Here is a 71,861-nt window from a genome sequence, read left to right on the forward strand (position 1 = left end):
GGCCAACTTTGGCATGGAATCAAAACAATTCCAAACTAAGGCCCTTGCAGTTGTGAGAACATTGTCAAACATCTGTGCTGCTAGAATAATCATTTATGTAGATTTTACGTATGTGAGTGTGGCAAGCATAATTTTAGAAAATAAAATTGTCCTTGTCTAAACATCCATATGAATTCATGCTGGATCAATGCCAGGAGAATGTGACAACTGTTGACCAAACAGACACAGACAGTCCATAAAGCACTTTGCCTTTGCCCCACAGACGCTCTGTCAGGGGCAATGATGGGGCACTTTCTCCATGTGAAAGAGATGTGTGACATTGCAATAATTAACTCTTATTGCTTAATGACACGTCTTCAAACCTATGAGGTATTCTGTTCATTTATGAGAAGGAGTCTGATACTGGCAATTTAGTGTTGATTGACAATGGTTTATTTATCAAAAGGCATTTTTCCATTTGAACATATATACACATCAAAATATAGCATTATATAAAAATAAACATACGCTTAATGTTCATGAACAATTACATGGCCTTTACAGAGAACAACATTTATTATTTACACAGTTAGGTCGCAGCCTCCTGAGTTTAAAAAAGGTTTTAAAGGTAAAGTGCTTTTTGCATTTGCTCAAACTCTTTCATTACATTATTGTAATGTGTTTTGAATTGATCCGAGCATCTCATTACATGAAGTCAGCAGCTCGATGACAGACATAATTGCACACATGCAGTTGTTCACGACTGCTCAATGTTTGCCTGTGACTCTGGGAAGTGACCCTGGGTTCATGTGGTGTCAGGAGGACTATTACCTAACTGATTACCTGTACAAATATTGCTGTCAGAATGGCGACGATAGCATGGGCTACCCAGCCAGATTTATAATAACTAGACTAATTCATTAATTTATGAGCACAGGCACTAGGAAATGTACAAACAGGTGCAACAGAAGTGAACACAATCTCTTTTGGTTTTATATGCATTTAAAAGGCACGGTCTCTCAAAAATAAACAAAAGGTATCTCTTTTTTCATTTGCAACTGTCAATGTAAATGATCATTGCATAACAAGCATGAAAACCCATATTATCGCAAATGTGTGCAAAACATTTGAGCACGTCTCAGCAGACACTATAGGAAGTGTTCGTCTCTAGATCAAGAGGTTGCCAAAGCAGCATTAGTAAATAAAATAAATAAAAAAGGCAGTCTTTTTCGTGGCTGAAATCACTGAACTATTATTTAGATGTTGACATGGAAGTACCCTGATATTTAGTATTTGGCTTCAGGTGTATGCACAGATTACAGTGTTCTTTGTGCCCTTGTGGTGACACTGCCATGGCTCTAGGTACATCCACACGACTCTACAGTCATGTCTGGCACGTCTGTTTTGACAATGCTGTGCTGAGAGTTGAAGTAGACCATGGACAGAGGCCGGCGCTCTGTCGGGATGCAACATGAGGAGACGGCCGTGTGGATGCCGTTGACTTTGAGCTGGCTGAAGACTGTGGCGTGGAATGAAGATGCGATGCCCGGTGAACCCGCCAAGTGCTGAGGACACTGGCCCATGCAGTAGTTCATGTGGTAACCCTCAGGTGCAATGATCCAGTCATGCCACTGGATGTCTTTGAACTTGATGTAGAAGTCTCTCTTGCAGCAAACTGTGACGTCATTCCCACAGCGTAGGGCGCGCTTCCTGAGTGAGTGTTTGGAGGGGTCGTCACGCAAACGTACCTGGGCCACCAGGAAAGGCTGGTTGTTCCCTGTGCTGTCCAGGGAGCAGAGGTTCTTGCCATTTTCCTCACAGCTAACCTCGAAGCGAAGCCTGTGTTGGCCACCATCCAGAAAGGTCTGCAGTGTGCGGGTGATGGAGAAAGTGTGCCAGTTACTGTCCTGCACTTCCAGCATCTTCTCTATCACCAGGCTGCGGTTAGAGCCCTCCTGATCTGCTGAGAGGAAGACCCTGGCCGGCAGGCGAGAGTCTCTGTAAGGGTCCTCAGAGGAGCGCACATAGATCCACAGAGAGGCCTGCAGCACCTGGATACGGTGGCCCTGCTCCTGGAGAAACTGGAAGCCAAGCTGTAGGCTCGCATCTTTACTCTGGGTCGAATCTGTATCAGGGAAAGACACACGTCAGGAATCAATCACACATTTATGTACATATTAAGCCTATTTTTCATTTTTATTCTTATAGCTTATTAAAATTTGTATCCCATAGCAGATTTAAATTGTTTCTCTGTTTGACTTATTCATTGTTCATTGTTTTATGTTGCACCGAATCACCAAGACAAGTTCCTGTGTTTGTGAGTTCTGTTCATTGACAATGGCAATAAACCCTTTGATTCTGATTCTGATTCTGATGACACAGTCTACACTGAAGTTTCACACCACTTTAAAGCCCCATTACCAAAATAGACTAAATCAAATTAAAGTTTCATGTTTTTATTGCACTAAACTGGATCAAGACCTATGTCCTTACTGTGAGCAGGCTTTTATGTTCTTAAATGTAATCATTTTTTACTTGGCGCAGAGGAAATGTTTTTTTGGCTAAAATTCCATGAAGATGTTTCAAAGTAGGTCAGGGGTTAATTTTCTATTTCCATGGAATCATGCAGGTGACGTAACACCTTCAGAAAGTTACATACTTTTGCTTAAAGTTTTCTATATAACTTGTCTTAAAGGACAGCAAATATTATCTCCATGAGGCTAAATACACGGGCGTTAGGCTTTAGGCTCCATGTAAGTGAATATTTGACATGAATTACACTTACTTATATCTGCGAAGCTGACTATTTCATAGCCTTGGTCCTTGAGAGGTGAAGAAGTGTCCAGCTCCAGCGTGCCGTCCTGTCTGACGCGTCCCGAGTGCAGTTTGCGCAGCGCAGTGAGAAGCGCCTCGCGGGGCACGGTGTGAGTGATGTTTGGTCTCTCTTTCAGGTGCAGTTTGTCTAACAGTTGCTGCTTCGCGAATTCCACCATGATCTTCTCTTCTACATCCTTTTCCAAACCACAGGAAACACAGTCGGAGTAAACATCAGCGACCAGAAGTGGCGTAAGAAGAAATAACGCAGAAAGAATCGATGGCGTCATGATAGAAAAGTGAATAATATCTGCCTTAACCATTGGTGCTCTTAAAAGGTCGGAAGAAAAGTTTTCTTTCTAGTCTGTTTGTGGTTAGTAAAGTTGAAAGTGTTGTCCTCTTGTCAGCTGGAGCCCGCGAAGAGTGAAGTTTGGAGAAAGGTGTGTCCTTTTACTCTCCTGATGAAGAAGAGATCTGGGGTAATCCACCAAAAGTGATGACACGCTGGAGGAGCGCACCAATGAGAGCCTCGTGGCCCCGGGGAGAGTACGCACGCAGAACACGCACGGACCACGCACGCACTGTCACTCACGCACTGTCACACACGCACTGTCACTCACGCACTGTCACTCACGCACTGTCACTCACGCACTGTCACACACGCACTGTCACTCACGCACTGTCACTCACTCACGCACTGTCACTCACGCACTGTCACACACGCACTGTCACACACGCACTGTCACTCACGCACTGTCACACACGCACTGTCACTCACGCACTGTCACACACGCACTGTCACACACGCACTGTCACACACGCACTGTCACTCACGCACTGTCACACACGCACTGTCACACACGCACTGTCACACACGCACTGTCACTCACGCACTGTCACACACGCACTGTCACTCACGCACTGTCACTCACGCACTGTCACACACGCACTGACCACACACGCACTGTCACTCACGCACTGTCACACACGCACTGTCACTCACGCACTGTCACACACGCACTGTCACTCACGCACTGTCACACACGCACTGTCACACACGCACTGTCACTCACGCACTGTCACACACGCACTGACCACACACGCACTGTCACTCACGCACTGTCACACACGCACTGACCACACACGCACTGTCACACACGCACTGTCACACACGCACTGTCACTCACGCACTGTCACACACGCACTGACCACACACGCACTGTCACACACGCACTGTCACACACGCACTGACCACACACGCATGCACAATCTGACTTTACAACAAAAGGGGCTCAACTTACAACGGCTGAGATGTGTGGGTGGAATAATTACCTGGAAAGAGAAAGTACTGAAAGTGTGTTCTCAAATAAACAGTTGCATGGCTAAAAATGCATTTGCTAAATTGGTTCCAGTGGTCTAATTCAGCAAAGGGCCAACAAAAATTGGTCTGGGGCCCAAGCCATAGTTTGGACCCCCCTGTGCACTAAAAGGTACTCAATAAAAGTATAAAAGTACAGGTACGGAAAAAGGATCAAAACTCAAGTAAAAGTCACAAAAAAGTAAAAAAAAAAAGTACTTTAGAGTAATTCACACACATTTTGAGAACAATTAAAGCATTGATCATCCTGGTCAATTATAAACGCCCACTTTTGTTTGCCTGGAACTCAAAAAATGTTGGTAAGATGTCTTTAAATACAATAATTCTACTTTTCAGTCTTGTTCAAAAATGTTGTGCAGTAGAAAGTGCAGATTTTTGCTCCCAAATGTAGTGAAATAAAAGTGAAGTAGTGAGTACAGTATTTTTACTTGTGTACTTTGTTTCTTTCCACCACTGCCCCTCTAAATACTTTAATGAAATGGCTAGAGCCTATTACACCATTTTTTATAGGTCATAAGATCCATCACTCATCACAGTTGAGCCACCCTCAGACATGGGATAGTCTGCTTGAGACTCATCATCAAACAGTTTGTTATAACGTGAGAAAGTGCTGAAGGCTATTGGGTGGAAGTCTCTTTGAAACACGTCCCGTCATGTTCCTCTGAAGTGACACCGTTTATGGAGTGTGTGCGGTGAATGTTGGACATGCTTGTACTTTTCTGTAGCCTTTAGCAAGTGAGGCACGAGACCACGCGCAACAGTGAATCTTCTGTGATATGGACAGCTTCAATGGAAACAACAGAAGTGATCCAGCTCCATCTGAGTGGTTTGTTTAGCTGTCAAACTCACTTAGGCATCTCTTTCTCATTGCTTTTTAGTTTGCTGTATATATGTCTTAATCATAATGATCACCTGGATCCAGTGCAAGCTCAGCATAAACTACAGTGGATCTGTAGTTTTCTGGGTCAAAAGCCACTTTCACAACACACAATTACACTGCAAATACTTAAATATCTATAATGGCATCCTAAAACCATCATGGCATTCTGTTTGCTGCTGACCTCCCAACACATCCTTTTTTATGGTTTAACATATAGGTTCCAAATGAACCACTGGAGAATTGTTCATATAGATACAGTATTTATTGTATCAGGCCTGTTATTGTATTAGGCTTTTACATTATTATAGCTTTTTTTAGTGCATGTGAGGCCAGGAGGAATGATGCAGTAAAAATGATTTGGTTTCTGGGTTTGTGTTGCACATTTCTTTTTTGGGTCCTGTCTGTCCTTAACTACATGAACATAATAGACAGCACAGAAGCTCGTGTTTGCCCTCGTGTGGAGGAATACGGGTATTGCAATGCGTTCAGTGGTCAGGGGAGGAAACTTTGGATACTTGTCATAAAAAAGAAACAGCTTGAGGGACAAGATCCCTTTTGGAAATATCCTCAAATAAGAGATTGTTTGAAGGGAAATGTAAACTTTTCTGGTGAAGGAAATCTGGTGGTGACATTTCTGATCTTGGCCCAATTACATACCAAAAATGCAAAATTGTATAATATGTGCCCATAAGTTAAAAACAACATCAATCTTTCAGATTTGCAGATCACACATGTGACCCAATTCTTACAAATAACTGGGGTTTGTCAGAGAGACCCGGGGTGATTTATTTAATACTAAATTGTTCCTGTTTATATTCAGCATCTCTCTTTCAGAGAGTCCTGGTCCGAAAGGCTGTTTTAGTGAAAGGGGAAAGACATAAGGAGAACATGCAAACTTCCCACCGGCTTCACGCCACCGAGTTTATAGTAAGAAGCATCTGTTGTGAGTATGGAGGTTTGATATTGCATGTGCATTATGCTTTTGCTTTTCATATAAATCCAGACTGTCTCTTGTTTTGTTTATTTGCATTAAGGCATGGCAAATAAAGGCAATTAATAAGAAATGTGTATGCTTTGACATTCTTTACAAAATACTATATAAATGACAGCTGGAAGTGTAAACGTAATAGTCCTGAATGCACTTTGCTTTTCAGACCATTTAATATATATATATATTTTTAATTGTTTAAGTCAGGACTTAATTTGACCCCACGTCTGGAGAACGGTAAGGGTTCCGGGAAATAGGCCTATTTGAAAAACGATAACAGTACCAAAATGCTCCACATATTAAAATGAAGAGTGCTTCTTCTTGAATATATTATCAAAATATGAATTAGATAAACAGAATGAATTAGATACTATTACCACTCTTTTCCAATAAGCTGTTATTTTGAGGAGACTGACTCTGTCTTGGATACATTTTCCTTAAAACTGAACTAAATGGACATCAGGTTCAGGACAGCAGTGACTACCAAAGCTACGATCTAAAAATATATTATCATTATTATCATGAATTATTATGATCCATTTCCCTGCCTCCGAAAAGCACGCCGCTGACGTAAACTCTCGGCGAGCGAAAAAAAAGTGACGCTCACAAGAAGCCGGAGTTTTGAACACAAGGGGGAATAGCGTTTTCTTTATTTTTTCTTTAATTTGTACCATTTTATCCTTTCGCGTTTAGCTGCTATTTCCTCGTGTGGTCGCGGCTCGCTCGGTCCCTCGCCTCGAACCCCCAGCGCCCGCCGCCGGAGCGAGCAATGTTAACGCCGCGGCTCGCTCGCACGGCGCTATTTTGACAGCAGTCGGGGTCGCGGCGAACCAACTGGAGCTAGCACCGATCCATTAGCATCACGGTAAGTCATTCGGCAGAGCTAGCCACCTGGCCGCATCCCATTTAACAAACCCGGCGCGTTAACCGTGTACATTTGTAACGCGGTAATTAAACGCGCGCACCACCGTTCTGTCTATATTATCATTTACCCGTAATGAGACGTATTGACAAGCGCTAGCAGGCGCGGAGTAAAAATATCACATATAGCTTGTTGGCTATTGTGCTAACATTAGCTATGTGGCTATCGCGGCTGTACTGTTAGGGACTGTGCGGTGGCTAATTATACATGCCTAAAGGAGCCCGAGCTAACCGTGTGCTAGCTATTGTTAGCGTGAGAATTCGCCAGTGTTTTCAACCTGCAAACCTCAAACACTGGCGCACACGCGTAACCATGTCCCTTTTCCCCACAGACACAACCTGAAGATTCATGTGTGAGTCGTGACGCTCGGCAGCGCAGAAGGTGAGACCATCATTTCAGGGGACTCGGAATCGATTGTGCCAAAAAAAAGAAAGAAAAATATACAGCCTAAAAACGCCTCACACGGGCTTGTCCTGAGTCTCTCTCTCTGTCCAGTCCTTAGAAACATGTATTATACACTTTTAAGTCACTCAGGAGGACTACAGTCGTTTATTATTGAATTGGATGTGCTGCAATATGATTTTTCAACATTAACACTGACTAAATGTTGACTGATCTCTGTTTTGGCTGCTAACACTTGGACCCTCTCATTGGTCTGATGGATTAATTGCAGTGTCTACATGTGGTCTGTCTTTTACCTTGAGGTTCTTGAGGATAATGCATTTGAAGACAGTGGTGAAGACAGTGGCCCAAAGTGTTTTTAAAAGTGTTCTTGAGGAAGATTTGAGAACTGTCCAGTGTCAACAAAGCAGTACTGCTCCACGTCTGCTTGTTTTTGTCATCACATTCCCTGGATTGTTTCACTGTATGTGGTATCAAACGTATTAGGGCTGAGACGAATTAATCCTTTCATCACAACAAGCTGATATTGACATAATTGTGACATCCGACAAAGCAAGAATTAATATAACAAACAAATAATCCTTTTGGCTATGACATTTTCACTTTAGCTTCCTCTGGGTCAAATAAACAACACAAATCTTATTCGCAGGCCCTTTGTAGTCTTAAAAAAAGAATCAAGTAATTCTGTTTGGTATTGTTACGTACTAGGGCTGATTATTCGTCATATTGTCACTTGGCCTGAATTTATTTGTAGTTGTCTTTTGATAATTGTAATAATTATCTAGACTATACAGACACTCAAGTCCCAATGTTCAATAGAAAATAATCATTTCCTTTTTGACCAATTGCAATACGAATCACTGACTGCTCGATGTCTAAAATAATCGTTAGTGTGTATAAATGTTATATAGGTGACTTTCCACGTGACATTTTGTTATCTATGAAGAGACGACTTTACATCAAAAGGAGCAGTCTGTGTTTGTGTTAAGTCTGTAGGCGCACTTTTAGTAAGAACCCCACGTAAATCTTTATAAATGAGACCAGAACTGTTTGTGGTGGCGAACAAACCAGAAAAGTTACATAGTGAATCTTTAAAAACAACAGAAAATTCACAGCTATGCATTTATATTCAAGCATATTTGTAACATTTCTCTTATAAATGTGTTTACCTAAGGATGCTCACATTAGGTATCAGTTTATTTCTCTTTATTCATCTTAATATTGTCGACTAGTACTTTATCTTCAGACATGACCTGTGTACTGCCCACAATTATTTCAATAAGCGATACGTTTTGTCTCATAAAAGCTCACTATAGTAAGTAAAATCTGTAAATCTAGCCAATAAGAAGTGTCTGTAAATGATCATCATTGCGTTGGCTCATGAGCTGTAGCACATGAGCTGAAAATAGACAGAAGGCTGTTGTGTCAAACAAGGTGGGATCGCAGCACAGACTGAGCGAGTGGAGCTTCAAACATCTGCTCTGGGAAGACGCCATGTGTGTCTCAAACATGATCTTCTGGCTCTGTTGTGATGTCGTACAAGAGGATAAATGTCATTTGGATATCACATTAGGCATTTAGATGAAGTAGTTCTCGCAATTATCAAACCTCAAAGGCTGCAATCATCATTTGGTTAATGCAAAAACAAAATATCTTGTTTTTGTATTGAACAAATCTTGTATTTGTTGGTTCTCTTTCAGTTCAGTTCCTCTCAAATGTTGATAGTACTGGAGTTGTTTACAATGTGCACTTTCAACATAATCCTACTTTTGAGCAATTAGCCCTAGTGTAAAGAATACAGTTTGTGCATTTAATATTTGCATTGTGAAATCTTTCCTGTGTTATGATAGTACGGTCTTGTGTCTGTGTGTCATGAATTAATTGTCACCCGCAGCTTGTTTCAAAGGCCCGTTTTTGAGAACGGGCTGGATCATAGTAGAATCTCTTGCAGGTGAGTCATTGAATCAACAGTCTGCTGTTGCTTAGGCCACCAAATAAAAAATAAAAAGACTGTATCCAGGGCCAGTCTGCCTGTGAACATGCTTCTTCTCCATATGCATTACATGATCTATATAACAGTGGGCTCTAGAGCTGGGTTGAAATAATCGATTTTCCGATTTTTAATCGATTCGCATATTAATGACCGATTATCGATTCGTACGTCCAAAGATCGTTTTTTTTTTTTTTTTTTTTAAATAAAAAAATAAAATTCGGTTCTACATTTCCCTCAGTGAACTTCAATCGAGAAATCGGAAAAAAATATTTTCAAACGTAAAAATCGGAATCGAATTGATACTTGAAATTTTAATCGAAACCCAGCTCTAGTGGGCTCGGTGTTTCGATAAGCCATTGTTTATTCATTCACTGCCGGAGCATGTGACAGTGCTGAAGGTAGTCCACTTCTTCCATGCTCACTTGATGTCATGGATTATACATGAAAAACAACCGCAGTGACTGAATATATATATACATGTATGTATGGTTTGAGGCTGGATAATGATTACGGCTGAAAAAAGGAGGCCTAATTTTGCGTGCGTTAGTCCGTCAGGTATCCGTAAGCGCCCTTGTCTGTGCGTTTGCAGCAGCAGAAGAGTGGCTTTTTCTAGAGAGATTCAAAGTGCTATTTATAGACCTCTGCCAGAGCGCGGAGTGTGGTGGTGCTGTTGCTGCTGCTCCTCTCTGCCTTCACCACTCCTGTTTCTGTCTTCAGCTAATCACTCCTGCTCCTCTCCCATATTCACCCTGCTTCATCTTGTCATGTCTTTCACACCGCGTTTATCAATCGGCCACTGCGTGCCTGTCCTTCATCGTTTCATTTGTTGATTCGTATGGACTGCAAAGAAATGTTGCAGATGGTAGTAAGTTAATAAAAAAGCCGGCATTGTGTTAAGTGTGACTGTTTCTGTGGTGTCTTCGGCTGCTGATCCTCGCCAGACACTCCCATCCTCCTGCTCTACTGCTAAGCTCGCTGCTCCTTAACCTGTGTCTTTTTAAAGAGGCTACCCGTCTGTTTTATACAGTTTCTTTTTTAATAATTAGCCTGGTCACTAACCAAGAAGGTTGTGGCTGCAATACTGTTTGTGACGGACCAATTGTGGAGCATCTCCTTCCTGTGTGCAATGTCTTTGGGTACTCCACAGTATTAAGACAATTGTGTCAATTGGTGAGTCCAAAATATGGTCGACTTTGCAAATTATATCTATTTAAAAATCTGGATTGTGTATTGCTAACTTAAACCTGTTGAAAACCATTGGAACTGCAGTGCAAAATCCTCCACAGCTCAGAAAGCATTTTCCCCATAGAGCGCAATGTAAAAACTGCTCCTGTTTGACAGGTTGGATTTTGTGGGGATTTTTGCCTATTTTCATCTTATCAACTTTTTCTCTGCTGAAAATCCTTAAGTTTTCTTCAAAAGTGCTTTTTAATCTTTAGCTTTGGCTCTGCTTAGCTCTAGTAACTTTCCCGTGGTATGCCTACGCTTCTCGTACGCTCGTGAGGGACAAGAACACTGCTGCGCATGTTCGGTAGTGAACTACAGGATGTAGCTAGCCGCTAAAGGCTAAATTGGCAAAACATGCCAATGAGCAGCCATGTTTGATGGCCGGGGCTTGGAGGAGACCAGTACCACCAGAGCAAATTTCACGCTGTTTTTATTCCTCACAAAGCTGTAGTTTGTTGTTGGCATGAGCCAAAGGAAAGGGATTCCCTCCCTTGAAGGTTACCATGGAGCTCATTTCACTAATAACTGACATAATACTTAAAAGAGCTCCAATGAGGGGCCAATAATCTTACATTTATATTATTTAATCCCTTTTATTTTCTAAATCTGCTGTATTAAATGGTAGTTAGGTTAATTGTTATAATGAATACAATTTCCTCTAACAAAAATGCCAGTTGAAACATAAACATAAAAAAGACTATATTAACGTGTCCTTTAATTTAGTCGATAATTGTGATTAATTGTAAAATCACCATATTTCCCTTCACAATAGTTGTGACTCTAGTGCGACCTGCCAGGCCTTTTCCCATGTGACATCGGGACATCCCCAATCAAAACTTAAAGTAATCTAATCAAATATAAACTTATACCATACTTTTCAGACTTTAAGCCTCTACTTTTTTCCCGAGCTTTTAACCCTAAGGCCCACACAACGGTAACAACCACCAGCAGTAAGCGCAAGCGTTTGACACACTGTAAAAGAAGACGTCAGGGGACACATGGTGTTTTCTGTATTGTGAAATGAAACTTTCTTGGCCAGAACTCAAAATCACTATCATGGACCATATGTGTAAATCTCTCATGTCACAACGAAACAGAGGGGACAGAGGGGACAACTGTGATGTGTTCTTTGTTTGTTAAACTTCAAAATACAGTTTTATTACAATCCAACTCATATTCACTGAGCAATTCGTCTAATTAGTCCCGCAGCGCAGTGGACCGCGGGTGCGCCGCGAGACCCCCGGTTCAAAAGACTCATCACTGCATTTATTTATGTGTAAATATCTCATGTAACAACGTGGGCACCTGTGGTTTATTGTCAGGTGCGGCCCAAATATGGACATGTTCGATTTTCTTCGAACATTTTGCGCTGTAGCTTGAAAAGTATCCTTGTTTTAGCCTTTTTTGCCTTTTACTTTAGTTAAAGACAAGACCTCTGTGGACTCGTAGCACATCTCCCCCAGCTCCTCCTTTGATGATGAACTTTTGACTACCTCTCTTCCTCTGCATCTTCCAGCCTCTGTTCCCATTAAAGCAGCTGCAGGGAGAAGATGCGGTTCTCACAGTCTTATGGGAGTCAGCGTTTTATTAGCTAATGAGCCATTTCCCTCCCCTTTTCTTGATCATGTTTTACTGTTTGGTGTCAGGGTTCAGTGTTAGAAGTAGCATAGGCCTGGAAAGTGGCATGGCATGGTTTGTAGTTTCATTCTTTTTGCTGACCATGACCTTTGGGAATACAATTTTGAAATGTTTACCAAAAGTATTTTGCAATGTCACTTGTTCTGTTGGCCACATACAGATACTGAAATTGTGGGTGGGCGTTAACAAAAAAATATCCTGTGATGATATTCAAACGATATTCACAATACACAATACATCAGGATGGAATTTGCTAAGACTGCTTGTTAATGTCTTGGTTGAGGTTCACGTATTGCGCAGAACATGAATGGGAGAAAATATTAGTTTATACCCTGTTTGAGCGATTACCCTAGATGTTTCTGTTCAAATTATATTCAAGCAACTTTTTGTCATGATTTACTTAATATTCTCATTTTGCATAGCTCCAAAACAAATGCATTATTATCAATTTAATATATTGCCAATATATATTATTATAATCAATCAAAATCACCAGTGATTTGACATTGAGGCAATATCAGTTAATTACAACAAGTAACCTATGCACAATACTAACAGTTAATATTATTGTTGGGTGATATATTGGTTTCAGTATTGGTCTGTTGTTTTTCCAGATAGAATTATCAGTCTAATATTGAAAATGATAATTTAAATACTCTTTGGCACCAATTTTTGTGTGCCTTTTTCCAGGTGCGTCAGTCTGCGTCCCTGTGTCATTTTAAGATTCTTTTTGAACAAGCTAAAGAGTAAAAAGTGAAAATATTAAGTAAAAGTATATTTGTATATTTACACAATCAAACCATTTTTTAAATTACATCCCTGATAAATACATTTCGTTATTTTTTTACAAAAGATAATTTGTGCACAATATTTCGATTGCAATTGCGATATTGTAGGTTGTGACATGCGTATGGCAAAGTTGCTCGATAATTTCTAATTATTTTATGTATTAATAATACATTCGTTGCATGTGTGGGCTTGTTTTGACCTTTGACCAATCAGGTCCTCAAAAGCATTGCACTTCTGAAATATGAGACTACTTCTATGGCATTAGAAGAAGGTGTTTGTGGTGAACAAAGGGCAGACGGCAATGTTTTGAAATCCGCTATGTCAAAGTGCTGTACTTCCGGAGTATAAATCGCTCCGTAGTACAAGTCGCACCAGCCATATAATGCATAATAGAGAAGAAAAAAACAAATATGTCGCTCCGGAGTATAAATCGCGTTTTTGGGGGATATGCATTTGATAAAATCCAAGATCAAGAACGTCTTGAAATGCAATTTAAAATAACAGATTAGAGAACATGGTGAAAAGGTGTATGTATGCTAACGTAACACCTTCAGCTACATGACACAACAAACTGTGGTAAGTGTCTGGTATGTTAACGTAACATATTAACAGTTATTCAGATAACTATAGCATAAAGAACATGCTAACAAGTTTACCAAAGCATCAGTATTACCCCAAATCACTAAATCCATTGAATTATTCTTCCTCTGTGCTATGTTGTGCCTGAACGCGTTCATTGAACGAAAAATGTGAACGCGTTCATTCTGGTGTCTGGGAACGGCACGTTCATTCTTTTTAATTTCGTTCAATAAGGTGTCAGATTTCTAGAGACTTCCAGGCGAAAAAAACACCGTTATGTTGCCCAACCAGAGCCTATGCCTGGCAAGTGTGAGCGCTCCAAAGTTGTAGAGGCCAATAGCGCACCGCACTGCGCATCAAAACAAAAAGCAGCATAGACGCGACAGCAACAGAGCAGCAAGGAGTCGCCCTACGCCCAGTTACGTGAGTTTTATGATAAGGTTGGTGAGAATGGGAACATTGAATGTGAGTCCTTGCCCCAAGTGGAGGAGTTCAAGTATCTCGGGGTCTTGTTCACGAGTGAGGGAAGGATGAAGCGTGAGATCGACAGGCGGATCGGTGCAGCGTCTGCAGTGGACTGTTGTGGTGAAGAGGGAGCTGAGTCGAAAGGCAAAGCTCTCTATTTACCGGTCGGTCTACGTTCCTACCCTCACCTATGGTCATGAGCTTTGGGTAATGACCGAAAGAAGATGGCGGATACAAGCGGTCGAAATGAGTTTCCTCCGCCGGGTGGCTGGGTGCTCCCTTAGAGATAAGGTGAGGAGCTCGGCCTCACGGGGGGAGCTCGGAGTAGAGCCGCTGCTCCTCCAGCTGAGGTGGCTCGGGCATCTGTTCCGGATGCCTCCTGGGCGCCTCCCTCGGGAAGTGTTTCAGGCATGTCCCACCGGGAAGTGGCCCCGGGGAAGACCCAGGACACGCTGGAGAGACTGTCTCTCGGCTGGCCTGGGAACGCCTCGGGATCCCCCCGGAGGAGTTGGAGGAAGTGTCTGGGGAGGAGGAAGTCTGGGAGTCCCTGCTCAGACTGCTGCCCCCGCGACCCGGCCCCGGATAAAGCGGAAGAAGATGGATGGATAGAGAATGGGAACAATCTAACATTTCTGACACAGAGTTCAGTTACAGTTGTGCGCTGAAGAGAAAGCTGCGTTCATGCTTCATACATCGAGCTTGTTGAAGACTTTGGTTTAGTCCTGCTCCTGTCCAGGTTCAGTTCCAGGATTAGTCTTGGTTTAGTCCCAATTTTGATGCAGTGTTTGCGTAAGTGTGTACGCAGCCTCAACGTTGTTTTGAGTAGTTTTGACTAGTTCCGCTTGTACTTGTACATACATTACTGCACGTGTTACTTTGCACAATTAATCACAACCTCGGTGTCACTTCTAAACAACCCCACAAACTCCGGAGGTAGAGGAAGTGCCCATTCTTCTTCTGCGTGGCTTAGAGCCTAGAGCGCCCTCTTGCGGTTGTCATGTGAAATTGCCAGCGTGAAAATAACAAATAATATCACATATGTCGCAACCCGGCCAAAACTATGTAAAAAGTGTGACTTATCATCCGGAAAATACGGTAAACATTGTGAAAGTACAAATCATCAGTCATTACAGCATATGTGCGCATCCCCAGCCCTCCTAGTGATGTGAAGCGCAAAGACGCAGCGGCCATGCACCGCATTAGACGTCTGGGTTTCCCCACAAACCCTCGAATAGCTGCCATAGGCATTTGAGTGTGGTACATAAAGATGGAGAGGCTAACGAGGCGCTGTGTGTCTGTGGGAGACCAGAGCATGCACCAGAGAGGGAGGGCTGTGTGAGCAGGGAGCGGTGGAAGCTATGCGCATGATGGCACAAGAGCAGGAGCGAGAGAGCGCTTGCCTCGCCGCTCGCTCCAGTATCTCCACTTCATTCAGAAAAGGGAGACTATGGGGAAGTATCGATACCTCCGCACATGACACTTGCAGAGTCTGTGTCCACGGCGAGAAAGTAGAGTCCTCTAAAGAGAGACACACTCTGCTCCGCTCATCTGGTTCACAAGCTTTAGAAACGGAATATTCTGTGTTGTTTCCGGCACCTTTCTGTGACACCTGACCCGAGTTGGATGGAGATCTTCACAACGTACTCTGAATACAGTAAGCTTGAGTTTTGACTCTATTGTCAGTTTGCGTTCATTTTGGCGACGTCTAAACGAGATTTTGAATAGACCGGCGATTGTCTGAAAAGTACCGCCACCTTGGCACTTGTATCGCCTTCATGAAGCGCTCTTAGTAATTATTGTAATCATATGCTGTCTTATGAGAAAGTATTTGAGAAATTATACAGAGCATTATTCGAATAACTATTACGCTGTATTAATACCACGTTTAGATAAATATGTGTCTTTTTTTTGAAAAAATGCTTTATGTTGATGTGAACCCTATGGTCTATTGGTCAGTGCAGTGAACTAAGTTGAAGCATGTGCTGAGGCAAATGCTGAGGTAATAAGGAATTCCCTTCCTCTGTGTCCTGGGGTGGGGAGGAGGGAGGAGGAGGTGGCCTGGTGGGGGTGGAGAGTCACTAAAAGTAGGCGTCAGTGCTGCGCTGTCACACCTTGTGCAGCTGGACGGGAAGAGGGGACACCCAATAGACTTACATAAGGCTATCTGTCCGTTTGAACCTTTTGACACTGACCACAGCCCAATTCACTGCACTTATGCGCTTGTCTCTGTAGAATGCAGAGGTAAACGGGAAAAGATGCATTTGCTGCAGCAGAAGCAGAATCCTGAGCAAGAAAGCCCAACAGCAGAGCTCTCTTGAATAAAAAAAAAAATCTGTCGCTATAAATAGCAGGCCATCCTCTCTGCCTCAGCACTGTTTCAGGTTTAGAAAACGTTGCTTTTTCCCCTCCTCTTCCCTGTTCACATGTTCATGGCGTTGTGGTATAATGGTTGGTGGATATCATTTGCTTCTTTTGAAAGTAAAGAACCCACTGACTGTAATGTTTTCACTTAACAATTTTATTTGGACCCTTTTGCTCCAGTCTTCTTGATATGAGGGATAGATTGGTTCAACAATATTTCCAGTTGTGTTTCATTAACCTTTTTTTTTAAACAAGTAAATAACAACTGTGTATCCCCATCTCTGTGCTATGCTTTGTATGTTGTATTCCAAATGTCTAAATTCAAATGTATCTCCATTGCAGCACCATCTTAGGTCTCTGCTCTACTGTAGTCACCTTCTAATGCCACCTTTGCTCAAAGGACACATATAGCTGTTTGTCATGTGCCTTTTGTTTTGACATCCTTCCTTCTTGTTTGTTTACGACGTCGCTGAATTGAGTGTGTCCTTAGCTTGATTCTTGCATAAACCTTTTGCCTGTGCGTGGGAAATGGTATGGAACTGGAAGTACAGGAGGGAGTGAAAGGGAAGATAAAATCAATAGGATTCCCCAGAGTAAGTGTTGTTGTAATTGCCTTCAGTCAGGGGGGTTCATGAGTTCCCTTTTTAAAGTCGTACCTAAACCATTGGTGTTCAGTTGCCAAGAACTATCATTTTCTGCCTCCAGCTCTTTTGATGCGCTGCATTAAACATTTATGCTTTATTAGTTGAGCTGTTTGTTCAGGATGTTGTTTATGCAGAATCTAGACTTTTAATTTAACTGCTGAGTGAGCACATAACCAGATGTTCAGGCTAATGCTGTATAAATGCATTTGTATTCATTGTTTTAAATCATTTATAATTTTCATTACTTTCCTTTTTTGTTGAGTGGATTCCAGTTAAAAAAAAAGATGTATTCTTCTACCACCTTGGGTTATCCAATTGCCAAACCTTAAATAGTCCGTCTTTCAGAACAGTGACACTCGGCATCTGAATCACAGTAAAGCCTGGTCCTCCAACCAACATTTTCCCTCAAATGTCAAAGTTGAAACACAACACTGTTGGAATTATATCTTGTAGCATTTTTTCTGGCAAACATTGCAATGATGATTTAGAGTTTATGTTTTAGTAGTCTTTTTATTCAAAGTAGGGCTGGTCAATCTGAACAAACCTTTTTTAAGTGTGATATATTATGCCAATAGGCGGCTGATGAGAAGTAGAATGTAAACCTACATAGAAGAGGCTAATGATGCCGTCGTCTTTTCCAAGGCCGGGTAATCTATCGATATTTTAAATGTATTGTTCTCACTTCTAGTTCAGGCTTCACAAACCTTTCAGTTTGGAACCCACAAAATAGCCATGCCTAAAAGACTTGGTTTTGAATTTAAGAATAGAATATACAGTAACTTGAACTTAGAACTAAAACTTGAAATCAGAGTCGTGACATTCACTTAGAACTAAAACTTGAAATCAGAGTCGTGACATTCACTTTGGGAACGGCTCTAGTTTAGGCTGCTTTGTGGCTTTACTCTTCACAACTAAGGCCAACTGGTCGTTTCACCAGACAAAGTTATGCTCTGCATGTGCATTTCTGTAATAGGGTTCATTCTGCACAAATGGCACAATGTTGTAACATAAGCCTACATTGATCAAAGCTTTACCGATAGAAAACTGAAGGTTCAGATATCCACCCGAAAACACAACATTTGTGTACTGAGCGTACATCTATGTCACAGTCTGTTATCCATGTTGAAGCCACATCAGACATGATCAACACTTTGCTGTAATTCTCCTCCTCCAGGTCCAGGTAAACACATAAACCGCAAGTAAATGTGCCATGGTTAAACAAACAGAGTTCGCGTGAAAGCGCAGCCAAAAAAAATGGTATCCAATCTGCCATAATCCTTCTTGTCCACCCATAAACGTATAGTAAAAGCATAAACATGGTTGTGCCTTGGTGCCGTGTATGCAGAAAAGAAAAGTTAAACTTTACACAAAAATCAGCTGTGAGCTGATGCCAGGTGCTTTTCAAGATGCCTTTTTGGATAATATTGGTCATTAACGTACACACACATACTGTCACTTATGCCTGCTACAGTTCAAGTACAACCTCAATTTTCATGCATTATTATGGGTCTATGGGCCATACTGCCTACACGCAAAGTAACCGCAAGGGAACTAGTTTAACCGCAACAGCCCTAGTTGTAGCTGCTGTTTACCTTGACTGACTGACTCGTGTCAGCTGGAGAATCAAGCCAATAGACTGAATTAGACTTTGCAATAACCAAGATGATTGTCACTAAATATGATCAGCGAGTTGTCTCTCATAGTTATTTATTTATTCTTCATTTTCAATTTTGCCTAAAATATTTTACATATATTTGTTATTCACAGCATTATTAGAATACAAGCAGAGCAGCGACAGTGACAGGTCTTTAAACTGTGCACAACACGACCGAATAAAAGCTCCTATAAACGTTGTTTTGACGCACTGTTGTAGTGATTACGAATAAAACACATTATTCACCAGTCACGTTGTAAAGTTGGTAACATTAGCAACTTAGTTTGTGCTTTTTCTGGTACAAAGATCAATAGCTTGAAATCCATGTTAAATAAACAATGTGTGATTAAGGAAATAAAAATCCTGCAGTTTCATGCGAGTTTGCTCAGTCTTTGTGATAAATCCACAGTTTTGTAATTTCAGGACACTTTTTCACTCTGTAATTACAAGTAGAAAACAAGGCAAAATTAAACATCCCAGTTTACTAGGAGAAATGTGTTCACTCGGTTAAGCAGTTGGTGATTGTATTTGGTTAACCATGAACAACCCTAACAGAAGCAGTCCATCTTGTGTAGCCGTCTTTTCAACATCGAGCTGGCCAAAAGCATCGACCGGGCAACAAACTTAAGAGCGTTCTACAAACACTAGGTTTAATCGCCTAAAACAGATTTGACCGTTCTTAATAGTTTCATAGCTCAGTTTGCCACTCATCTCAACTCATCTAGGCTTCCGTAGCTCAGCCTTGCTACAGGAAGTTGAGTGCGGGTGCGAATCACAGCAGCGCAAAAAAATGTCTAAACAGGAAAAACACAAATTGGAATACTTTTGTGATGTCAGACACGGTATTACTCTTTTATGAACATGCTAAACATGCAGCGGTCTGGATTATGGAAGAACTGGCTGTGACGCTCTGCTTCTCGTGTGTTTGTGCCGCACAGAGAAGAGAAAAGGTGTAACGCTCGGGACCAGTGCTTTCAAATCAGCAACGTCAAATTCAATGTGAAAGCCCCATGATTACACTGCATTCCAAATTATTATCCCAATGATATTTTTCTTAGATTTTTCCAAATAGTCATCAACCTTTAGAGAACAATTCGGATGTTATTGAACAAAACTCACAATTTTTTCAAAAATAAAAACTTAAAATGCACTGTTCCAAACCATGTTATTGTTGTAAAGAACGGAAAATGTTAATTTGTTTAATTAGAAGCATTAGCAGGTCATATTTACTGAAATCAAAAGTTAATATTGTTTTTGTTTGTTTTTTAGATTTGGTTGCCCATAGGCTTTATAAGACAGGAAAGGACAGTGTGAAATGGGGGATGAGAGAAGGGAGGACATGCAGTAAATTGTCGGAGTCTGAATTCAAACTCACGACACTGTTTCTTAAGCACTCGACCACCGGGCAGCACTCAAAAGCTATTTCAAAACATCGTAACGGGTCAAGTTACATTTTAACGTAGGACCCCTTCTTTCATTTGCCTGACCGGCCAGCCCCGCCCACATTCTGTTCACATGCGTAAGGGTCTGGAATCGGAGTCAGAGCCAATGAAATCGTCGGTAATCCATTTACCTTTCCAATCCCAGTCGCAGGTTTTAACCCGTCACACTGAGATACGGAAGTAGCGCTTTCCACCCCCGTTCCAAAACATTCAAGATGGCGGACCCGGCTCGAGACCCGGTGTTTACTTCTGCTCTCGCTTCGGTTTGAACAATCAGGAAAGTCCACTCTACTCGCCATGATGAACGTGCGTTAGATGCGGTTATACGAAGGGCGTCATCGCGATTCAGGAGACATTTTCTGCGTTCGCGGGCAGATAACACGGAACACGCCTTGTTGACATGGGCTACGTAATATCCAGTTAAGTGTGTCACGTTTTTTGTGTCACTTCTGGGTTTATGTGATTGGTTCTGTTTCTGCTCTAAAGTCCGCCCTAGAAATCGAAACGCAGCGGTCGAGCCCCAGACCCACACACAGTTTTGATAAGTAGTTTGCCAAAACGTGTTGGGAATGGCTGGTCAGGCAATTCTTTCATAGGAGCTTCACAGTTCTTGCATCCATTGAACTAGTGAGTTTGCAGGATGTCAGAATAGCTTAAGAGCTGCTGTTTGGATGTGAACTGAAATTAAATTATGGAAGGAAAAAATTACCTTGGCAAAATCACCAAGCCCAAGCTGATATAACAATATTGAACTCTCTTTTTAAGAAACATTTTTACATTTGGCCAATTGCTATGGAAATTCACACTTCACACATGTGATTTTTAGAGGTGTAACAATTTACATATTTACTGGTAATCAATGTATAGATACCTTTCCCTTACAATATTCCTCATCAATCGGCCTTCAGTTCATTTTCCACGTTCTACTCTACTTATCGTCGCAAACTCAAATCTACAAAATCATTGATTATATCTAGACACTTGATAAACATGTTTTTATTATGATTGGTTTCAGTAAATGTAATTTAAATCGTGCCGTTATGTTCAAGCACCTGCTCAATGTTCAAGTGGCTGCTGTCGCTGGGAGTGACGTCATAGAACTACTTTTTATAACGCTATTAATCACTATTTCACTTAAACCATAATTTGAATGGAATAATGCTTTGATTAGTGTGTGTGAAAATGCTTTGAAGTTTACAAGGAACATTGTAGTCTGTATAAATATTGTGTGAAATATGACAAAAGTAACACTGTGGGGAATCAAACTAAAACTAACCCAGTTTCCGCAGGCGAATGGCTCTGTAGGAAATGACACTAAAGGCTCCGCTGCTTTGTGTTTTGTAATGTGTACCATATTTTCCAGACTGTAAGTTGCACCTTTTTTCATAGTTTTGGCCGGGGTGCAACTTATACTTATACTTCTATACTTATTCTCCGGAGCAACTTCTATGTGATATTATTTGTTATTTTCACACTTGCAACCGCAGTTCATACTCCAGTGCAACTTATATATGTTTTTTCTTCTCTATTATGCATTTTTTGGCTGGTACGACTTATAATCCGGTGCGATTTATAGTCCGGAAAATACGGTAAACGTCAAATCACATTGCACCTGAATTTGCAAAGTATATGATCTGCAAACACAGAAGGAAGAAATGGAAGGCATTTTAAGCATAGTCACAAGTAGTAGTTGGAATATAGTCTAGCACCTTGCTCAGCCTGCACTCGGCACAGTTCTGGGTGTTTTGGAGCAGTGTTCTTGCAGTGGATCGCTCACAAGAAGCCCAGAGCTCTGTTCCGGTTTGATTGTGCTCAAGCTATAACTAATAGTTAATATAAGGAAAAGGCTTGCAAAAGGCTCTGGTGTCCAGCGGATATTCAATTTAATAAGCGCCGCGTCACCTCTGAGCACCTCTTGTTACTGTACTTTTCGGGCTCCTGAATAAAAGCCCCTCCAATGAAATTTCCAAAGAAACAAGAAATTGTACATATATGGGCAGCACCTGTCAATAAACCGATAAACCAATAAACATGAGATATTTACACACACACCGGTTGTCTTTTGAACCAGGGATCTCGCGGTGTACTTGTGGTCCGCTTTGCCGCAGGTCTGATTAAACAAATTTCTCAGTTCCATGGTTGTGATGAAGGGGTCAGGTCAATGCAGCAGGTTCTAAACTGCAGACTGCCGTATGTCGCATGTCCACGTGTGTCTTTGCGTTTCGCCGCATCTAGATTCACTTCCACATTAGACTAATTTCTCCTTGAATACGAGTTTGATTGTAATAAAACACACAGCGTTTTGAAGGTTAAAATGACGTGACCTCTGTCCACTGACGTCTTCTTGTACAGTGTGTCAAATGCTTGCCCTTCCTGCTAGAGTGCCCCCCGGTGGCTGTTAGCTAGTAAAAATCTATGAATTAACCCGCAAGGTTCAAAAGTGTGGGAAAAAAGTAAAGGCTTAAAGTCTGAAAAGTACGGTACTTTAAATTACACGGAATGCCTGCACCCGAGCTGCACCCGAGCTGCACCCGAGCTGCACCCGAGCTGCACCCGAGCTGCACCCGAGCTGCACCCGAGCTGCACCCGAGCTGCAGGCTTTCGCAAGTCTGCCTCACGTCCTGGAAAAGACCTGGAAGCAGAGATTGTCCATCTAGAAAAAGGTTGCTGGGATTATCAGGGTTCAAGGTTGTGGCATCAGTGGTGTGTCAAAGTCAAGACGAGTACATAGATTTAGTAATAGGTTATGATTAATCCAGAGCACAAGAGCAATGATGGCCATTAACTGCACTTTTCAGATGGTCCAAAACATTTATTTCTAAAGATTTTTATGAGTTCTGTTTAGGAAGCAATAAGTTCAAAGCAAGTACATTTTGCATTAGACACACACCCGATTTTTATATAGTACTAACTTGTTTAAAAATGGTTTAACCCAGGCTCTGGCTGCAGCTGGGGCAAGATGCATACTTCTGGACAAAGTTCACTCTTGAGTGGCTGAACAGAGGGACAAATGTCTACTGCGTTTTTTCAGAGTTGACCATCCACATTTAAAAGGGGCTTTGGGTCACTGTACCTTTAGTTGACGTCACCCTCAACACCTCTAATCATATTATGATTGCTTCATCTTCTCATTCGCATTTGTATTTAGAGGGATTCGTGCATGTCTGAATAGTTTTTTGGTACAAATGAAAGTATGGTAAACTGGCCGACGGCACGTTAATGTTGACTGTGAAGGGGAAGGTGGAAACCGGCACTGCAGTTTTCAAACCAGAAGTAAGCAGACTTATTATTTTATTCAATAGTTTTTGATCCAAAAGATCAAAAAATGACATAATGATCCACGGTGTTGTAAATTGGAACGATAGACTAAAGCACAATAGGTCTTTAATATCTGCACGGACCTTGTTTAGCCAAGACTTTCATTACCAGATGAAAACATGACATGCCCCTCTACATGAATGAGCACAGACGAGTGACATTCATAGTCAGACCTCTTCAAACACAATATGTTGTGTGCTCGTGTGTTGTGCCATGGTTTGGTCAGTGTGTTTTACGTTCGGCCGCTGCCAGCCTGTGTCTTCAGTCTGAACCTGCCTCCTCTCACACGCTTGTTTAATTGGGAAAGGGGCGAGGGTCGTGAGAAAGAAAAGAAGAGAGAAATCTGGGGGTGTAGAGCGATATAGCTTATTTTCTCTTGGTGACAGAGCCTGTTGCCATGGTGCTGGCCCTCCCATTGGTGGAGATCTGGGCCAATCATTTAACAGCGCAGATTGTTTCATCATTGAGAAGTTTTTCTCTCTTCCCGTCTCACTTCCCACCCCCCCTGGGGTCCTCTCACTCTTCCTATTTAAGAGAAACAAATTACACAAGGTTTGTTATGGGTGCTCAGACTACCTCCCAAAGCTTTCTGCCACACCTGCAATGACTTTGTGCACATTTCCCCTTCAGTACAACCATTTTTGTGAAAATGTGATGGGCTCTTGTCAGTGAGAGAAATTCTATTGCATCACATGGAATATAACAAGTAATTATACTTTGTGTATCCTGCAATAAGGGATGTAAAAATGCTTATTAAACTTCAGCGTGTCTTTTAAAAATGTTAAAGTGTTTGAACTAAGTACGTCTGATCTTTAACAGCAGTTGGCTGACAATATAGCTCACATGTGGTTTGTAGTGACCTTTTTGTTGCACTTTATTGGATTTTGAATTTGGGATTACTTGTAAATTATTCTCAAAGTTGCACATCTTCATAGAGCCAATGTGTGTAGTGATTCTTTATTCATACAGTGTTCTCCCCTGTTATTTAGAGTCAGCTTGGGCATTTTACATCGAAGGTAAGGTTTATTTATATTCCATAGGTAGAATTGATAATGCAGCTTGGTTAACATTTCTGATTCGCGGTAAAACTGTGATTATAATGAGCAATTGAATTTAGCCAACAGAGTAACAATAAGAGTTAGAGGGTTATAAGTGAAGAATTCCAAAACGGGAATCCCCTCTTCCTCTGACGTGACCGGTCTCCCGTCTCATCACCCACGTTATCTTTGTGTAACATGTGTACTGCTTTGGCTCTTCCGCCACCAAACCCGTGGCATCAAAACCAGGCGCAGGCTTAAAGCGGCCACATCAGCAAGGTAGACGCACAGAAAAGGTAGGTAGGCAACACGGGAGGGAGAAAGAGAGAGAGGGAAGGAGGGAGCCTATGAGTCATGAGTGGGCCGGCGGAGTGGAGGAGGATGGCGTCAGCAGCAGGTCTGACAATTTAAGAAGATACATTAAAAAGAGGAAGAAAAGAGGAGCAAACGGTGACAGTGGGCGGATGTGCAGAGAGGGGAGGGGTCGGACGAAAGAGTGGAAGGGGTATCCTCGCTTTGGTGGAGGAGGTAGGCAGGGACAAGGACACGCGCGTACACGGTGAAAAGAGAAACCCTTTCCGCTTCTTAACCTTTACTCGTTTCCTTTTTCTCCTTTTCTAGTTTGCTTTGGTGATTCTTTGTTCTCTCACAGTCTGCTTTGACAACCTACAGTGAACAATCTATTAAAAGCAACAATTTTAAAACACATTTAATGAAAGGAAAAAGGAAAAATGTCAGCACTTTTTTTGATTAATTTAACTTCATACCGTTATTACCGTATTTTCCGGACTATAAGTCGCACCGGAGTATAAGTCGCACCAGCCAAAAAAAAAAATGCATAATAGGGAAGAAAAAAAAACATATAAGTTGCACTGGAGTATGAAATGCGGTTGCAAGTGTGAAAATAACAAATAATATCACATAAGTCGCTCCGGAGTCGTACCCCGGCCAAAACTACGAAAATAGTCCGGAAAATACAGTATTTGTCTGAAGGTGTAAACCTCAACTAATACGTTTGAAGACCTATTTAAACATCTTTCTTTTGGATTGACATGTCGCCCGCCCTGCTAGTTGGGCATGTGCTTTTAGTTCTATTCAATAATTGTATTGTTTTACATAGACCATTCTCTTCTCATTTAGATCATATTAATCATGTTTTTAATTGGCGATGCTGGCCTCAGTGTTCCTAAACGGTTTCCCCTCCCTTCGCCGGCCTCGATAACGCACTTTGAAGTATAATATGTTGTTACAGGAATGTACTGAAACTGCTTCATGTCACTGCTGACACAATAACTCTAACACTTCTAAATGTTTTGTATCTTTTAAAAAAATGAGCTGTAATAAACGCTTCACTTACTTGTGTCTATAACTATAAATACCAACAAATGCAAAGAAACTATACAAAAGATAAATATTGAATAAAAGATTGTATTAATTGAAGAACAAGTGAACTCTGTAGTCATGGTGACAGGCCTACTCTTCCTCTAACGCTCTGCCAGGCCCTTTTCTTGCCCGTCCCGTTCGAGACTAAAACGCACACAAAGGGGAATCCTCTCTGACGTGTACAAGTGCTGCTGTGCACACACTCCAGCAGCATGCTAATGCGGAAGGCCAAATCTGAAACCGAGCTGCCATAAGAATTGGGTTGCCTCTGACATAACGGGGGTTGCAGTTTCATGTGGGTGAATTAGATCGCCCGCTCTGTGCCGCCTGTGCGTTTGTCCCGTCGTTCATTCACCGGCGTTTTTCATTCAGCCTCAGCAGAGAAAATGGAGAGGCGCGTCTACAGTGCGCATGTCTCTCCATTGTGAACGCCGAGCGAGAGGAAATAATGAATGAACTCCACATTGTTCACATTAAAATCAAGGTATTTGTGACGTGGGAGTTTTTATTTCATAAGTGTGTGACAAACGCACATAATCTAGTATAAACCAAGCCATAACGATGAACATCTTTGTAGGAAATATACACACTTTGCTCAGTCTTGGAATGGCTGCATTTGATATGAAGTTCTGTTTGAGGTTCTTTGGATTGGACGGTTTGGTTTCATGATCATTTCTAAAGTAAGTGGTCCCTGATTATTGATTTTGTTAGGCCTGTCGGAATTCCATTTTGATGTTCTTATCTTCCTGTAGAATATATTGCACAAAATGTTAAAGACCTATTGTTCTTTTGTCTCAAACTGCCAAATCTCGAGCTGCCTAATCTTACGTGAAAATTAAATTGCAGATCAAAGTACAAAAAAAAAAATCACTCCTAATACAACTTTGAGTGGTTAAATGAGCTGGGAAAACAATTATATTTATGGTTAAAAGGTATGCTTTAATATTCAAGACTTCTTGGTAATGTTCGAACTCCAACTTGCTGAATAATGCAAGTAAACACCTTTACACAATTAACACAATAATTAACACAATTAAATGAATAAAGGAATAGCTAAATGAATCTCAATTTACTGAAGTAAAGTGTTGATGTTAGTTTTACAACTCGTCTCACGTGTGAACATACAAAGACAAAAGGTCTGGTGCAAGTAAAGGTATTGAGACCCAGAATATAGTTAATTTGTCATCTATTAAACAGTAAGTTGATATAGGCCAGTTATTATTATGACTGGTATTGAAGATGAACTGCTAAAGTGTTAAAAGTCCACCTCTTAACTTGCTATTGTGCAGCATACACTTTGTCTCATTAGAAGGTCTGACCTGCCCTAGGGCTAACTATTGCCCAGACCCTGACCCAGCTTGACCCGGAGCAGCTAAATTTGACCGTGAGCTCATACCTGCACAACACACGGAGCCTGAGGAGTGTCTGCAGCACTTTTGTCTTGGAAGTGTCCCTCTCTGGCTGAGCAGGCGGCTGCTCTTTGACTGGGCACTCTTCCATTCACAGTGTTGGGTGAGGTAACCCGACACAGTGGGCAAGGCTGCGTGTGGCTCAGCTGGTCTCCTGTCATCAAGAGGCCCATGTGAAAAGACTGAGAGGTCGCTCTTTGTGAAGTGGGTCAGAGCAACCTGTTCTTCAGCGTAACCTCCTCAACTACTGCTTTTGGTCTTGAATGTTTGTCTTTTACATTGAGAGTCCCATATTAGAATCAAGAATCAACTAACCCTTTTTATTATGTAATTTCTGCACTTAATTGGCCTTAAAAATTGTGAATTCTATTATTCATATTCAACAAATAATCTGATATTGTTTTAGTCTAATTTCAAGTGCGCACTCTCCTGCTACCTTGTCTCCATGGAGATCTGGAAAGCTCCACAGTATGGCTTGAAACATTCTGTCTATGGATGCAAGCAGGTGACTTGACCAGGCCAAGTGACAGGTCAGATCTGTGGGAGGTCGACCCATTGCACAGTAAGAGTGAGCAGATTAGCAAATGTCCTTCCTGAGGGCCCGAAAAAGACCTTTATTATAAGCTAGTTGTATAGTTAAACAGGTGATGGTGCTCACACAGTTTGATGAGGTAAATAGCTCCTCACCGACCATTTAAGACAAGATTTGAATCAGAAAAACACTGTGGGTAAATTAGATGTGTGTATATTTGATTATATTTTCCAATTTTTTATCATTTTTGCAAACTTTAACACTACCAGTGATCATTTGTATCAATATTGGTCGTTGTGTCTGGTGTCTATGAGTCTTGTAACTGCAGCTGCTGAAAGGTACACAACTTAAAGGTGGTATGGATGATTTTTTTCAGCAAATTTTTTATCATATTTCCTCGTGGCGTGGATAAATCATTTGTCCTGCCATGTATCAATCATAAAACGCACCTATCGCTCACCTGCAGCCGCGTCAGGCTCGTCCCCACGTTTCCGCGTGCCTAAGCGCATGGATCTATCATAATATAGTTCCCTCAGTGTACGGGGCAAGATGAAGATGGAGAAAGACAGTTCGAGCTGACTCAGAAGTGGACAGAAATCTACGGGAGACGAGCGATGCGATGCGCTCCGTTGCGCTAATAAACAAACGCACGTGTGTGTTGTATCAGTCCGCACGGGGGAGTGCGCATGCGCACTTCCGCCTGCGTTCTCAAATCGCCGAAAAATCGTCCATACCGCCTTTAACCCTTTCATGCCCATGCTAAATGTAGAGACAGAACATTTTTTAACACTTCACATGTGATCACACACTCGTGGCAAATTCATTTTACAAGATTTTGTGGCAGGAGATTCTGTCCATTGTGCCCGATTTGAATAGGGCCTTGCAAGACAGACCCATTTAATATCATGTGTACAACGGAAATGTTTTACAATTCAACCTTTTGTTGTTGCCCATTTGTTTAAATGCCACAAACAGGTATTTTATAAAGCCATGGAAATGAAATGGCATCTTTGGGCATTACATTTTACTTTTTTCCTCAGAAAAATGCACTCAGGACTGATCCCTACTAAATACTGTGTACTACCTCATTTCCACTTTGAAAAGTTTAGAGATGTCCAAGAATAATACAACACACTCAAATCTTTTTATAGCCTAGCCCCAGTTGTAGGTAGTTTGGTTTGTTATGATCAATAAACATACTACTTGAGTGTTTCCACTTTCCTGCGGTTGGTTCTCGTCAAAACAATCGGTTCGCAATACAATTTTTATCGTCACATTTCCCCACGACTTTGTCCACCGACATTTTCACGCCGCTCCACGTTATCAGCACTAAATAAAACTGTAACTGAATGAAAACAAACTGTGCTGTTCCATTGCTGTACGCACAGGTTTCGTTAGTCACATGTTTCCTTATTTTTAGCAGCAAAGTGTGATGTCGATGTAACTTGCAGCTCTTTTTATGCCACAACCTTTCCTTCAGTGAGCCCCCGAATGATAATAAATGAATGATTGTGAAACGCTTCCAAATATAGCATCATGTTTATATGGATTCATGCATGCACTGGTCTCTGATGTGCGCATTTCTCAAGTGACTCGATTCGACTAGTTCGAAATGGCAGGATTTACATTTTTAGTTTTTTTTATGTATGACTTGAAAGAACCCAACGTTACAATTCATTGGTTTTTCAAATGAAATGGGCACACTGTTGTTGGCATTTTCCACTCTCTCGTACTCTCTCTCGTTTATTTCCTGTTGACACTTCAATCTACATATTCATTTTCAATTTAATTTGTTTTCCTGCACTTCTCTTTGACAACCGCACAACACAAATGGCAGCAGTTGCAAGTGATGTTACCATTTCTTTGGCAACCCTCTGGATCAGTTTGTGTGTGGGGAGAGAGAGTGGAGGTTCTGGATGGAGGGAGGTGGGACACAAAACTAGCAGGAGGAGGGCGAGGAAGAAAGGTAAATGGGTGTACTCAACGTGCCTCACTTCCATCTGTGATTCATCATTCATTCTGCAAACTGTCTTAGAAATGCCAAACAGAAGTGTGTACGTCCATTTATTGTCTGAACAACACTCTTAAGAAGAGAGGAGGATGCTGAAGGAGAAGTGATTGAGTCAGACCTTGTGTATTGCTGATCTTAACTCTATGGATGTTGGCTCTGCCGCTGTCAGTGTTGTATAAGCAGAGTACAGTTTGGTGGGGGCCCGTGGGTGTCCTGGTCAGTGATGTAGCATAATGCTGCAGCAACTGATGACGTTCTTTTTGCCTTGCTCGTGTCTCCCCTCAGCGGGAATCCCTGTTGCCTTCATTGATGCTCGCTCTCCTTTCTGCTCTGCGAATTTGTACATTTTTATATATAGACAACATGTAAAAAGGCTTACATTTATTTGGTTTGGTCTATCAGCCATGTTGTTTATTCTCAAATCTTGCTTCACGCTGCACTCACAAATACATGAAGTCTTGTCATGATACCATTGATTTGCCAAAGAGCTTTCTTTGATACCTTATGTGAATTTTGGTTTCTTCTCGCCAAGCAACCCTCCATCCTGTTCTTGCCAAATAACTGAAGGTGTCTAGCATCACAAAAGTTGCATTTTATTAAAGTGTGTTTAATGATGTGAGAGACTGTAGAAGCCGTTGTGCTCATATATAAGCATTGTATTCCAGTTAATGCTAATCTCTACTGCTGCGTCCCCTCCTTCCTGCGAGCAGCAGCAGCAGCGATGAGTCACTGGTTGTGTGAAAAATGACGTCATTCGTGTCTCCGCTTCTGTTCTTGGTCCAGGGCTCCCGGCTGAACACACCATGCTGCTGCACTGAGCTGGAGGCCGTGCGCTGAGAGGTTTCACCCCTCCCCCCGTCCCGCCACCTTCTGCTGCCCCAGCCACCTGCCCACCTGACTGCTGTAAATATATTGCATGTTTTCTTATCTTCTTATTAAAAAGAAAGAGGATTATTGATCAGTAAAGATTGGTTTGTTTCCATTCTGCAACCGAACTTTCTTCACACGTGTTGTCGGAATGCTCGTCACAAGCTACTCTATTTGACTCTTCATATTGATACATGTCAGCAGACTCTGGGACTTGGGCGTGCTATGGACAGTGCTTCGCCTTGTGCCGCAGCTGAGCCCACTACAGTACCATAGTATTGTCCTTCTTCCTCAGGCTCGTGGTTCTCATAAAGAGCCACAGCACCACGGGCCCTGGTCTGACACCACCTACAGGTAAACAGCTTTTTGTTCTGTTCATGTTCAGATCAAATCATTTGCAACACAATTTGTAGTAAACACTACCACAACGTTTATATATCAACCAATATATCCCAGAAAACGCATTAAGTAAAATTTAAATAGTACATTTAATTTTTAACCTTTAAAGCCCTATTTGGGTTCAAACTAAATTGACCTAATGTACATTATTTTGCAAATGTTGCTATTTAATTATTGAACTCATTAAGTAAATTGCAGCCATTTATCCTCATTGTTGTTTTTGTCTTACAGCCACTCCTGGGTCCCCCACCCAACCCCCTCCCCATCTCCCACCCTCTCCCCCTCCCCGAAGAAGATGTCAGTGAGTCTGACTACAGACATCCAGCAGGAGGGAGAGAGCGGGCCACTCATTGAGCCCTGTAGTCGAGGCAAGACCTCCCCTCAACCACAGGGCACCAAGGACCTGACGGGAGACAGCCAGGAGACTGAGGACTCTGTTCCCCAGGATGCACAGGTAGGTCCCACTGTAGTGGCCACTAATAAGACTCCAGTTCACATTGTGTGATGGCTCTGATATTGAATCTGAAATGAATCTGAAATGTTACTAAAAGAAAGGGAAAGTGAGGAATGTGTTCTTGTTTGTAGCGGAGCACTGCACTTATGGTGTGCTTCCTTTAACAGAATCAGAATTGGAAAAAGGTTTATTGCCTTTGTCATTGAACACAGTTTGCAAACATAGGAACTTGTTTTGACGATAAGGTGCAACACAAAACAATGAATAATAAAATAATAATAATAGCAACGTCTAGCAAATAAAATAAGGCGTGCATGAAGAATTTATGAATGCAATTAAAATAAACTTGGACTCTGATAATGAAATGTTCCACCCATATTTTGATCCAATAATTATAAGCCCAAAATACATAGATTCAGCAGTTTTCTTCCTCACAGCCTCTCTCAGCCTGAGAAGTTTGTCTGTGTCTGAGCTGCTGCTGTGATGACAGTTCTGTGCAGATATGTTGTTTTCAGAGCGAGCGGACTGTCTGACTGCCCGCTGACTTTAATTCACTATTTTCACTGTATTCTATCACTTTTGAGATCATTTCAGTCACAGTCTGTGTCATGTTAAAGGGGCACCAGTCCGTCATAATTTATTAGACTTTATATATCTGGGCTCATTTAACAGTTTGGCCACATTTAGACCTATAAACACAATAATAATAAAGTAAAAACTTTTGCTCCCAAATTTCAGTTGAAAATTCCATTATTGTGCATCCCTACAATAGACATGGATCTAAAGGAAAGCTGCGTTGCATCAGGTTATAGCAGGAGATGCTGATTTCCTCCACTAGTCCCTGGGCAGGTTGTGTTTACACCTTAACCGCACCAGACTGTTGACTCACTTGTGACCACCGTTTTTGTGTTACGACACAGGACTCTTTTCTATTGCTGACGGACATACATTGTACACTTGGTTTAGGGTTTTGACTTGAGACAAAAATAATAAATCCCCAAAAAGAATGGAAAAGTTAAACATGTAATTTGCATCAAACATACATACAAACATTGATACACGTCAAAACAACAGTACACATGATATTAATGTTTGTATCTGCCTTTCAGAAACGGGCTTCTAACCACAGCCATGGAAGGAAAAGGGCCAAAGTAAGTGGTTCATTGGTCATCAATCACATATAGTCCATAATTCATCATCCGGTTGTCAATCACAGCCATCAGAGCAGTGGCAGATGAGACCGGGGCTATACAGAGACACGTCTCTGTATAGTATAGGAAAGGTCTCACCCAAAATACCATCTCAAATCAACTCTTCCTCTATTTTCCTTGTACATAATAATTGTATGTATTTTCAAGCTGATGTTTATAATGGTGTGCTTCCTGTCTTCAGGTCTTTTATCTAAGACAATGATAAGCCCATTCAAGAACACTAAAGTTAAATGTTTATGAACTTTGTTTCAGTCTAATGCCAAAGTCAAACTGGTACGAAGCCTTGCCGTCTGTGAGGAATCCTCTGGTCCTTTCTCTGATGGACCTCCAGAATCGGTAATTTGGTTATATTTTGATTATTTTGATTTGCTTTTTTAAATACCTTTTCAATCTTTAATTCAACTGTGATATTTTAGGACATCATCCAGTTGCACATCAGCTGTCCTTCAGATAAGGAGGAAGAGAAGTCCTCAAAGGATGAATATGAAAATGAAGAAAAGGAGAAGAAGGATAAAGTTCCTCGAAAGATGTTATCACGTGGTATGTTTGAATTTAAATACTTTGAAGACATGAATTCGCTCATTTGCAGTGTTGGAGGCATAATGTGTCAAGGGTGGTGTCGAGAATATTTCCAATAAAGGAAATGGGGATTCCATGCCTTCTTAAATTACCCATGGTCCTTCACTGCTAAGGCCCCAAAGCATCATTAGACCCGGAGCAGCATAAATGAAATGGCTCGCCTGACTGTCCAGTGTTGTGGAAAATAGTGGAAAGTGATCCCTGAAGTGTGTGGGAGACGCAGAGTGATGGACCTCTCTGTAATCGGCTCCGATATGTCGATCCGCCATGAACGACCAGGCACGCCGCTGCTTCCGTGATGGGGGCCATTTTGGGATCTTTGGCGGCAATACTTTGGCGCCACTCCTTTCTGATACAAAACTGTGTGCCTTTGGTTGCTTTCAGATTCCAGTCAGGAATACACCGACTCTACAGGCATCGATGTTCATGAGTTTTTGGTCAACACACTGAAAAACAATCCCAGGTTTGTAGTTTCATTCATTGTCTTTTTAAATCTGACGACGACTGCTAGAAATAACTTTATACTAAATGGTTGAACTACACTATTTTTGTATCGCTTGATTTCAGTTGAGTTAATCCATTTACTCAGCGAGTGACCCACCTTTTCCCTCCCTCTGCCCTCCTTTGACCTCCACAGGGATCGAATGATGCTGCTCAAACTAGAACAAGATATCCTGGAGTTTATTAATGACGACAAGTAAGGCCGCTCTTCAAAGCCAATCCTTGCATTTATATTTAGGACAACCACATTCCCAGCTTCATATTTATAGTTCATGGTTGTGATGGGCTCTCGATATGCCCACTATTAGTTTGTAATGTCGTGGTTACGCTACATTCAGCTTTGCAGCACATCTCCAGTAGTGTTGGACAGAAGTACAGAAGATGGAAAACTAATAATCTGTGTCATCAATGCCATTATCACTCATTCTATTAATTTATCGTTTGAAATAGTAATTCAGACTGATTAAACTATTGTAAACTGTCATTTTCACTCCTGCTGATGCTTTTACAGTAACCAGTATAAGAAGTTTCCTCAGATGACTTCGTATCACCGCATGTTGCTGCACCGCGTGGCTGCTTACTTTGGGATGGACCATAATGTGGATCAAACGGGAAAAGCGGTCATCATTAACAAGACGAGCAACACGAGAATGTGAGTTTGTGACTTTGTGTCCATACAGAGAAATCAAAGATAAGAACAATTGATAAGAGCTTCACCTCCTATATTTGAAAACGCTGATTGACAATAGATAAAAGGGTTATTGCAGAAGGACCGAGAAGTATACACATGTTTGATCAGCACTAAATTAAATGTGCACTGTGTAACTTGTGTGTAACCTGCTCGTCTCCCTGGAGAGGTTAGTGCGTTGCCTTTATTGTTCCACAATATGACACAAAAAAATATTTTTATCCATGACCTCGAGCAGGTGACATGTTACAGGTAAGATCTGTGGCAAGATGACTCCTGCTCACACAAAAATCATAATTGCAATTTTTTCCCCAAGCAATATTGCGATTTGATTACAATTATTTTTACTGCATTAAAATCAAGTGCCGGAACTGCTCAATTTGCCTGACATTGCTATTGTAATATACTTTTCTAATTGTAATGTATTGTATTATAATTTGATATGTTTGCTATTGAATCTGCACGGCGCACCTGAACTACACAGAAGTAAAGCACAAGCACATGAAAGGGAAGAGCAGAGGGTTAAACATGAAGACTCCAGTCAGCTGCAGGACGCACGGGTGCCTCTGCCATTTATACAATCGCATTTTGTGATATCACGATATAATATCACCATATCATTTAGAACTAGTAAGAATGCTATATTTTAAGGTATTCAAACACCTGTAATTGAATGCAAGACATATAAATGCCATATTATGAAACATTCCTGGCAAAGGAATACCACCTTTATGGAGACAAGCAGGTCACGGCATAGCCTCTACCAGAAAGTTTACGTAGTGCATCTTTAAGTTAAAGGCGGTATGGACGATTTTTCGGCGATTTGAGAACGCAGGCGGAAGTGCGGACTGATACAACACACACGTGCGTTTGTTTATTAGCGCAACGGAGCGCATCGCATCGCTCGTCTCCTGTAGATTTCTGTCCACTTCTGCGTCAGCTCGAACTGTCTTTCTCAGTCTTCATTTTGCCCCGTACACTGAGGGAACTATATTATGATAGATCCATGCGCTTAGGCAAGCGGAAACGTGGGGACGAGCCTGACGCGGCTGCAGGTGAGCGATAGGTGCGTTTTATGATTGATACGTGGCAGGACAAATGATTTATCCACGCCACGAGGAAATATAAAAAAATTGCTGAAAAAAATCGTCCATACCACCTTTTAAATAATAAAATCTAGCCTATTTCTGTGTTATGTTTAAAAAAATATTATGTACTAAAAAAAAACTATCTTGTTTTTTCCACAGCCCTGAACAGAGATTTTCCGAACACATTAAGGATGAACGTAATATGGATTTCCAAAAGAAATTCATTCTTAAAAGAGATGATGCCAGCATGGACAAAGATGATAATCAGGTTGGTGGTCATTGAAGCACCTTGCAAGAGTGTGAGTGACAGAGTTAATCCAGAAGTAGCAAATGTAAAACCTCTGTTGTTGTTGTTGTTGGTGTTGGTGGTGTTGGTGGTGGTGGTGGTGGTGGTGGTGGTGGTGGTGGTGGTGATTTTTTTTTTTTAATATGTCTACAATATTTGTAATGTGTTGCGCTATTCTACTGCAAGTGATGCACACGAGGGAAAGGGGAGTGGGAGTGTCTGCTTTATCTTGAAAGAAAAGTGGTGTAGTGATATAAGGCATTGCAAAAGTGTGTTTGTTGCCACCTCACCTTGTGGGGTTGCCTCCTGGCCGTCCCGCGTGCGTGCCGCTTTGTGCCCACATACACACTGGACAGATAGCAGTTAATCGCTCACAACTGCAGTGATTTATTTATGGTGTTCCAGGTGAAACTCTTCCCCCGACTGTCCTAATGCACATTGTAACAAACGACCAACTACAAAATGCAACAAAACAATCTGCACCCAGACAAACAACCACATAGCTTTCACACCCCCTGGTGGACTAGAGGTGGAATAGCGCTACACAGAGAGAATAGTTTACCAATGCCCCACTGATTCAATCAAAAACCCTGACTAAAACAAGTTCTCTTGTGTATCACATTTAAGTGGGAACAAGTGGGAAGTAGATTTGATGCTTAGTCTGCTCTCGTATTTTTAATTTCCTTTTAAATTTTTGTCTTTTTTCTACAATTAGATTCGTGTGCCACTGCAGGACGGGCGGCGAAGTAAATCTATTGAGGAGAGAGAAGAGGAGTATCAGCGGGTACGAGACCGGATCTTTGCCCGAGAAGTAAGTTTTTTCCCATGGCAGGCCTGGGATAATATGTAGTATATATTATTGTTCTATCACACACACAAATAACCTTTTACAGGTCAAATAATGTGAGTAAATGAAAGACATACATGTAAAAGCTCCGTTTCTGTTATTTCACTATTAACAAGACACTAAACACAAATGATAAGTTAGTAGCCAAGGTATATTATATTTAACAACATATTTAATAATATGTAGGTTTCCTTCTTTTTGCAGTCCTCTCAAAACGGATACATAAATGACAACAGGTAAGATCACTCCTTGAAATATTTCTGTGGCCAATGTTAAAGGTTTACTGTACTGTAGTACTGTACTTTTAGAAGAGGAGCCAAAAGTCATGTAATTTTGTTTCATTTCTAGTCATTGTTTCTTACTGTAGTTTGTTGAACTCTATATCTATAAAGTAGCTTTTCTTTTCTTCCCCTAACATCCTGGCACTGACACTGAAGATGAAAGTCTAGGACTTAGTGTTGCGAGATAGTGAAAGGAGAGGCGAGGGTCTTTTTGTTCAAATGTGCATTATTCCACCGCCGTCTGTTATTTCACCAAACTACTTCCTGTCCTCAGATCCAATCCAATAACTTTAGCCTTGTTTTTGAATGTTAACCCAACAGACTCTCCACTGAGGGCTACTGCTGTAGCTCTCAAAAGAGGAGGCAGATCTTTAGGTACTGGGGCACTGCTGATGTGTGTTTTGACATGCCCATATTCTCAAAGTGGTTTGGTGGTGGTAGTGGTGACTTGTGGTGGTACTTCTCTGCTTGGCGTTGTGGGCTGATGGATGGCTCATCCAGCACTGCACCGTGGGGCTCTCCAGGGCCCATGCATGGCTGCTTTGTGGTTTCAGAGGACTGACCTACTTACCCTTTCCACCCATCCACTGTCAACATTTTCTATGAAGTAACTGCATTGTTTCCACAGTAACCTGTTTGTTTTGTGATTGGATTGCAGTTTTATGTTGGCATGTCACTTGTTTGATTACGTACAGCAACTGTAATTACTATATTTCTAAGGATTTCTGCAATACACTAGTTGTAGGGAGGATTCTGACAACCCAGATAACCTCAAAGTTGAACAAATGTGTACTTTTTCCCTATATAATCTATACAGTCTATAGACACGAGTATGCATGTCATAACAATAGCCAAATGAAAAATTATAATTTATGTGATTGGAAATGTTATTTTGCAATTGCCACACATTGACCTCCATGATAAATAAAATGGACTTCTAAAACAAAATACTTTTTAATTCACACACCTTATTATAATTGTCAAACGTTTCAATAAAAGTTGCTGCTGCAGGATGTGAAATAGGATTTACTTTTTGGTCAGGCGTAAGTGACTAAATGCAATTGAACTGTTTATCTGAAGAAAACGGCTTGCATAGAGCATAGCATTTGTTACAATACTTTTATGGCTCTTAACAGCAACAAGGTCACGCCAGGCCTTTCTGTGCCGGGTTACCATGTTTCTCCTTGTGTCTGGATGGGTTTGCCCCTCAGCCTAAAACAGGCTCAATAGATAATCCTCCAGCTAGGTGGCCCTGACCAAGCCGAGCTCTGGAGATGGGCCCCTGAGCGCTGACTGATTCTGCTCACTGCCCCTGACAGGATGGATCAAATGCAAGGAATTAATTTCCCTCTCTCAAGGAATTAATAAACAAATAGCATAACTTTATTAGAATTGAATCATTAAATATTGAATTTGTCACATTTGAATAAGAGGCAGGCATAATACAAGTCTGATTTGCTTAGAACATGGAGTGATTTAAAGTTCAAGCGATTTGTTGTCAATAAAGTACAATCTTATTTTTTTTTTTTTTTAAATAATTTTCATTACACTGCCTCCCCAAGCCTGGCCAGCTTCATGTTTGCAAATCTACACCAAGTACTATGGTACTATCTTCATAAACAACCGGAATGACAGTAATTTCCTCCATAATTCGATTGAACAATGCTGCGTAAAGGGAGGAGCAAAACACTCAAAATAAGCACAGTACTTCTAAAAGCAGAAAATGAACACCTCCATGTGTCTTTCTGTGTCTGTGCACGTGAGGAGCCCAAGCGGTCCCTCCTCCCTCCTGCTGCTGGAGCTGCTCTCATCTCTTGTCTGCACACCAAGCAAACAAGTGTGAACCGATGACGAGCGCACCCACCCCGCTCTAAAATAGGTCGTGCACAGAAAGGAGGCCTCAAAATAGATGCTCCCTTAATTACAGTCTCTATGAAATATTTATCAGCCTAAGCCACCTTCAAACACCACCTACTCAGGCTTGAGCTATAAATCGCTCACCGTGTTCCCATCAGACCAATCACCGTGAGGACGCGTGCATTTCCTTTTTATTTTGTTTTTTCTAAATAGGAGGATACAGATAGTTTGTTCTGCTAAGACCGTAGTATTTATAACATTGTCATGACTGGAACGACGAGAGGTTTTTAAAGTGGTGTGTGACTGTTGGTTTTCTTGGCAGCTATCCTTTGGGGGGTGCGCCACAACACGCCAAAAGAGTGTGTATACAGCCACATAGTTTACAGACCGTAGTGGTGAACACGTGGTAGCAAGTGGTCCTTTTGTAGAACGTGGGTGTGAGTGTCGATGTACATTTTGCCCTAAGAACTGAGCGTCTATGTACATCCATACGTTTTGACTGTTTTGTCGGGGTAATCTTTCATATCTCATTGTAAAAGCATGTTTTTTTTATTTATTTTTTTACAGTATTCAAATGAAAAAGACCCTTTGTGCGTCGATCCATCGTTGTCGTTTATGTACTTTTCACTCACTGTTTTACTGCCATGTATCCTGAGGCATCTTCACCTCCCGCATGTGTGATGGTTGTCCCGTGTGTGTTTTCTCTGGGTGTGATTGTGTCATATGTGTTTAAAAAAAGTAAATGTAGTTCAGTTCACAGTGTACCTTTGCCTGATGTGAAAAGCAGTTCGTATGTGTCTGCGTTGAATGCCCCATCCTTACGTATGTCAATAAGCCGTAATTCTGCTTTTTTCCTTTTCCGACACATGATCTTTCCCTTTTCTTACGTTCCACTCTGTTCTGTGTTCATAATCCATCTTGTATTTTTTAACATAACAACCCCACGGCACTCTTGCTACGTCTTCAACGCCCGTTTGTAACTTCACTATGAGTTCAACTACCGTACTTTCTCTTGTCCACCTTGAAAAAAAACATGATATTTTTTCGTCCATTCCCTTTATCCATTCTGTTGTCCCTCAGAGGGAACCGCGAGAGCTCGAGCCGGGCGTCCAGCAGTCGTCAGAGCAGCACGGACAGCGACATGAAGTGCCTGGAGCCGCGGCCCTGGAGCAGCACCGACTCGGACAGCTCCAACCGCACCCTCCGGCCCCCCGTCACCAAAGCCAGCAGCTTCTCTGGCATCTCCATCCTGACCCGAGGGGACAGCCTGGGCAGCAACAAGAGCTCCCAAGGAAGCTGTAAAGGCTCCAGATCTGGTGAGTGTGAGCGTTTTGTTCTAAAGGGTCTTAAAAGCGCTGAACTTGATTTTGGGAAAACGGATCAGTTGAAACTGTTCACAGCAGCCCAGACTTAGTCCTCACTTTCCTAACACATTCCGAGCATCGCGATGAGATGAGTTTATAAGCACTTTTTACATCTTTCCAGACCAGAGTGGAGCTTTGTTGTCATTGTGAAGCTAACAACAACTAGCATGCTAACAACATTCTTCCCAGGATCAAACATTTTGTAATTAGATGCATTTGACCCTAGTGCTGAAAATAGAATAAATACCCCCAAAAAAAACAATCACAGACCAGAATTATATTTTCATACCGTACCTTTTTTAAAGTAGATAAGAACGCAAGTAGATACAGAAGTAAAAGAACAGATAACTTATAGAAAGATTTAAAAAAACACTCTTAATAGAAAAACTCTTATAAACAAAACTCTTACAGACAAAACCTCATATTCTTAATAAGGAATAGAAAGAAAAAAAATAAAATGAGACAAAAAAAAAATATAATAATGGTGGCAAAAGTAAACCCAAGTGATCCCAAATATTTGCTTGTGTTGAGGTAGAAAGTGAAGCTGAATAATAACGGTGTATAAGCATGCCCTCTTCCTTTTTCCTTTTTTTAACCAGAGTTTGCCCTATAGTGACGAGGAAGCTATGAGTAACATTCAAATGTCTTGGCAGCAGTGGTCGAGAGTGAAATGTAACATTATTGTTTCCCTGTATCCATCATGTGTCCTTGCCATCACTAGGCCTGCCTCTAGTCAGTCCTGATGTGTGTCCCCCACCCACAGTCTCTCAGTCGAGCCGTAGCTTGCTGCCCTGCCCGCCCCAGCCCCCTCAGCCGCAGCCCCAGGCCCCACCTCAGACTGCTCTACTGCCCACTCCTCAGCAGCACCCACTGAGCAACCACATGATCGCCCAGGTAAGAGCTGCTCAACCACTGTGCTCATGCTGTGTCAAAGAAACTGGGACAAGATTATGTGTGGACGATATTGACAAAAATGAGTATCTCTTAACAATATTGAGAGGATATTTTAACAAGGCATCAAGAATGTGCTGAAATATGCCTCTAAATGTCCCGTTTAAGTCTAGAACAAAATGTGAATGGACCGTAAAAATCTTTTTCAAGACATTTTTAACGTTTTAAATTATAGACGTTATACTTGATATTCAAATTTTACACATCTCCAAAACAACAATTACGGTACTATCATTTTATTTATATATATATATATCTGCCACCTCTAAATGTAATTTGTAATTTCACATTCAAGAATCGTTTCACTATTCTTTGCTTATTAAAACATTGTATGCATCCAGTACATCATTTCCTTTCAAATGAATAAATTCCATCAGCCTAACTCCCTCCTCCAGTTTCCCGTGTGTCATCTGCTCACTGCTGCTTGTGTCTGGTGTGTAGGCCACTCTGCAGCCCTCTCAGCCTGTCTCCTTCTCCAGTCCTTCCTGCCCCCAGGTTCTCCTGCCAGTCTCTCCTCCCCAGCAGTACACTATGGTACTGTGCTCTTTCACTTTCACTTTCTCAACCGCATTTCTCACATTTAACTCTGCAAACCTTGTGATCAGCTAACACCAGTCCACAAGGGACATAACATCAGGTTTAGTCACTATAGGAATAATAATCCAAAAAGCATTTGTATTTGTGCATCACAAATGTGTGCACATACAGAATTACACAGTCTGGCTAAATGTGTGTGTTTGATAATTTTATACATTCAAATTTTAATTGAAAAAAAGTTGATTTATTGAACAATAAACATTAATTTGGTATAAGTTCCATGTGGTATCAAAATAGCAGTTGCTTACTTTGATTTTGCCGCAGTATTAAACGCCTAATTTAAGAATGTATTGAAATAATGTTTGAGTCTTTAAATGTAGTTTGTCTCTGGACAGGGTGATGAGCTGCCGCCTCAGTTCACGCAGATGACATTGAGTCGACAGGGCTCCAGTGAAAACCCTGAGCCTCCCCAGATTTACCAGGCCCCACCCACAGTGCTCACCCAGCACCCCCCTCCACAGACTGGCTACATCATGGCCACAACGGGGCAGCCTCTGCCACCTCCATCTGGATACCAACCTGCCACAGGACACGCCCACCCTCCTCCTCCGCCGCCGCCTCCATCACAGCCTGTCATACAAGCCCCGCCTCCACCACAGAGCTACATGGCGCCTCCTCCACCCCAGCAGGTACCACTGTCTGCTTTATTATGGAGCCTTAACCTGCTGAGTTAGTTTTGTATCTTAAATGTTAAGTGAGCTTTGAAGACCCCATGAATCATAGAGCTTGAATTTTCAGGGGCTAATGAGGATCTTGTAAACTGTAATCCTGTCCAAAGAGTGAATATATGTGTATGTACTAGCAAGGGGATTTGCATCTTGTAAATAATGTGTTTTAGGTGGTTATTTGCAGTTCTTCTTATACTAGCTCTGGTTTTGCGTATACTCTACCGCCCCATCTCCAACCTGCCGTTCCTCTCAAAAACGCTGGAACGCATCGTCGCCGCCCAACTTCACACCCACCTCCAGTCAAACAACCTCTATGAACCCCTCCAATCTGGCTTCCGCCCACTTCACAGCACTGAAACAGCCCTGGTCAAAGTACTCAACGATCTCCTCACCTCTGCAGACTCCGGGGCCCTCAACATCCTGTTACTACTAGACCTCAGCGCAGCCTTTGACACTATAAACCATTCCATCCTCCTACAAAGGCTGCGCCAACTGGGTGTTGAGGGCTCTGCACTTGACTGGCTCACATCCTACCTCACCAACAGGCAAGAGTTCATTTCCCTCTTCGGTCACTCATCCACCCTCTCCCCAGTAACGCAGGGGGTCCCCCAGGGCTCAGTCCTCGGCCCCCTCCTCTTCATCTGCTACATCTTCCCCCTTGGTCACATCCTCCGCCAACTCAACCTGGACTTTCACTGCTACGCTGACGACACCCAGATATACCTCACCACCAAATCCACCCAAAACCCTCCCCTCAGCCACATCGAAACCTGCATCTCTACAATAAAATCATGGCTCACTCTCAACTTCCTCAAACTGAACAGTGACAAAACAGAGCTCCTCCTCATTGGCACCAAATCCACTCTCAATAAAACTGGTCCCTTTTCACTCAGCATCGACACCTCGACCATCACCCCCTCTACCCTGGTACGCAATCTCGGTGTCTTCATGGACCCCACCCTCTCCTTCACTCCCCATGTCAGCCACATCGTCAAGACCTCATACTTCCACCTCCGCCGCATCGCCAAAATCCGACACTGCCTCACCCTCCCCGCTGCTGAATCCCTCATCCATGCCTTCATCTCCTCCCGCCTTGACAACTGCAACTCCCTCCTCACTGGCATCTCCTCCCATTCCCTCCATAGACTCCAAATGGTCCAAAACTCCGCTGCCCGCCTCCTCACCCACACCCGGTCCCGTGATCACATCACTCCCGTTCTCCGCTCTCTCCACTGGCTCCCCATCAAGCAGCGCATAAACTTTAAAATACTCCTCCTCACCTTCAAAGCTCTTCACCACCTAGCCCCCCCCCTACCTGTCTGACCTCCTCATCCCCCACCGCCCCACCCGAGCTCTCCGATCCTCCTCCTCTCTCACCCTGGCTGCACCAACATCCCGACTCAAAACTTTTGGCGACAGAGCATTCTCCCGAACAGCACCCCGACTCTGGAACTCCCTCCCCCAACCTGTCCGCCACTCTCCCTCACTCACAACATTCAAATCCCGCCTCAAAACATACCTCTTCACCCAAGCCTATGACCTCCCCTACCCCTAGCCTCCTCTACCCCATTGCCTACTCTTCTACCCCCTGTTACATCCCCATCTTTTTCTCTCTACTTCTTCTGTCTTGTTCATTTTATCTGTATATTAATGTGTATTGTACGTGTTGTCCCCCCCCTGTCTGTAAATACCCCCCCCCTTTTTTATTATGTTCAGCGTCTTTGGGTCACTGAAAAGCGCTATATAAATAAAAGTTGTTATTATTATTATTATTATTATTATTACTACTTGACTTAAACTGGCATAATTTTTTTTATGACCCCACGTACCTTTCTGCACAGTCCTCTCTCACAGGGTCTTTTGTACGTGTACTAAAGTATTGGCAGGCAGGAGTGCTGTGTTGGCCATTGTGTGGGTGGTCAACAGTGTGAAGTACAAATATTGACCCCCATGCAGAGTGTCAGTTATGCAGATGAAGGAGGAGGCTGGAGTATCGATCCTTCCTCTGTTTGTCCGTTTGATGTCTGGTTTTGAAATGCTTTATGCTACATCCATTATATAACCAAAGAATGGCATAGAAATGGCCCATTAAGTGGTGTTCATTAAACTAAAAAATAATTAACTATTACTTATTATTATTACTAAGTAATAGTAGGGCAAATATTACAACAATTGAAGATAACTAGTTCCTATCTTGGCCATATCAAATATATTTCCTCAATAACTGTATTTAATACATTATTTGTATTTATTTAGTTGTGCTTGTGTTAGTAAAATGTTTTGTTGTTGTGTTTCTCACATGACTGGTGCTTTGTGTGTCTTCAGATCCAGGTGTCGTACTACCCTCCGGGGCAGTATCCCAGCTCAGGCCAGCAGTACAGGGTGTCACAGCCCATCTCCCACCAGGTGTCCTACCCTGCCCAGCGCACGCAGCCCATTCCCCAGCCCACGCAGCAGTCAGGTGGGCTTCATTTTACCATTTCAGAAGCTCAGTCTGAGCCTAATGTCTCTAAAAATGAATAAAAATCAATGTGGTCCTGTTTACCTTGAGTTTCTTTGACCTCGACACCTCCAGGTCTCCAGTCAATGATGCCCAACCAGCAGCCAAGCTACCAGAGTATGATGGGGGTCCAGCAGCCTCAAAATACTGGCCTGCTTAACTCCCAGAGGCCCCCCATGGGTGGACAAATGCAGAGTATAATGGTTCAGTATCCACAAATGCCCTCATACACGGTAAGTACTAGTTATTCAACAGCTCTATCTAGTGGACATTTGTATAACTTTCAGTTTGAGTTTGGTAAATTAAATGAGTTTTGATTTGGCATTTGTACTTTGTGATCTATTTAAAAATCTTTTTCTCTAATTATTAGTTTGTGTTTGTATTTAGATTTAGTCAAAATTTTATCTTATACTTATTTTTACTATGGCTGCCAAGTATTTGTGCTTGTTTGCACTAAGCTGTTTATTTATATTACTAGTTGTTGTTTAGTCTCTTCCTAGCGTGTCAAAGCACATTCCTAGTTTGTGAAGTTTTGTTGCGGGTTTTGTGGCACTACAGCTTTCTTGACTCTAACCATTTGGTCTCGTCTCCCAGGTTCCTGTGGCGAACGAGAGTCAGCCGGTGGTGCAGCAGCAGTACCAGCAGCAGGTGATGGTGCCCGTCAGCCAGTCTGTCCAAGGCCCCATGCCTGTTTACTACAGTGTTATCACTCCCACCCAGCAGAATAGCACAAGGTACAGCGCCACACCCACAAAAACAGAAATAACCGCCTAATGTTAAGTACAGATTAGACATCAGCTCTTCAGTCCACACAGGGTTGAATTATTGTTATATGCGTTACAATTCATGATTAACATTAAGTGTCATACATTCATCCTTTTGTGTTGTATTAGTTTAGATTATGTGAACTTTTGTAAATGGTTTCTTTCATCCTTTTTCAGCCCCTCGGTGGGTTACCTGCAGCCCCCCAATTCTGAGCAGTATCAAATCACACAGTCGCCGTCTCCATGTAACCCTCAACAGTTGCAGCAGCAATATTCAGGTAAGCACTTGGAGCATGGCATATGTGCTGTGCCTCAACCACTCGACCTCCGGGCAGCACAAGCTCTCATTCTTTTCACAACTGCTACGGACTCTAGTCACCTGGATACAGAACTAAAATGATTTCATGATGAAAACTAATAATAAACTGTTTTTTTATGCATAGGAGTTCCACCTCCTGGTTCTGGGGTAATGGTTATGCAGCTTAGTGTCCCCAATGGGCCCCAGCCCTCACAGAATCCTCCTTTGGTTCAGTGGAATCCCTGTAAATACTACAGCCTAGAACAGCGTCCCAGCAAACCAGTAGAGCTCTACAAACCTGACACCAGTCCACAGGTAAACACACCCCTCGCATGTCGAGTGAGCCCTTCAATCATTATTAACAACAAACTCATGCCCTGTTATGTTAATGTGCAGTTTAGGGGTGGGACGAGACACCATTTCCATATAATTTGCAACAATCGGGTCAATTCACAATTTTGGCTACCTGATTTTTTTTTTTTTTTTTTTTTTTAATTAAAAAAAAATATTTAGTACTTTGCATTTATTTTGATGACAAAAATGAATTGTTTTCAGTATACAGGCTTTTTAGTAGTATAGATGCATTAATAGCCTGGCTTTAGTCAACACAAACTATTATAGAGACCAACTCTGCAGTGTAAATACACATGCACCCGGGACAAATGCTGTGCTTTTCTTCTTTCACTTGAAGACTGGAGCTCTGCAGAACTGTTGCAGTAACTAACATTTATATATCAATAAAACTTGTGGAGCGCTGTGCTGTCCAGTCAAAATACACTCCAACAGAAAGAATCGTAGCACCTCCGTCAGCACCTCAAAAGTTCTTGGTGTGAGGTCTGAGCTTCTCTCAGTACTTTTAATACCACCGCACTGCAGTTCCAGCCTGTGAGAGCCGGAAGTTACACGTAATTTGATTGATTTGATCCGCTCTTATCTGTTCTATCAGCTCCTCCCTCATTGCTGCTGCTCCAAACACTGGTGCTGAGAGAGACAGGAAGAGTGCTTCTTTCTCCTTCTTTCTGACCAAGATAGGAATGAACAATGTTTATGTTTGAGGATGTTTGATTATATTCTTAATAGTGATTGTCATTAATTATCTACCTCAATATACATCCAATCACTTTTGAATAAATGCTTGTGTTCTGTCACAATTGGGTTGCTCTCTACATGTGGACTACAGCTGCTCAACCTTTTCACAATAGTGCCAAAAGTAAAGACAGGGAAATTAATATCTAAAAGTCGTTCTACACAATTGCACAATCTCATGGCAATTTAATTCTTCTTAATTAAGATCTCGTCCTATCCCAGGTGCATTTACAAGTTCACATTGTGATTTGGACTGATGGCACCGTCCTCCCTGCTGAAGCACATAAAGATAATCATAAAGATGACCCCAAACCTAATCCTTATCTTGTAGTTCTCTGTGGGCGCCAGATGGGCCCCTCTGGTTAAAAATCTGCATCAAATATTGTCCCCCCATTTTTCATAATCATATATATGTTCAGAATTGCTTCCATCATAGCACCTGTTAGTTCATACCACCTGTCATATATTGTGTAGGTCACTACACAGTTGACCAGTCCCTTGGCGTCTCCCACGCAGTCTCCAACACCGTCTCCGTCTGGCAATGTCTGTGCTGGTCTGGGGCCAATCCCACTTCTCTCCCAGTTCCCCCGTCCCGGGGGACCCTCTCAAGGTACTAAGGGCTTGTACATATGAAACTGAAGTGAGTCTAGATGAGAGTATATGTCCATACCTCCATTGTAACACTGATTCTGATTTTCAGGTGATGGACGTTATTCGTTATTGGGGCAGCCTCTTCAGTATAGTCTGTGTCCTCCGCCCCTAATGCATGGCCAGTCCTACAGCTCCCACCAGGTCAGCATGAGCACTCCCCCAACACCAACAAGAGAAAACCACTGTGTTCAAATGTCCACACTAGTCTCTACACAGGGCACTATTTAGGGCTCACACACTTTTACTGCTGTTCGAATGTCCAGCAGGTGAAAGACTAGTGTGCTCGAATTTCCCACAATGCACCTTGAAAAGTAGTATCCAGCGCCGGTCACTAGACTAGTAAATATAAACCACAATGCATTGCTAGAGGCAGAAAAACGACAGTGAACACAACACGACTAAATGAAAGAAGATGAAGAGCTGTTAAAATGTGCTGTTGACTCGAGAATATGAACAAAACAACAAATAAACTGTACACAGCAAAGATGGTAGCGCTAGCTGCCTTCGCTCGAGGCTCGAGGCCTCCATTTGTTGTTGAATGTGAGATCCATGACCTGTATGGTGATTATGAGTCCATAAATATGTGCGTGCCATACTGATTTTACCAATATTTATTACAGAAATCCATTTTTATCTTGAGTTTTACAAATTTTCTTTTTTCCACCCACACTATGTAATGAATGAGGTGTTATGGGCTGGGGTGGACATTCGGACACAGCCAGTGTACCTGGTGATCTGACTGTAATGTCCTGTACAGGGCCAGGGAGTCATGAAACATGGAGCAAGAGGGAAAAGGCAGACCCTTAAATCTGCTTCAACAGACCTCGGAAATGATGTGGGTAAGTCCTCCCTTTACCCAAATGCAGGTTAAGTATTATACAACATACTTTTACAGTTCTAGATAACCTACTTCTGTAGCCACAGGTGACTTGAGGCAGACTGATAGGCAGTTAACGGGACAATAGTCACGCTCGTAACAGTGTGAGCATGTTCATGCAGACATGCTGAGTGCTTTGTTTGTTTTTCATCAGTGTTAAGTCGAGTCTTGGAGGTGACGGATCTGCCAGAGGGAATTTCACGTCCTGAGGCCGAAAAACTCTTTAACCAGCTGTCCATGTGCGGTGCCAAGATCCAGTGGCTAAAAGAGCCCCAGGGGGGACGAGGAGGGCCTTCAGGGGCCAGTGCTGGACCTGGGGGGATGAAGATGGATGGGAGCGACCTGGCCCACCTCTACACTGTAGTGGCAGTGTTTCCTAGCACCATGGCCGCCCAGAGTGCTTCCTTCAAACTTAACAACAGTGGGGCCAGTCACTTCAAACTTCGGGCTGCCAAAAAGAACTATGATCTCCGTGTGCTGGAGAGAGCCAGTTCTCAGTGAGGGGCAGGAGAGCGCAAAACAGACAGACTCTTGACGAAATGGTGGGAACGACCGGACTGCTCTTAGTGTTCTATCGAAAAACCACAAAAGAAAAAAAAACTTGATGAGTTGATGTGTCAAATGTACAAAAAGGGAAACAGGTGTGAATCATGCGGTGGCTGGCGTTCGGTTCCAAACACGAAATAGTTTGTTTTTAAATCATGAGTTTTGTTCAGTATTTATAGCAGAAGAGCACACAAGACACGTGAGCATGTGTTTCACTGTTGCCGTGGAATGTGTGCCTCCATCTTTCACCGCCATGGGACGCTCCCCACAGAGACGCCGCACAGGCAACAGGGTCACGTAGCACATAAGACACTGGACAGTCGACCTCAATCAGAGCCCTTCGTCCTGGCCCGCTCCACGCGCAGCCAACATTCTCTGCCTCCCTCAGCTGTCTCCCAAAACATTATATTTATAAAGTTTCATACGCACAGTCGCGCACTCTCTGCTTTCCTGTCTCTTCTTGGCCATGTTCTACTCTTGCCTCCTTCTCCCTCTCTCACCTCCTCTGCTCCTCTCTTGCACTCCGCCCTCTAGCTTTCTGTTTGCCTTACTGCTGTTGTGGGTCTCTGTATTGCGCTGATATTTTTCTGATTTTTATTTTATTTCTTTTCCTTTCTCGGGAGGGGTATTCAATATATTTATATAAGTGATGTAAGGAATAAAATAAATCTATATATTCAGTGTTTTTTCTTTCCTGAGTGAAAAGTTTTGGCCTTCCTTTCTCCTTCCTCCTCCCCTGTTCATGCCTCTCTCCTCCTCTACCTCACTTTGTCCTCTCCCACAGCTCCCTGCTCCCGCGGTCGCCCACATTGTGTTTGCGTTTTTGTTGACAGCTGTGCAGAACGTATCAGAAAAAGTAGTTAAAGTGCACAATGGTTGCATATGTCTACTGTAAATTTTATTTAATCTGTTATTTTTGTTTGTTTTTAAAAATATAAAAAGTCGAGAAAAATCTATCTAAACATCTCGTGTTGTTGTGTGGTTTGTTTTATTTTGATGATCATGGTGAGTAACTTTTATTTGTGTGTTTTGTCCCATGAGAACACGACTCACGGTGTTTGGAGTATTTCAATCTAATTCAAACACTGCACATTAGGGCAGAACAATGATGACGTTAGATTTGCCATAATCTTTTGCTCTTTTTCTTCTGAACAAACAAGTTTATACTTTATACTTAGTGGTTTTGATAAAGAGACACACACAGAGACAGTGGCTTTGTTTACATGCACACTAAAGTCTGATCAATATCTGACTTCAAGAGTTATCAAATTATTGAAATGTCATGTAAACTGTTCCGTCTGAGGCGAGTAATGTGATTTATTAAGGGAAACGGGGTAAATGAATGTGGCAAAGACCAGAATGAAAGATAAAATGTGCTCAAGATTGATACAAATACAAAAAAGAGTTTCTGTAAAAATCCACTTGCACATGTCGCCTGGGGCCAGTATGTCAAACATAATCTCCCATTCTTTCCAAATATGATCTGAAATTTGGTCTTGATCTTTGAAATTCAAATCCAGATATATAAAACCAATCCTGACAATCCCATCTCGGGCATGTTTGAGGCTGATCCAAGGTTTTAAAATAATAACTTGTGTCACTGAGTAAAATTGTTGTGACTATAAAAGCAGACAGATTTGTTTATGTGCACTAGAAAATTACTGCTTCGTTGTACCATTAACAGGCAAAATGTATTTGTAGAGCACAATTCAAAGTGCTTTACAGAGATCAAAATATTAAAACAAAATAAAAACACAAATTATACCACATTTAAAGCATAAAATACTGTCAGTCATGAGCACAAACAACTGTCTTTAACCTTGACATGAACGCTGAGCAGAGACCTGTCTAACGACCTTGGACGATAGTTACAGATTTGAGCTGCAGATTCATGTTTAGTCCTGACTCTGGCACCAGCAGGAGGCCGCTCCATGTTTAGTCCTGACTCTGGCACCAGCAGGAGGCCGCTCCATGTTTAGTCCTGACTCTGGCACCAGCAGGAGGCCGCTCCATGTTTAGTCCTGACTCTGGCACCAGCAGGAGGCTGCTCCATGTTTAGTCCTGACTCTGGCACCAGCAGGAGGCCGCTCCATGTTTAGTCCTGACTCTGGCACCAGCAGGAGGCCGCTCCATGTTTAGTCCTGACTCTGGCACCAGCAGGAGGCCGCTCCATGTTTAGTCCTGACTCTGGCACCAGCAGGAGGCCGCTCCATGTTTAGTCCTGACTCCGGCACCAGCAGGAGGCCGCTCCATGTTTAGTCCTGACTCCGGCACCAGCAGGAGGCCGCTCCATGATTAGTCCTGATTCTGGCACCAGCAGGAGGCCGGTCCCTGAGGTCCTCAGAATCCGAGATGGTTCATATGGCACTAACATGTCCGAGATGTACTTTGGTGCTATAGGCCATGGAGAGACTTGTAAGATAAGATAAGATATTCCTTTATTGTCCATACACGGGGAAATTTTGTTGTTGCAACGCAGGTAGATACAGGGGGAAAGGACAGATAACTTAATAGAAGAACTCTTATAAACAAAAACTCCTATAGACAGAACCTCTCATTTCTTAATAAGGAATGGAGGGGGGAAATAAAGATAAAGTAAAAACCGCATAAGACAAATTACACAAGCAGAGCTGCTTTAAAGTCTCTTCTCTGAGCCACAGGAGCCAGTGCAGAGACCTGAGAACAGGACCAATGTGATGGTACTTCCTGGTTCTAGTCAGGACCCGAGCAGCAGCGTTCTGGATGTACTGCAGCTGTTTTACAGCTGGTTTGGAGAGACCAGTGAGCAGGCCATTACAGTAGTCTAATCTACTGGAGACAAACGCGTGGATAAGTCTCTCCAAGTCTGGTTTAGACACCATACTTTTGATTTTGTTTTTTCAATGCTAAAAAGCTGCTGATGTTATTGATTTGTTGTGGCTGGTAAAGTTCAAATCCGAGTCCATTATTACCTCCAAATTTAACTAACTTTTAGAGAAAGCGACTGGAGGTGACTGACAACACCTTCTCTTTGTTTCTGAGGGCAATGAAGATGACTTCTTTGTTGTCTGAATTAGCTGCCGTCAGTGAGACATAGATATAGGTGTTGTCTGTATTGTTATAAGACACACCACTGTTATGTAATGACAGCATATCGAGGATGAACAGAAGGATTGACCCTGGGGCAAGAGTCCAGTGATGCCCACAGTCCTCTAGTCTCTGTATAAGGCTCCTGTCATCCACAGTGTCAACAGCAGCACTGAGAGGACAGGCTTTAAACAGACCTAGTATGTAAGACATGAAGGCAGCATGTGGAGGACCCCAGACTTGTGATGATCTGGACAGTTTTGTCCTCCTGAAGACCACATCATCTCCACTGTCTTCTGGGAGTTGAAGTGCAGATTGTTGCCACTTGATGTCCACTTGATGAGCGACATCAAAAGGAAGTGCACATCCTTTCTCTGAATGAACTAACCGATGTTAGATTTAGTCTGAATGGGACATGTGTCTTCTTTTCCCTTTATCTGCACAAAGTGTAAAGGCTTTCAATATGGTCAGTTTGTTTAGTTTCTTTTGCAGATGGACATTTGGGTGTTTCTTCTTACTTTGAATCTTCTTTCATGAGGACTTGATGTTAAATCAATTTGGTCATATTCAATTGTTTATGTATTTTTGCTGAGGGCATTGTCAGACTTTTTTGTCCTGTGAGGCAAATATTCCACTGGACGGTCCATTCAGGTGATGGACATTACCTTACCTGAGTCATTTTTATTTTATTTTCAGGACTATTACCTTCCTATTTGGCTGTAACCGTGGTAATATCCATTGAAGAGCGAGATTTAAGTCTGGGTTTGATCCATTGCAATAGATAGGGTTAATGAATATGTTTCCTGTTTCTATGGTGTTGGCAGTAAAACAGAGGTGACTTTGAGAAAGGGCTTTCACGTGGAGAGAGCTGCTGGTTCCTCTCCAGCGCCCCTCTGAGCCTTTACTGTGTGTCAGGCTTTTTGCCAATGTCCTAGTAAGGCTTTTGGAAATGTCGATGGGAGTTCGAGGTGTTCAGTGAACTCATTTTTTGTAGGTGAAACAACTTTTACCAGGTCTTTATCTAAAATAGTTATTTTATTCTGCACTGGGCTGGTGAGATGGAGAGGCCTTCTGCACATTCAGAAGGTCCTTCTGAGTTCCTCCTTGGTATTTATGACTGTCAGAGGTTTTTATCCACAGCCTCCTGGGCGTGCAGTACTCAGCTGTCTGATTTACTCCTTTAAGAGCTCATTATCTTGGTCTAATGTTCCCACAGGAGAAACATTTCTCTTTCTTCAGACCAAACAGGACATATGACAATGTTTTGACTGATCCTGTTTCTAAATCTACCATGTCTTCCTTTGATGGCGTAAATGAAACCTTTTCAACAGGTTTGTGACTAGAAGCAGATGTGAGTCTTTTCTCAGTTAGCCTTTTTACTGAGGGCGAAGAACTTTAACAATATCCTGGTCTGATTAGATTGTTGTGTTTGTTTTGGGTTCAGGAGAAGCAGAGAGAGCCTTGATTTGTCTCCACAGTTACTTGAACATTCCTCAACATTGTAGACTTGCTGTTGGGGATGATTCGGCTATTTTTATTCCACCAATGGTCAGAATAGGGGGAAATTATGCTTTGTGTGTTGCTTTACATTTATACCTGCAATCCCTGTGTCCCTGTATCCTGTCCCTGTTCCATACAATTCTCTCTTTAGACTTGAATAGTTTTTGTGTCATTTATGGGATCACTTATTTTGTTTTTTAATCAAACTAGTGCTGTATTCTACCTTTCGTATGCTCATGATGCTCTTACACGCTCTTACATGCATGACTTTGTGATGTAATCGGTGAGACATCTTGGAAATACGTGGGCTTTGTTTTTCCCCCTTTTGATCATCTTTCTGAGAGTTTTGTAATTCCACAGATATATCCCACATCCTTTCTTTAACCAAATGATGTACACGGCTGTGGTTTGGCACCCGGAGTGAGTTTATGTGCTCCTATATCCCTTTACCTGTTTTATAAAATAATAGCTCAAACAGAGGTGTTAGGCTCACCAAAAGCACTGGCAGAGAGAGTAAAAATAAAATGTCAAACTGCCAATCAAGCGCTATAAGAGCAGAACTGGGCAGTATTTGTCTTTTCTCTTGTCTGAACGTGCTGTAAAGTTGAGCTAGTGAGTGCAGAGATGTCACAATGTTTACCTCTGTTTGACGTTTCTATTCTTTTGACATTTAGCTCTACCTTCAACACAAAAAAAGTCAGATATCCTGCAAACTATCACTCACTTTTGCGTCGTTATGGGAGCTTTGCATTTGGAGCCTTCAGCTGTTCCAGGCAGTCACATGGACACACACACTCACACACACTGGCCTTATCTGCATTAGGCACCCACCTGTTCCATTTGGGAAGACCACGGGTGAAAGGACTGCCCCGGGACGCTGGCAAAATGTCTCAGGAAGTTTGGATCACGCTCTGAGCAAAGAGAAGAACTTCTTTTTTGATCACGTTCACTCTGAAGACTGAACAAGTGAGTTTTCATTTCACATTTCACATCCCCATTATTGATGGGGATGTGAAATGACATTATTGATCCCCCTTTTTTTAAGATCATCCACAGAAAGAGGAACATTCAGCTTTAAATGGAAAGAGTGTCACATTTTAAACAGGACTTGTTTTCAATATTTTTTTTCACATTTTGATTTAAATCAGACTTACATTTTTGAGTGATTTTTATTTCACTGACACTTTTTGCATGCTGTGCCTCTTCAGCACCCTCTGTTGGTCCAATTTCTAACCTGCAAGGACATGGCCAATTATGACTCGTAAGTTTATTTATATTATTAAGAAAAGTGTAAAAAAAGGTATTGAAGTATTTATAATTGTTACTTAATTTGGAGGGATAATACATGTGGAACCAACATTTGTTAAACAGGAAAATACTGCTGTCTTGTATTTTTAATCATAAACATCACTAGAATTTGAAACAGAAGAAAACTTGAGCAGCTTTTTAGCTAAATCTTAGTATATTACAGTATGTTTACTACATTTGACTGAATGTACTCGTCCAGTTTGTCCCAGCTGCACTTTAAACTCGTGTAATATTAACTATAACACGGCAACAGGTTGGATGACAAGGATTCTGTGGATTTTCATGACAACCCGCCTCTCCCTGACAATGTGGTGAAAGAGGAGGACAACACCGTGAGTTTAAATTCAGTTTCTTGCAAAGATAACAGCGCAGATTTAACACTCTAATCACTGTGCTCTTGTATATATAATTGGGTCAGATGCAGAGGTCACATTTACCAACAGGGGACAATAACATGTACCATAACTGCAACCACAGTGGAAATACCCTGAATACTGATAGAGTTACACGGGGCCGGTGCGATGTGTGAAGTATCCCTGGTATTAGCAGTTATTGTAGTGTAAATCCCGGGGTCACAGATAATCCTGCTGCATTCCGTCAGCCGCGCTCTACCACTGTCACATAGTGTATTTATGTTCACTTTTACCATACTGCTATTTCAGCCCAGCCACACTTGTCAGCAACTCTACATCAATTCAGTTAACACATAAAAATGTATGGATTAGAAAGGCTTTTTAAAATGTGTGGTCAAATCTAATATAAAAAAAGTCCTCGTTTCTTTAAGTTTTATACAATATATTTCAGTTGTTGCTGTTCTGAGGTCTGTTCTCACCTCTGTCCTGTCCCATCTGCAGGTTTACTTTATCTACGATGAGGAGGTGGAAGAGGAGGAGAAGGAGGAGCCGCCCGCAGAGCCCCCCAAACCTGTCAACGACAAACCGCACAAGTTCAAGGACCACTACTGCAAGAAGCCCAAGTTCTGCGACGTCTGTGCGCGGATGATAGTCTGTAAGATTTAATGTTCTACATTCAGTTCATTGGGTCGATTTCAGTTTGAACTTTGAACTTTTGGCCAAGTAACGGTGCTAACTTCCCACACTCTGTCAGTTAATGTTTTTCTGTTTGTTTTCTCAGTGAATAATAAGTTCGCCCTGCGCTGTAAGAACTGCAAAACCAGCATCCATCACCAGTGTCAGTCCTACGTAGAGTTCCAGAGATGTTTTGGTAAAATTGTGAGCTTCATTTCCTTTCATTTCTTCATCTTGTCGAAGTTTAGTCTATAACAGACTGCGGGAGGCGAGGTTCGTTCTCAAAGTCTTTATTTGATGAAAACAGGGGAAAACAGGCAAAACAGTAACATGTTGTTGCAGCTGAGATTCGACTCTCCACAAGATTTAGCTGTGTTTTATATCGCTGTTGCTTGGGTCTGATAAAAATGGCCTGACCTTCGCTATGACGTCTGCTTTAAGATTGTTTAGACTAGTCCACAGATGATCAGAAAATACACAGAATAGTTAAAATACACAGAATAGTTCATTGTGACACAAGCAGTAAGTTCGTTCTTGACTCATGATAAGTAGGACACAGACATGACAATAATTTGATCAATATCTACAATTCCCCCTTTTGATCACATCCAAAATGGGGAATTGGCATCTCAGATTTGGCATCTCACTGGTCAGTTCATTTATTATCTGTTTTTTGATAGCCCCCTGGATTCAGACGCGCCTACAGCTCCCCTCTGTACAGCAGCCAGCAGAAAGCCATCGTCTCACAACTGTTGCCCTTTTGTAAGTTTTGTCAGACGAGTGCGTCACTGTGTAGATCCTGTCTCTAATCGCACTGCGTTGCCACGGGCAGCACAGTCCAACCGCACGAATCCTGTGTTTGAGACGCTGCGTATCGGAGTGATAATGGCCAACAAGGAGAGGAAGAAAGGCTCGGAGGACAAAAAGAATGTAAGTGGGATGTAAGTTGCGGCTTGTGTATTTTCTGCCAGTGGGAAGATGCAACGATACTTGATATGATCATGTTCAATACGACCCTCTCGATACAGAAATGCTCAGTATGTTCACTACAATGCCTTTATATTTAAGATTTTAACTCCTGAGCAGCAGATACAACATAAGTTACGTTTCCATCGGCAGAAGTGATTCCACAACGTTTACCTAGCAGCTATATTGTAAACAAGGGCCAACATCTATATACATTACACAATCGTTATGTATAAATAATAACGATTGATGAAACCTTTATTTTGTTATATTATTGTTTGAACCGTCAAAATTTTTTTGAATGAAATTACATAATTCTGTGCTATTTTTTTTTTTTTTTTAAATATCTTCCTGTATTTAAAAAAAAAAATTGCTTAACAAACTGCCCATTACTAGTGTAACACTATGATCAATATTTACCACAGGGACAATTCCACCAAATAAAATCATAATTAGTAAAGTATGACCACATAATATGCACTTCATTTAGAATGCTGCGTACGTCTACATGAAGATTTAACTCTGCTGCATAACAAAGAAGACATGGTGTAATTCATAAACTCCTATTGATAATTACCACAAAACTAATAAAGGGATCTCAAAGGAGCCTAAAATCATGCCAATATCGTGAGTTGAGGGCCGTTGAAATTGAATCGTGAGGGCAGTGTTTTGTTGCGTCGCAAAATGAAGCTCCACAAACTAAAGTCTGAATCTAAATAAATCATTCTGTGTTCTCTTCAACTGAATGGAAAGACTTACTCCTCATGACTCTTCAGCACATGACCTTTCAGATGACCTCTAACCCTTCTATTGATGTGTTCAGATGATGATGATGATGGAGGATGAAGATAACCAGCCAAAGACAGAAGAGGAGGGCGGTGATGGAGGTCAGTTTGTGCCCGTAAACTATATTTGGACGTATTTAAGTTTGTTTTTCTTTTCTTTTTTTTTTTGAATAGCTAGATTTCGAGTATTTGTACAATTACTGTATTTTCCGGACTTTAAATTGCAACCTTTTTCACAGTTTTGGCCGGGGTGCGACTTATACTTATATTTATACTCTGGAGCGACTTATATGTGATATTATTTATTATTTTCACCCTTACAACCACATTTCATTCTCCAGTGCGACTTATATATGTTTTTTTCTTCTCAATATGCATTTTTTGGCTGGTGCGACTTATACTCCGGAAAATACGGTATATGGAATTGTACCACTTGGTAAAAACATAAGATTTCTCTCAATTCTACCGTTTCTCTTTCGTAGCGAACGTGGACGGAGAGAAGAAAGGAGACAAAGCACCTTCTGATGACAAGGTGAGGCGCAACACTCGTGCAATACAGCAGTAAAAAGATGTTGTATCGCACTTCAGTGGCTTTATAGTCGACCGTAGAGTCAAATACCGGCATTCATTTACCAACTGCAATGACTTAAATGCTTGTCCTGTGTCACATTGTAGTTTATTTTTGTCGCTTTAGAATAAGAAGGTTCAGCCGGGAAAGATCGGCGTGTTCAGTCAGTCCCACTACTACCTGGCTCTGTATCGCTTTAAAGCTATCGAGAAAGATGACCTCGACGTGCAGTATGTCCCTTTTTATAGTTGCGCAGTACGGCACCTTTAAAGTGACTCAAACTTTGTGACGTCTAATTGATCGCTCGCTGACACGTTTGTTGTAGTCCCGGTGACCGCATTACAGTCATAGACGACTCCAATGAAGAATGGTGGAAGGTAAGACTTTAATTTTGCATTTTTATAAGGAATTTGTTATCTGTGGTGTTAAATTACTAAAAATATGATCCGTAATGCAGTGTTTGTGACAAATAATCTTGAAAATGACTGGTGAATGTATTTGTTGAATATATGTGCTCCTACGTGACTGTGGGTATCTCTAGATAAAATAGTCTTTGTGAAGTTTGACAATTGAAAACCTTTACCATATTTGCCGGACTATAAGTCGCACCAGCCAAAAAATGCATAATAGAGAAGAAAAAACATATATAAGTCGCACTGGAGTATGAAATGCGGTTGCAAGTGTGAAAATAACAGATAATATCACATATAAGTCGCTCCGGAGTTTAAGTATAAATATAAGTATATAAATATAATTATAAGTATAAGTCGCACCCCAAAAAAAGGTGCAACTTATAGTCCGGAAAATACGGTAAATGCACCACAGACCGTCTTCAAAATCGATCCATTTGACTTTAAAACAGTGTATCTCGGATGTAAATCTCCAACAATGGAAATGATTGATGGATACCTGTGAAATGTACTTTCGGCTACAGCAAAATAAATAAATAAAATGGCGGTTCTCTTCACACACCTTCCAGTGATTTGACTTGAACTACTGCCTGCGCTGCTGAGACTGCCCCTTATAACGCTGCTTTGCACATGAGGATGATATAGTCAGTCTGCTGTTTCAGTCGGAGCATTAACTGTCCGACTGCTGACCACGTTTATTCTCCTCCAGGGCAAGAGCGGAGTAAGAACGGGCTTTTTCCCGGCCAACTACATCATCCGGGTGCGAGCCGGGGAGACGGTGTACAAGGTGATGCGCTCCTTTGTAGGCAACAGAGAGATGGGCCAAATCACACTGAAGAAGGACCAGGTGAACACGGCTCATGATCACGTACAAACGACTGAAGACATTATAGCACTTTATAGAATGCACTAACAAAATATAAAGCGCACAAATAAACATAATAAGAGTTGTGTTTTGTTTCCGTCAGCCCTTTTTTAAGCTAGGTACCTGACTTTTTTTGTAAATTAGGCCGCAGTTAATTTATTACTTGGTTTACGGATTTTTAAATGAAATATATTGAACAGGCGGGTGAAATATAAATATAATTTCAATTTCAAAAGATTTTTTCTTCCTGGTTTACCCAAAACGCTTCACGGGAGGAGGGGGGGGGAGATGCGGAGCGCAGGTGAGTGTAAGCAGGATTTTGACGAAAAATTCATTCACGCGCTCTTATCTTTTGACTTAATACCGCTTTTTATATTTCATTTAAAGCTATTTTGCGTTGTTGGCAGTACTTTATAAAAAAAATTGATAATAATTTATTTTATTTATATTGTAGTAATGCAAAATCTAAGTGCGGCGGATCCGTAAACCAAGTAATAAAATAACTGTGGCCTATCAGAAAATGATTTAAAAGCTTTTGAATGGGCTTTTTGTTAATACTGGGCCCAGTTTGAGTCAGATGTTGTGCGTCTTTTGTGTCCAGATTGTGGTGAAGAAAGGTGAGGAGGTGAATGGTTACCTAAAGGTCAGTACGGGCCGAAAGCTTGGCTTCTTTCCAGCCAATCTGCTGCAAGAAATCTGAGCAGTAGCTCCATGGACACATTATATTATATCACAATAACACGTGTACTTGTACTGAAGCTACAGCCACACAATACTTATTTTGTATTCTGAAGTATTTTCTACTTTACTACAATGTGTGTGTTTTTCAATGTCTTTTTTTTAGTAGACACACAATCCTTTCCTAGTTGTGTGTGTGTTTTTATTCACACCTTTTGTACTTAAACCTCACAAACTCATATCCTGCTTTTTCATTCACTGTCTGTGTGTTTTGTACGTAAATTAAACAGTGTAATTATGGTTTGATGATATTTGAGAATCAAAGGACATAAGAGCGGCTCAGTGCTTCACATTTATAGTGCTTAACATTTTATCAGGGCGAGTTCTGGCTGTGAACACAAACGCTCCTGTCCACACAGCTGAAATGTCAACTGCAGTCTATTATCTAAGAACACATATTAAGCTTTTTTCTAGTACTTATAAACTATAACATACATCAATAATTATTTGTTGTGAACTACTCTATTGATCTAAAACTTGGGATCACTGACTTCCTGTTCAAAAATACGGTGGCTGTGTTTATATTTTTGAAAAACCCTTTATGTATGACCCAGTGTCGAATGTTTTTTTTAGTTTTGTTTTTCAGAATAAATGCAAGTTAGTAGGGAAGTGGGTGGAGAAAGGGGGTAGGTGAAAACAGACATTTTCGGGGCACTCAAGCCTAGAAGCAGGACAATACAGGATTACACAAACCTAAATACAACTCTGAATACAACATACAAATACAAATACAACATGAATGATAAGGAAAGGGCATTATTACATGGTTACACGCTCATAAAAACATGATTCTGTGGCACCAGCGCCAAAGACAAAACATCTTTGCGTGATTCCAGCATCCAACAAAAATGATTAACACATACATGTCACTGCTGCAGTCTTTGTACTAATACTTGAAAGAAGAACTGCTGTTGAGCGACTTTGCAGGGGTTATGTTGGTTTTGGCTACCGGGCAGTTGAGCCGTGCTAAATCTGTCGCTGTTTCTTTGTGCTAAACTGAGCTAAGCAGCTGCTGTCTGTGAAGTCACTGTTCCATTCACACACCACCGGCATCACAGTCAAAGTAACACACTACAAACAAATACATTTACCATACAAATACATTTACCATACAAATACATTTACCATACAAATACATTTTACATCACACTTAAAGCAGTATTTGAGTGTAAAACTGTAAGCAAGGCAAGTTTATTTGTAAAGCACATTTCATACAATTCAAAGTGCTTCACACAACAGGAAAAATGCATTAATATCACAAAGAGATTACAGAAACAGAAATACAATAAAATTAACTAATTAAGAGAGAAAAAATATAAAAATAAAATATATTTAAAAATAAAAAATAAAAATGGAAAATAAGCATTCTTATTGTTTTGTTCATGTTTTATCTTGACAATATCTACATAGTGCAATGGGGTGAAGAGAGGGGAAATGCATTCAGCCAATTGTCAGAGCCATTGATTTCATAGAGCTAATGGTGCTGCAGCTACTCTGTCAGTCATAACTGTGTATATCAAGTGTTATTGAAAGTAGCAGTGCAGTCTGTGTTTCCCTCATTCCTGTGTGTCAGAGCCTTATCAGGGAGCAGACAGCAGCTGCAGAATGCTCCATAATCCCTCGGTTATTGATGTTCAATTTACAAAGGTGAATATTTCATGGGGATTTCAAATACTTTGCATTTGCAGATCTTCAAAAGGGCACTGAGCTATTTTGTGCTGGCTCCCTCAGTTAGGTGTAATTAGCGGTGCAGAGGGTTTGACTGTGCAGGGGCCGAGCTCAGAATGTGGGGAATGGCATGTGGGGGTCCCATTGAAGAATGTGGCCGGCGACACCAGACCTGAATATCAGAAATATCAGAAATACTGCCGTGGCCACAGCCCTTTGTAGCTCACTTCTTCCCCCGCGCTCCTCGACACTCACATTCTGCCCCATCACCACTGAGTTTGGTGAGAAATAGGTGCACCCTGCTAATAAGATTTATGAAGTCAGGCAGAGAAACAGGAGCGGTTTGTAATTGTAATCTAATGTTTATTTCACCTTATTTGAACAGTTAAGTGTTTTTTTTTTTATTTTGTAGTAAACTAACATCTAATGGTTTCAGTCCAGTTTGGAGTGTGATGTCTACGCAGAGGTGGATGAACTACTCCATTTAGCTACAGAATACAGAATAAAAACATTACTTAGACAACAGTATCACAGTAAAAATAAAAATTCACTCAAATAAAATTACTAAAGTACCGGTTTAAAAATGTTTAAGAGTAAAAGTATTTCAGACAGATTTTGAGAATGATTCAAGTATCAAATGTAGTGATATTGACAAAGAATTGTGATCTTGGTCACCAGAGGCAACTGACCTTAAAATTCCTGGTATTTTTTATTTTTATATTTTGTTTGCTAAAAACCAGGACTTGATCTCAAATCCTTTTGGCTAAATGTCACCTTGAACATACAAAAAAACATAACAAAAAACCGTTTTGCTGCAGTTCAAAAATGTAGTGCAGTAAAAAGTACTTCTTTGCTCTCCCCATGTGGGACAATAAAGGATTATCTTATCTTATCTTATCTTATCAAATCTAGTGAAGTAAAAAGTATCCACTGTAAAGGTTAATTGTAGTACAGTACTTTTACTTTAAGATAAAAGCTTTCCATGTGATTTCATATAGTACAAAATAGTATGACTCCCGTTTTTAAGCATCTGATCCAGCTACAGGTCAAAAGATGCTGATATTTTGTGGAAAGTACTTTTAAATAGGTGCTGCATTGTTCTCCCACTGCTCCTGGTGCAAAGCTGAAGACCAAACATGCAGAAAATCCACTTTGGGCACTGTATCAGAATCAGCGCTCGACGTTATCAGACCCCAAATTTCACCTCATCTCCTCATATCGTCTTTGTTTTGTGTTCAGTTGTCACTCAGCAGCTTGATTCTAGATGATGAGTCGCACTGTCACGCCTCTGTTGACGCTACCTGCCCGGGCCCTGATTGGTCCGCAGAGCACCCCTTCAAGACACGGGTCACCTCCGCCCGGGGAACGCTCTCTGCCTTTTGTGCCCCCTGTGACCCAGAGGCTGTGTGGGAGATATCAGACCTGCCATGTTGTCATCCCCGACCTTTGAACCTGCCACCGGCGCAGAGAGTGGCTCGCTGAGATGTTGCTGTATTTGTGTAATGCTCCTGGGATTCTTTTCTGTGAAAGTGAGAGGGAGAGAAAGAGCAGAGGAGCTTCAAGTGAATGCAACTACTGTCATTATAATGCACCCTAAAAATGAAAAATGGCCTGACCTGACTCTTTGTAAGGGTTTAGAGTTCAAATCTACCCTGAAAAAATCTAAATACTTCTTGCTACATCTTTTACTTTCTATTGACCACAGTGTTTTATTGAAATGTACATGTACTTGCATCTTTAGACCAGCAGATGACGCTGTTCCACCAGTGATAAGACACAGGCCTAAACCGCCACCTTTGTATTTTACAATAATGATTAAAAAAGACTCCTGGGTAATACTTTTAGGATGTGTTGATTAGAATAAAGATGTGATGAACAAATCAGGCCGTTTTAAATACATGTCGCTTATAATATGATCCGATCAAATTATTGGCAAGGCAAAAATGTGATGTTAGTAAGAAGTTTCTTTATATTCGACTTTAAAATAAAAAAAAAAACTAGCGTGAAATAAAACTTGAGGCCCAATATGTGTTTTTGTATCAAACCATTAACTGACCTCTTTTACAATTGCATTTAGCATCCAGTCGAAGAAAAAAATCCATGCTCTCCAGACGTGGAGCGATGCTACAGTGTGCGAGGAGAAATAATAATAACATAAAACTATATTAGAGATCCTCTTTGCCTTGCAGAAAGTCAATATGGATTTTCAGGAAAATAATGTTTCAGGGGGAAAAAGCACCTATTGTTAATGCAGCTTCTCCAGCCACAGCTTGGAGCAAAATAACATTCGAACCCAACAAGATATTTTTGGACACTGTTTGTCTCTTTTGATTTACATTTTTCATTGTTATTTCATGAATAATTGTATCAAATCACATATTTTCTGACAGTGGCTGCGAGGCAATAGATTAAAGCTACATCTTTCTTTTAATAAAACGCCCCTTTTATTCCCTCCGTTTTTCATTCAGACACAGGAATTCAATTATCTTGGGTGATTTGAGTGAGTATTAATCTCAATTAATGGTACATTGGAAATGACTTGGCAATCTTACGAGTTACACAACGGTGTACGTTATGGTGTAATTGTAATGAGCAGTGTTGATGGATGGAAAGAGGACGTGTGCCGGCCAAAGGTGGAGCAGCAGATTTAATATAGACGACAGCTTTTTCCTGTCCGTTCAATAGAGACACTTTATGAGCTGAGGAACTTGTTTATGGGGGAATTAAAAATAGGACTTTTCTGAGGCTCTTCATCTGTAAAGGGGATGCTCATTTTAATACACGTTGAATTCTTAAGGATTTGCATGAGAAAAACAAGTGTGGGGCAAGAATGACTTTCTTTTTTAATGACCCAGGAAAGAGTTGGTGGATGCTGTCAGTAGTGTGTGAATTAAAGTATGATTAAAGTATGATTGTGGGAGTTTTGGTGGTTGAAGGTTGAAGGTTCACTTTCACCATTCTCTAACTGGTGGCATCTCGATTGTGCCGAAGCTTTATTTTAGCTAGACCCATACTGCTTAAAGTCTGGGGAAGAATAAACAGTAGTAAAGGCAGTGTGGCTTCATATGCAGATGTTGATGACACAAAGTTTAGTGAGTGAGTCCCGGGGCTCAGATGTGAGTGTGTGCGGGAGGGGGAGCAGGAGACAGGGCTGCAGAGAAGACTGCGGGCTTGGAACCAATTAGGCCAGGAGAGGCTGTGTGCACCTGCACTGAAGCCCCCGGGGGAGCGCCCCGGTGACAAGATGAGGGATCATCATCATTACCATTATTTATTTGCCAAGCAGAGGCCGACTCTGGGGCCAATCCTAATAGGATTCACGAATTACAATGAGTGTTTTGCTTTTGGGGCAGATCGCATGCGCAGTGTAATTGGGAGGGTTAATGCATGGAAGAAGAGAAGAAGAAGAACGCACACATTTGGAAGCTATAAATAACTAAACTCAACTAAAGTGCAGTTATTACCTGCTCTGACCGATAATCAATAATGTATGTGGTGTACTTGTTCAGAGCTCCGGTGCCGTGCTCAGGGAGAGAGGTCAACTTCAGAGTAAATGTGAATGTGAGAGACTCTTTCCTATTAAGATGTTTATATCTGTGCTGCAGTCGAGTCCTGGTAAGTCACTCTGGTCCCTGCTCACATCCCAGTCAAACAGAACCTCTCATGAACCTCTAGAGTCAAGTCCAAGTGATTCAAACAAAGTCAGTCACGAACAAGTCGCATAAACCAAGTCATCTGAAAGAAGAACTGTTTTTTGCTTTGTTTACTGTGTCTTTCCACCAGACTTAATGGTTTGCTGACGCTTTATGAGCTCTTGTCAATAAAAAGACAGAACACCTCAAGAGATGCTACAAACACATACTTCTACGTCGTCTTTCATACTATAAATCAATACTGTTAGAGTAGCGACACACTGTTTAAACTTGCTTCCCTCTAATGGGGCATTCGTTTGCTAGGCCCTTTCCCATAGGGGCCTTTCAATTCAGGGGAACCTTCATAATGCTGTAAAGTGGTCAAAAGATGTGGAATAGTCGCCATGTAAGGTTCAAATCCCCAACCGGAGCTTCTACAGCCTGCATCGGTTCAGTCTTTGCTCCGGCTGTCGTTTCAGGGTCAGTTTGAAGAATATAAAGAAAAGAAAAAGAAAAAGGACCATCGGCTCATTCGTTTAAAGGTGCACGTTGTAACTTTTCTGGCCCGCTCGTCTCCACAGAAGAGCATTAAACCTATCAATATTCACGCTGAGCCTCGGTTACAGCGGTGTAATTCCGTTTAATATTAATATAAAACCTCATCATGGTATCATTGTCCACAGGAGCCGTGTTTTTAGATGGTCGTTGTCTCTGAGTGTGTGTGAGTGTGTGTGTGTGTGTGCGTGTGCGTGTGCGTGTGCGTGTGCGTGTGTGTGTGTGTGCGTGTGTGAGTGAGTAAGTGCATGGCGAGTCTATCTGTGATTCAGGTGTTGTGGAAGACTGACTTTAGTTAGTCCATAACTCATGATGCTCTCCATTCAGAAGACACCTTAGGGCCCGCATTACACCCAGCGAGACTCAATCACGGCCTACGCTAAATCGATAATCCCGGAGATAGTCGGTGGGAGGGAATGGGGAAGAGATGGAGAGAAAGTAGCTGGGGGAGAGAGGAGGGAGGAGGATCGCGACGATGAAAGATGAGCGCTGCTTTTCCCCACAAACTCCCAAAGGCCTGTGTGCTGACTTTGTTTTTATCTTAGCGTCACAGGACAGTGTTGAGGGGAGGAGAGAGGGGGGAAAAGGGAGAGAAAACGGGCAGAAGAACACTTAAAAAAAGCAAGTTTATTAACATCCTCGGATTCAGGGGGAGAAATGAGTGAATGTGAGAGTTGGATTCAAGAAGGAAGACAGTAAATGGGAGAAAAATACCAAATTTTTCTTTTAAAATGTTGTAGACTTTTGTCAAACTCCCTCAAACTCTTACTATTTCTTGCTTAATTTCCTTTTGCCGTCTGTCTGTGTATCCAACCATTTTAGGAAAGAGACAGTCTGTTACTCACTTGATGTGTCAGTGGTAGTTGGTATTATCTAAGTTCTACATTTGAGTTGTATTTTCAGTCTTCCACAGTCTTTTCTCAGCCTTTTTGAGGGTTTGAGTGTTTTTAGGAGGAAAAACTATTGGAAAGCGGTGAGAAAGATGAGTTGGTTGATGCAGGAGGAGCTAAAGTTCCTCTAGTGTAGTATTAGTCAGTGGTTTGGGCTGAGAAATTCAACTTCAACTGGCCTACAGGTGTATAATTGCAAAATATACAACATGCATAATCTATACTTTTAAATATTCTGCCCCATTGCAAGATCAGACAAGTACCACCTTCAGCCAAAAGGGGTCAGCGTTGGCTTTACGGCTCTAGTGACGATAATATATCAGGTGAACGTTCTCTCTGTTTTAATGCAGGTAAAACCCTTTTTGTTCCTGTAGTTTACCTGGTTCTGTAACACAATTGTGACTGAGTAGAGACGGTTCTTTCCAGTGCATGCCTTAAACTGGTACTGATGCGTAAATGAGATAAGAAGGTGGAAATGTACAGGTCAGATCTTTGGAGAAGCAACTCCGGTCACTATAACAATTATGTTCTAAAGGTCATTTAGAGAAATGAAAAACCCTGTATTGAAATAACAGAAGACAGGTAAGTGTGATGACTCCCACATAAGCTACGTTTCCATTGGTTCACTTTGGAGCATGATTTCTCGCTTTCGCCCCCGTGCAAGATGATTCGTCAAGAGAAAATTCAAACTCAGTGAAAACGAAACAGATCATTTTATATGTTGAGCCGATAAACTTTGCAAAACAGAACGTTAAAATCAGCCGTTTCCTGTTCATCGACACACGACACTCACGTCAAGACTGAACATATTTTATTTCCAGTGTATAATGCATTTAACTCTATCCAAACCCAGCACATTTCAAGTCACATCAATGCAAAAATAAATCTGATAAACTGGAAGTTGTTTCGTGTTTACTCTTAGCTTTAGCCACATCTCACAGCGACACAGACTTGTAATTATTAAAAAAATTTTATGTGAATGGCTGAGATCGACCGTATAAAAGACACTGTACAATTCAGGTACAGTTTGGCTTTTATTTATTAAGAAAATATTAGTTATGTTTGGTTGACATCCGCTGCACACAGAGCAGAACCTGCACATTAACATAGATGTCCAAAGAGCGAACCGTTCTGGGGGCCCGGGGCCAGTCCAAACGTGGATCTAGTGCACATTCAAGTCTCAAACTGTTCAGGCTTTCACTACCCAAAGCTCATAGTTCCTGATATCGACTCCACCCCATCCAACCACTATCAGGAGCAAACAAACAAAAACCTGACAACAATGACTTTTTCCCTCTCTTCTCTTTTGTTTTGTTCCCCTCCCTGCTCTTCACTCACTTAGCTGCGCTTAGAGCCGCGGAGTTGTTTGTGAGGGATGTGGAGCTGGTGGCGAGCGCTGGGCGATGACAGATGCGCGTGACAAGCAGATGGTTTTGCTTGTCGTCTCTTTAATCACCCAAATCCAGTCGGCCGTGACGCCGCTGCTCCGTCTTGTCAAAGTAACGCAAAGTGGAGACAGATTTATCCCACGTCAGCCCCGTACACTTTGATACAAAAAGAGCGGTGCAGGAGTGGGGCCGGGGCGGAGAGAGCGGGGGCCGCGGAGGGCTTCTCTTTGGGGCCCGCCGCGGTGGTGGTGGTGTCCTAATGACTGAGGAGGGAAACTCTTCTACATGACGCCCGTGACAGTGACGCTGAGTGAGCGATTGACCCTGTCGTCTGACTCGTGCGATGGCTTGACATTACACGCTGCGTGTCGTTCTGGATACAAATAGAACCGTTATGTTGATGAGACTTGGAAAAACTCTCCGCACGTGATCCGCGACGTGTGTAAATGCTGAGTGTGTTTCCCAGTTTGTCGGCCTTTCAAATGCATTTCTCACATCTAAATCGGGTTAAATTGATAAATGCATGCGTGGATGATTTCCTTAAAATGATAACAATCACTACAATTATCTTGATTAGGTTTGAACGTATACTTCCTTTCATCGTCTCAACACCATATTTTCCAGACCATAAGTCGCACCTTTTTTCATAGTTTTGGCCGAGGTGCGACTTAAACTCCAGAGCGACTTATATGTGATATTATTCGTAATTTTCACAGTGGCAACCGCATTTCACATGTTGGTTATTTTCACACTGGCAACCACAAGAGGGCGCTCTAGGCTCTAACGACACAAAAGAAGATTCAGCACTTCCTCTGGAGTTTGCAGAGTTGTTTAGATAAGATAAGATAATCCTTTATTGTCCCACATGGGGAAATTTCATTGGTGCAACGCAGGTAGATACAGAGGTAGATACAGAAGAACAGATCACTTATAGGAAGTCTGAAAAACACTTTCACTAGAAGATCTCCTATAAATAAATAAAAACTCCCATAGACAAATAAATAAATAAATACCATTGCATGTGATCCCGACAGTAATTGCACATGAATATGTGTCACGACAGCACATAGATTGCACATGAATTGCACATGAATTCCAACAGCAATTGCACATATGACAGAATTGCACATCAGTATTAGGTTAGGTCAGTATTGCGCCGGGATAAAGTGACGATCTCCGGGTAAGACGACTGTTCTCAGCAGTTTCATTAGTTCCTCCTTTGTGGAAACGCGGTACGGCGCCGGCCGGGGGGCGGGGCCGGAGCCGGGGGACTCAGAGCCAAGACACATCGCCACGACACGACGAAAACACTCAATCCAGCCGAATAAAGTCAAAACAAGTTAATTTAAAGCGATTCCAGTGCGTGTCCCGATCGTTCGTGAAGTTCCTCTTTCATATAAACGTGTATATAAACGTGTACCGACGACACGCCGTACTTTAGCGCGGCCGGAGGGCGCGGGGGGGGGGGGGGGGGGGGGGGGGGCTGGTGGGCTCGCTCGGAGCTAGCTCACGTCACAACAACACAACGAACGCAACGAAAAACGCTCAAATCCAGCCGAAAAAAGTCAAAAACAGTTGAATTAAAAAACTATTCCAGCGCGTGTCCCTATCGTACAGTAAAATAGAAAAAATATACTAATTATATTTACAAAATATAGGAGATAAAGCACAATAAGTGTGAGAAAGAAGAGAGAGCGTTTACACCGGGCTGCCAGCTGTACCAGCGCCTTATGACGTGACATAAGAGGAAGAACAATTCAATAGATTTAGTGATTTAGTGATACATTTCCCCACAAAAATGCGACTTATACTCCAGTGCGACTTATATGTGTTTTTTTTCTTCTCTATTATGCATTTTTTGGCTGATGCGACTTATTGTGCGGAAAATACAATATGTACTTATGTTGTATTTTTATTCTCCTGCAATTCTTTGCATTGAAACACCTGGAATTCACCATTGTGAGAGGGATATAGGTTCTCTTATTTCTCTTACCGTACCTTATAGTTTACCGTTGTTTTCTTTCCCATGAATACCGTTTGGAGTGAAAAATGCACTCAAGCAAACACTTTTTTATGGTTATTGTTACTTAGATTATATTGCTTTACTTAGATACCCATTTCGTCTCCGCCTGCAGCCCTTTTGGTCAGACCTTTAGCCAGTTTGAATGTCACTGACCAGAACTGTGCGATCTATTACTAAGATTGTAACGTAGTATTGTATGATATAATGACTTGCTCTAATGGAGAATGTTATCTCTGTGCATATTTGTTATAGGGGCCTTTTACCTGTGCCCTTCCCTCCATGTCATCCTTATCCAATATGTCTACCTCAGCTTCCAATCTTAATGTTAGCCAACCAAGGTCAGATTGACTTTAGATAAATTAACTGTCAATTAAACTGAGTAATTGTTTCATAATGTTCGGTGCCCCAGAGACAAAGTGTGTGGAACAAGGGCCACCGTTGACAGCGTTGCAATGACCTCATAAAGTAAGTATACAGTATGTGCAGTGTAAATGGGACGATCTTGGGTCTGATATCAGCTTAAATATTAGAAAATCCTCTTTTCATCAGGGCATCAAGTCGCAAAGAGGGATATATTTATGTAAAAAGCATGACCAAAGACAAAACAAAAGCTGGGGGACCTGGTTTTCGAAAAGGGAAAGGTGTCATTGCCTGTTCATTCTCACAAACCCTATTGGCACGTTACATGTCACATTCCTGCTGTGAGGCCAGAGTGCTCGCACCCTTCATGGAGTTCTGAGGATTGATACCATAGTGTTTTGAACTAACACTAACTGTAAATTGCCAATGCGATTTCTCCTTTACCATGCACCTATTGTTAAGCTCATTAAAAACAAATAGTCCTTTTGTTTCAATAAGACATTGCACAGCTGTGGAAACTTCTGCAGACAAATCTTGTTCATCATATTCAAGGTGCACTAAACATTTTGCTACCTGCCTGTCTCGATGGAGATTTGACTGTTTTGCCTGAAGGTTTCATAGAATGGCACAGAACTGATTGATTTTGCATTTATTCAATCACAGGGGTTTTTATTGCTAAAATGGTTGACTCAAGAATTAATTAAGATAATCTTGTAGCAAATGAATTATGCACAAGACGTTTGAAGCCTCGTTCACACCTAATTCACCTGATTATAATGTCGTGTAAATACACAGGTCAGACCTCTGTCTTTTAAAGTCACTCAAACCTCAATCAAATAAGATAAGATAAGATAAGATATTCCTTTATTGTCCCACATGGGGAAATTTCATTGGTGCAACGCAGGC

General features: G+C 41.7%; 3 protein-coding genes across 11 annotated transcripts in view; 2 read left to right on the forward strand and 1 right to left on the reverse strand.

The window, feature by feature from the left end:
* Positions 1-1,312: 1,312 nt before the first annotated feature.
* Positions 1,313-3,259, reverse strand: LOC140365346 (inhibin beta B chain). Its single transcript, XM_072451722.1, has 2 exons — positions 2,765-3,259; positions 1,313-2,104 (listed from the first exon to the last, which is right to left on the reverse strand). Exons 1-2 carry the CDS (start codon positions 3,114-3,116, stop codon positions 1,338-1,340), a joined length of 1,119 nt encoding a protein of 372 aa, XP_072307823.1. The 5' UTR covers positions 3,117-3,259; the 3' UTR covers positions 1,313-1,337.
* Positions 3,260-7,298: 4,039 nt separating this feature from the next.
* Positions 7,299-50,167, forward strand: r3hdm2 (R3H domain containing 2). 8 transcript variants are annotated; one of them, XM_072451730.1, is made up of 27 exons: positions 7,299-7,342; positions 30,629-30,748; positions 30,917-31,066; positions 31,343-31,565; positions 32,675-32,716; positions 33,029-33,112; positions 33,193-33,316; positions 33,740-33,818; positions 33,993-34,052; positions 34,368-34,508; positions 35,792-35,900; positions 36,634-36,729; positions 36,970-37,001; positions 37,368-37,421; positions 39,984-40,219; positions 40,989-41,161; positions 41,660-41,752; positions 42,151-42,444; positions 44,809-44,944; positions 45,059-45,216; positions 45,578-45,717; positions 45,925-46,025; positions 46,191-46,360; positions 47,606-47,741; positions 47,832-47,923; positions 48,540-48,621; positions 48,814-50,167. In XM_072451730.1, the coding sequence occupies exons 4-27, from the start codon at positions 31,407-31,409 to the stop codon at positions 49,158-49,160; spliced, it is 3,138 nt and encodes a 1,045-aa protein (XP_072307831.1). In that variant the 5' UTR covers positions 7,299-7,342; positions 30,629-30,748; positions 30,917-31,066; positions 31,343-31,406; the 3' UTR covers positions 49,161-50,167. The 8 variants fall into 8 exon arrangements, with proteins under 8 accessions (XP_072307831.1, XP_072307826.1, XP_072307828.1 ...); XM_072451723.1 differs by having other exon boundaries at positions 7,306-7,342; positions 36,952-37,001; XM_072451725.1 differs by lacking the exon at positions 41,660-41,752 and having other exon boundaries at positions 36,952-37,001.
* A 4,486-nt stretch (positions 50,168-54,653) lies between these two features.
* Positions 54,654-71,861, forward strand: part of LOC140365355 (SH3 and cysteine-rich domain-containing protein 3-like) — a 360,861-nt gene continuing 343,653 nt past the window's right edge. Inside the window, exons 1-13 of one of the 2 annotated variants that reach the window (XM_072451741.1) lie at positions 54,654-54,737; positions 54,980-55,032; positions 55,333-55,411; positions 55,934-56,087; positions 56,214-56,311; positions 56,788-56,869; positions 56,940-57,037; positions 57,897-57,960; positions 58,341-58,390; positions 58,553-58,656; positions 58,752-58,803; positions 59,546-59,683; positions 60,303-60,443. In XM_072451741.1, coding sequence (XP_072307842.1) covers positions 55,016-55,032; positions 55,333-55,411; positions 55,934-56,087; positions 56,214-56,311; positions 56,788-56,869; positions 56,940-57,037; positions 57,897-57,960; positions 58,341-58,390; positions 58,553-58,656; positions 58,752-58,803; positions 59,546-59,683; positions 60,303-60,401 — 1,035 coding nt within the window. In that variant the 5' untranslated portion in view covers positions 54,654-54,737; positions 54,980-55,015 and the 3' untranslated portion in view covers positions 60,402-60,443. Of the gene's footprint in view, positions 54,738-54,979; positions 55,033-55,332; positions 55,412-55,933; positions 56,088-56,213; positions 56,312-56,787; positions 56,870-56,939; positions 57,038-57,896; positions 57,961-58,340; positions 58,391-58,552; positions 58,657-58,751; positions 58,804-59,545; positions 59,684-60,302; positions 60,528-71,861 lie in introns of those variants that run through there. The other variant, XM_072451740.1, reaches the window with a different exon arrangement.

The sequence above is a fragment of the Eucyclogobius newberryi genome, unplaced genomic scaffold (assembly GCF_026437365.1).
Source record: "Eucyclogobius newberryi isolate DKJ021-1_F unplaced genomic scaffold, fEucNew1.0.hap1 SCAF_19, whole genome shotgun sequence".
Taxonomy (NCBI): Eukaryota; Metazoa; Chordata; class Actinopteri; order Gobiiformes; family Gobiidae; genus Eucyclogobius; species Eucyclogobius newberryi.

What these genes read in the sequence shown, in the direction of transcription:
- r3hdm2 (XM_072451723.1), top strand. Translation starts at nt 31,407, where the DNA reads ATGTCAGTGAGTCTGACTACAGACATCCAGCAGGAGGGAGAGAGCGGG. An exon ending in ACCGGATCTTTGCCCGAGAA is followed by an intron (nt 36,730 to 36,951) that starts GTAAGTTTTTTC and finishes AATAATATGTAG; the next exon opens with GTTTCCTTCTTTTTGCAGTC. An exon ending in AGTCCTACAGCTCCCACCAG is followed by an intron (nt 47,924 to 48,539) that starts GTCAGCATGAGC and finishes TGTCCTGTACAG; the next exon opens with GGCCAGGGAGTCATGAAACA.
- LOC140365346 (XM_072451722.1), bottom strand. Translation starts at nt 3,116, where the DNA reads ATGGTTAAGGCAGATATTATTCACTTTTCTATCATGACGCCATCGATT. An exon ending in AGTCAGCTTCGCAGATATAA is followed by an intron (nt 2,105 to 2,764) that starts GTAAGTGTAATT and finishes TCCCTGATACAG; the next exon opens with ATTCGACCCAGAGTAAAGAT.